Below are 69,706 nucleotides of genomic sequence, written 5' to 3'. Positions count from 1 at the left end.
GCCCACAATGATGATTCCACATGGACTATGGTAAAGCCATTAAGCTGATTAACACCATGGAAAGATCAACTTTGGACTACAAACTATTCAGGACAATTTCAAGATGGCTAGCTGAGATGATTCAGATTCTTAGACTACTCGAGCAGGGACTTGAGACAAGCCCTGCACTTTCCCATTATGCAGAGACCGAACAAATAATAAAGGACTTGACAATTAACCTAAATTTTTTTCCAGGATCCCCTAAAGATGTCTTCACCCCCAGAAACTGTGAAGTAATTTTAAGAAAACGATGCCCACATTCCCAAGAGGTGGGGTGGATGGTTTTTCAGTTGTTTAATGAGTTATGGGTATGGTCATTATTTATGATGGTTGGTTACAAGTTGTTAATTGTTAATGGTCAGGAAAAAAGCTGAACAAGGAGATTAGATTCAGAGTTTTTGTTTGGAAAAAAAAGAAAAAGAAGAGAATATAGATATGAGGTAGATCATTGACTCTGAGAAAAAAGATAAAGAAATAATAGGATAAATGGGTAGATCACTGAATCTACTCTAAAAAGAAAAAGGGGAAGATATAAAAATGACAAAGGTAGATTAAAGGAACTACTTGTTTTAATAGGATAAGTAATGAAATTTTTTTGTCTGAGTTTATCAAATGTTACTGGACTGGACATTGTTAATATATATAATGGAGTTTTTGTCTGAATCTGTCAAGTGTTAATGAACTAGATTTTTTTGTTGTTGTTGTTTGTTTTTTTTTTTTTGTTTTTCGAGACAGGGTTTCTCTGGGTAGCTTTGCGCCTTTCCTGGAACTAGCTTTGTAAACCAGGCTGGCCTCGAACTCACAGAGATCCGCCTCCTGAGTGCTGGGATTAAAGGCATGTGCCATCAACACCCAGCTAGACATTGTTAATGTAATTCTTGACTGCATATATTGTATATAGTTATTGGATAGTTTTTCTTGTATTAGTTATAAGCTTTTTTAAATTTTAGACAAAAAAGGGGAAATGTGGTGGTATTGTGTTACCCAAAATTTTGCGCACCCTAATAAACTTACCTGGGGTCAGAGACAGAACAGCCACAATATTAAACATAGAGGTTAGGCAGTGGTAGCACAACGCCTTTAATCCTAGCATTCCAGAGGCAAGAATCCATTTGGATCTCTGTAAATTCAAGGCCACATTGGAAACAGCCAGGCATCGTGACGAATGCCTTTAATCCCAAGAAATGAGCTTTTAATCCCAGGGAGTGATGGCAAAAAGCAGAAAGGTATATAAGGCATGAAGACCAGAAACTAGAAACATTTGGCTGGTTAAGCTTTTAGGCTTTGAGCAACAGTTCAGCTGAGATTATTTGGGATGAGGACACAGAAGCTTCCAGTCTGAGGAAACAGGATCAGCTGAAGAACTGTCGAGGTGAGGTAGCTGTGGCTTGTTCTGCTTCTCTGATCTTCCAACATTCACCCCAATAACTGGCCTCAGGTTTGATCTTATTAATAAGAACTTTGAAGATTCCTGCTATAAAAGGAGAAAGAAACACACCTTTTCTTTATGTACACAGCTAAATATGCTCCGTTCCATAAAGAAGAGCTGGCGGTATGATACCTAGAGTCTAGAATCCTAGAATCGTCTCGGCATGGCAACAGTCAAACCGTACCTCTGCCACTTCCTGGTTGTGTGACCCTGGATAAATCACCCAGCCTTTCTAGGCTTTAGTTTTCTCATCTGTAATATAAAAGTACTGTTTAGTTAGCCAGGCAGTGGTAGAAGATGCCTTGACTCCAGCACTTGCGAGCAGAGACAGGTGGATCTGAGTTTGAGGCCAGCCTGGTCTACAGAGTGAGTTCCAGGACAGCCACATAGAGAGACCCTATCTTGAAAAAACAAAGCAAAACAAAAAAATGTAACAATAAAGTACTGTTTCCCTCGGATATGCTGAGGTTGATGTGAGGATAAAAGGAGACAAGGCATGGGATGTTCTGAACACATCTTCCGGGCACTCACAGAATTCTGGCCCTCCTATTTATTGTAACAGTAATTATTAGAGGGGCTGGAGAGATGGCTCAGAGGTTAAGAGCACTGGCTGCTCTTCCAGAGGTCCTGAGTTCAATTTCCAGCAACCACATGGTGGCTCACAACCATCTGTAATGAGATCTGGCGCCCTCTTCTGGCCTGCAGGCATATATGCTGTATATATAATAAATACATAAATCCTTAAAAAATAGTAATTGTTAGAGCTGGGCATAGTAGCACACACCTTTAATCCCAGCCCTCGGGAGGCAGAGGCAGGTGAACTCTGAGTTCAAGGCCAGCCTGGTCTCCAGAGTGAGTTTTAGGACAGCCAGAAACAACAAAAACAGTAATTTTGCTCCATAGACTACAGACGTACTTGAGAGACTATAAAACGCTCAGAGCAGTAGGCCCTCTTTGTCTCTTTGCTGTTCCTCACATTTAGAAAGTGTTCAGACCTCAGGCCCTTTGCACACGCTCTCCTTGCCACATCTCAGGACATCCTGTGTTCTTTCTAATCCTGGATCCGTTTAGGCCATTGGTGTCAACTTCTAAATTTTAAATTACCTTTTAAATTTTATTGTTGTTATTTGTGTGTGTGTGTTTGTGTATATGAACTGTTAAGAGTGTGGGTGCACACACATGCCACCGCTCACATGTGGAGGCCATAGAACAACTTTCAGGGGGTGATTTTCTGCGTCCACCATGGAATACCAGGGTGAAACTCAGGTCCTCTGGTTAGTGTGACAAGCAGCTTTACCTGCTGTCCCATCTGGCCTGCCCTACTTTAGACTTATAATATTACAGTAAGTTATGTGGCTTATCAATTACCTATTTATTTATTCATTTATTTTGGTTTTTCGAGACAGGGTTTCTCTGTGTAGCCTTGGCTGTCCTGGAACTCACTCTGGAGACCAGACTGTCCTTGAACTCATAGAGATCCACCTGCCTCTGTCTCCCAAGTGCTGGGATTAAAGGTGTGTGCCACCATGCCCAGACTCCCCCATCCCCATCTTGAAGTAACAGGGATGAAACCAAAGTCTCTTATATACTGGGCAGAGGCTCTCCCACTGAGCCACACCCCTTCCCCTGACTGGAGGATTCTAGGTGGGGTCTCTACTGTTAAGCCACACTCCAGCCCTTGAATACTTGATCATCTTGAGCATGGACTATGTCTGCATTGGCGTTTTCCCAGGTCATGGATATCTTCTGTAGTACATATATTAGGCTGTACTCTAGCCCAAATGCTTGTAGCAGCCCATCGTACACACTAAGAACTTATGGTGCCGGGCGGCGGCAGCTCACAGGCGGATCACTGAGTTCGAGGCCAGCCTGGTCTACAAAGCGAGTTCCAGGAAAGGCACAAAGCTATGCAAAGAAACCCTGTCTCGAAAAACAAAAACAAAACAAAAAAGAACTTATGGTCTTGAGAATGTGTCTCAGTTGGTAGAGTACTTGCCTCTCATGCACAAAATCCTGGGTTCCAACCCCAGTACCATATAAAATGGCATGGTGATATACATAATCCCAACAGTCTAAGGCCCTGTCTCAAAAAGAAAAAAAAAAAAGGAAAAACAAAACAGCATTTATGGAGTAAAATGAAGAAAGGAGTGGAGAAGGGTGGAGACCAACCCCCCCCTGGTGTCCATAGAAAGGCCAGTGTTTTTGTAGACAGGATCTCTTTTTGTAGCCCTGGCTGATCTAGAGTTCAGTATGCAGACTAGACTAACCTCCTACTCTCATTGATCTGCGTGTGCTGTCTGTCCTCTGACTAGGTGTCACCCATCACATCCAGCTCTGTCCACTCAAAGGTAAAGCTTTGTAAATGAGCCTAGAACAAAACACAGAATCCCAAGTCTTCCTTCTCCGGACAGTACCCTGGATGGGAAGGTGTTCAGATGTACAGCAGGCTGCTCTGGGCTGAGTGTCTATCCATGTCCGTGTGTGTGTGTGTGTGTGTGTGTGTGTGTGTGTCTGTGTGTCTGTCTGTCTGTCTGTGCGTCTGTGTCTGTGTCTGTGTGTCCTGCTTGCTGAATAGCTGGGATCACAGGTCTCCATGGCAGTTAGGAATTGTTTGCCTTCAAGCACTGCAGTGAAGGAAGGGCATCAGGAGGAAGTGTTCTCAACTGTACTTTTTTTTGTTACTGCCGAGTCAGACATCATTCACTAGCCCAGAGCATCTGCTGTCACCTTAGCTCCATAGCTAGAGCTGAAGCAGGCCTGTGAAGGCCTCGAGAACCCGGGCATGTGTACTTGTGTTTACATTTGTGTGCGGCTTCCTGGACAGCCTGAACTGTGCGGTGCACTCTGGGATGGCCGTTCTGCGAGTCTCAGTGTTACCCAGTTGGGATCAGATCACAGCTTCAGGACAGCTCTGCAGATTCCAGAATGGACAGATGAGCACCGCACCAGTGGACTGGGCATGAGGCTAGGTGGGTGGCTAAGTGGCCCTGCTGTGTGCTTGTTTGGGATTCGTGTGTGTGGATGCGACAGGAAGCAGTATTTCCCAGTGGTTAGAGATGTGCATTTGCAGTGGGCAGAAAGGCTTAGCATGTAGAGGTGTCTGGTAATGTCTTGAGCTCATTCCTGTGACCCAACATGGTGGACAGAGAGAACCGACTCCCTTATGTTGTCTCAGACCCCAACACATTTGCTGTGGCACCTGTGTGAGTGTGTAAACACACAGACACACAACGTGAAAATACATTAGAAAATCATTTAATGCGAAGTCAGAGCCCAGTGTGGTGGTGCACACCTGTAGTCCTGGCAACCGGGAGGCAGAGGCAAGAGGATCATGAGTTCAAGGCCACCCTGGGCTACTAGGCCATCCTAGTGATCCCTCCCTGAGGATGTATAGCAGCTAATGGTTGCTGGGGGAGGGAAAGATGTTTCTTCAGTGGTGTCCCTGCCAGTAAGGTGCCCAAGCTCCTTTAAGCAACTGTAATGAAATTCATTGGATCACCAAAAAAAAAAAAAAAAGACATGAAAGAAGGGGTCAGTGGGAGCAGGAGGTCAGAGAGGGCGACTTCGATCGAAATGCATCAAGTGCATGTGTGTAAAAAAAATACTATCATGCATAATTAGTATGTGTTAATGAAGGAAATCGAATATGCATGAAAATGTAGGTTCTGGGTTGGGGCAGGGCTCAATGGCAGAGCACTTGCCTCCCCAAAGCCCTGGATTCCAGCCCCAACTCTGCAAAGAGAAAATAAATAGGTTCTGAGTTTAAATCCTTGCTAGTCTCTTAGTACTCAGGACCACATCAGAATCCCAGTCTCTACTGCATATATGTTCAGTAGTGTGGTTAGCTTTGCCTGGATTAGACAGCCTGTGTGTTGGCAGAGAAATTCACCTCCTGTAGCCATGTTCCCTGGGTATCCAATCAGAAGCATCTCCCTATCTGTCTCTCATGCACCAGCTTTTAAAGTAGTCGATTGTGTTTGTAGACAGGTCTCACTAGGTGTCCCCTCAGCCCTCCAGGCCCTGTGCTCAACTGGATCTCTATAGGGTCCCTTCGGGAACTGTCTTTAACCATTCCTTTGGTCTTGGTTCGTTTGTTTGTTTCCGAGTCCTTCTCACCCCGTGGCCCACTCCAGCCTGGACTCCAGTCCTTTCCTTACCTAGTACAGGGAATAGGCATGCACCTTGTGCCTGGCTCCTTCCTCACTTCTTTTTTCTACTTTTTTCTCCACTTTTTCTAGTGAACACTGGTATGTGGGGGTGCATATCTTTAAACCCCCAGAGGGGCAAAAAAAAAAAAAAACAAAAAACCAGCAACAACAAACCCAGAGGCAGAGGCAGGTGAATCTCTGTGAGTTCCAGGACAACTTAGTCTATAAATTAAGTTCCAGGACAGCCAAGGCTACACAGAGAAACTCTGTCTCAAAAAAGAAAAAAAAAAATGAAAAAGAAAGAAAGAAAAAGACTTTCTTTATTATGCGGGGAAGGGAAAGATGACCGTGTACAGGCATCACGGCATCAGTGTACACATGGAGACAGGAGCTGTTCTCTCTCTTCCACCATGTGGGGCCTGGAGATGTAACTCAGACCTTCAGACGTGGTAACAAGCATCTTTACCCACTGAGCCATCTTATCGGCCCCTTCCTCATTTTCATAAGATGAGGATTCAACTCCTGTGTTTGAGAGCAAGGCAGGAAGGCTAGCACTTGTCACCCCAGCAGTTAGGGAAAAGGCAGGAGGATCAGGGGTCTAAGGCCAGCTGGGGCTATGTGACACCCTGTCTCAAAAGAACAAAAAAAAGAAAGTGGGGCAGTGATTAATTGGTTCATGATGATTCTCTTTCCTGTTGCCCAATTATCTGAATCTAGTCTGAATTTTAATTTCCTTAGCTTAATCAGGATTTTTTTTTTCAGGGTGTCACTATGTGTTCCTAGCTCTCCTGGAACACACCCTGCAGCCAAGGTTTACCTGGAATTCACAACAATCCCTCTGCCTCTGCCTCTGCCTCCAGAGTGCTGGGCTTAAAGGTGAGAGTTACCATCCCAGGACAGATTTTTGTTTTCTGAGACAGGATCTCCTGAAACCTAGGCTACCTTCAAACCCCTTGTAACCTGTCAGCCTGGAACTCCTGATCCTCCTTCTGGCCTCTGCCTGCCAAGTGCTGGCAGATCTCCTCCATTCCTGGCAGAACTTCCATCCTGATGGTCAATTTTATATACAAAGACTTGTTTATATTTGGATCTTGCTCCCTGGCCCTTGTAAATATCTCCCGTTTGCTGCAACTGCAGTCTGGCCAGTGGCTGGCATTTACAGTAGGTAGGTAGTTGGAGAACAGGAAGGAGGGAATGAAATAACAGGAAATGGATGAGGGAGTAAAGGCTGCTGGATTCCTGGCCGGCTTTAGTCTTAGCCTGCAGTTGCTCCTTTAAGTAGCTGAAGAAATAGAGGCTCAGAAATGCCATGAACTCCGGTGATCTCAGATCTGGATGCAGTTAAGTGGTGTGGCAGCAAGGATTCCCACCCCCAGCCTCGGCCCAGCCCCAAAGCGGTCTCAATTCTCCTTTACCTGCACTCTACAGAAACAAGATCCGCCTTAGGATTTCCTGGTGGTGGGGGGGGAGAGTGGGCTACCAGGGATTTGAGATAAAGAAACAGCTCTAAGTAACCCGGGGCTGGGTGTTTCTCCCTGTCCCCAGGGGCTGGACACAGCTGGTAACAGATCAGGAAGTGCTTGGTGATGATGTATTCCCGGAGCCCTGGTCCCAGCTCCCCCCCATTAGGCAGCCCTAGTGTCAAAAGCCTAGGGGAACATCCCCTCACCTACCAGAAAATTCTCAACAGCCAGGGTTTCCTACACACACACACACACACACACACACACACACACACACACACACACCACAGAGTCAGTTTTGGGGTGGAGACCCTACAAAAACGTACCAAGGCAAGGTGGAGGGGTCACAGCTTTCATGGAGAGCTAGGGGAATCCCATGATCTTAATGCCCTTCCTCCTGGGAGTCGGGTCCCCCTCTTCCCAACACAGCTCCCAACCCCAAAACTTACCTTGCTGGGAAAGGGGGCTGGAGGTAGGAGCCCCGCCCTCTCTGGCCTGGGGTCGGGACAGCGGGAGGGGACAAATGTCCAGACCCTTTGTTTGCTGGTGTGTGTGGGTGTGTGGGAGACCCTCTGGGTATAGGTCCGTCATGCGCGTGCCCAGGCTGGGATAGACCGCTGCTGGTGTGGTGGACTGCCAAGCTGGTGGAGGAGGGGGGGAAGGGGGACTCCCTCGTCCCGCCCTCCCACTCTTGAGTTTGAATGAGCGAGAGGGGAGGGGCCATATCAGGAAGGAGCTTTTATGCCCACCATCCTTCCCCCTCCATGGACCGGGGACATCCCCCCAATCTGCAGACCTTTATTCGCTTCAGACAGCCCCAAAAGCTCCCGAAAAGCTGGAAGAGGAACTCTCCCTCCAAATGGATGGGGCTCCTCTCCTCCTCTCTTTCCACCTGACCCCACCGCAAGTAGCACCCCTTAATCTAAAATAATCCTGGCCCCAGGCTGCAGCGCGAGTTTCTAGATCCTGTATCAAAGCATGGGGAGGGATGTACTACCCGGGTATCTCCAGCTTTAAAAAAAAAAAGGATTCCTTCAAGCCCGGCCGAAATCCGGGGGCTCAGGTGAGCTGGAAGAGGCTGTGGGCATCCTCAGATGATGAGGAAAGCCCCCTCTAGTGCCTTCGGATTCGCCCTGGGCGCAGGGCTGGGAACGCTGTCTCTGGTTAGACATCAGCGACACCCAGAGGCTGTGCAAGGAGACGCTTCAGGTGGGGGATTCTGGACGATTCCAAAGGGCTGCAGGTGCCTATGAGTGGTGCGAGATGGTGTTGGAGTCCAAAGTCCCCAGACCTTGTCAATCACCATCCACTTCTGATCCCCAAAGTGATGACAAGCTGTAACATCGGTCACTTACCAACCCTCGGACTGCAAAAGTTCTTTCAAACACACTGCAGGGTTAAGGCGGGGGGCGGATCTTCAAGCCTTCGGCTCCACTCCACAGGTAAAGACGATTGCCACCAAGCCTGAGGACCAGTTTCATCCCTAGGATCGTCATTATGGAAAAAGATAAATGACTCAGGAAAGTTGATTTCTAGCTTCAAAATGTGCACTCTAAAACTCGCCTCCTGCCCCATAAATAAATAAATGTAATATTGATTTATTTTGAGATAAGTTCTGTCTACATAGCCCTGGCTGTCCTGGTACTCACTAGGTAGACTAGGCTAGCTTCTAACTCACAGAGACCCACCTACTTCGCCTCCCGAGTGCTGGAATTAGAGGCGCGTTCCACCATGCCCGGCCAATAAATGTAAAATTTTTTTCTTAAGTATTGGAGCTGATGAGATGGCTCAGGGGTAAAGATGGTTGCCGCCAAGCTGGACGACCCACAGCTAAAAAGAGAGCCAGCGCCAGTAGATTATCTTATGGTCTGCAGTGTGCACCTGGTACGTGTACACACACACACACACACACACACTTTATTTATTTATTCATTCATTCGTTTGTTTGTTTGTTTGTTTAATTTTTTAAGGACTGGGGCTGGGGAGACAGCTCAGCTGATAAAAGTGCTTGCCGCCAAACTTGATGACCTCAATTTGATCCGGGAACCCACATGGTGGAAAAGAACAGCAAGGTCTCCTGACGTTCACATGTGACAAGCACGCGCGCGCGCACACACACACACACACACACACACACACACACACTTAACAAAATGTAACTTTATAAAACCGATGATTCGTTTTAATTTTATGTGTACTGGCATTTTGTCTGCATGTAGGTATTAAATCTGGAGCTGGAGTTACAGTTGTGAGCTGTCATTGGGTGCTGGGAATTGAACCTGGGTTCTTTGGAACAGCAGCCAGTGTTCTTAACTGCTGAGCCATCTCTTCAGCTCCTAAAATGTAAATTTAAAAAAAATTTAAGGGCAGGCCCAGCGTAGTGGGGTATGATTTTAATCCCAGTATTGGGAAGCAGAAGCAGACAGATCTGAGTTTGAGGCCAGTCTGGTGTACATAGTGAGTTCCAGGACAGCCAGGGCTATATAGTGAGACCCTATCTCAAAAAAAAAATTTTATTTAAGGAATAAAGATCCTTTTTTTTTTTTTTTAAGATTTTTAAAAATTTATTATGTATACAGTGTTCTGCCTGCAAATATGCCTGCCTACCACAAGAGGGCACCAGATCTTATTATTACAGATGGTTGTGAGCCACTGTGGTTGCTGGGAATTGAACTCAGGACCTTTGGAAGAACAGCCAGTACTTTTAACCTCTGAGCCATTTTTCCACCCCCGAGATCCCTTTTTAAGGACCTTCTGAAACTGAGAAGCTTCTGTAAGGCAAAGGACAAGGTAAATAAGACAAAAAGACAGCCTACAGAATGGAAAAGATCTTCACCAACCCCACACATGACAGAGGGTTGATCTCCAAAATATATAAAGAATTCAAGGAACTAGACAGCAAAATACCATCAATCCAATTTTAAAAATGGGCTACATATCTAAATAGAGAATTCTCAACAGAAGAATCTCAAATGGCCAAAAGACATTTAAAGAACTATTCAACATCCTTAGTCACCAGGGAAATGCAAATCAAAACGACTCTGAGATGCCATCTTACACCTGTCAGAATGGCTAAGATCAAAAACAGAAGACGGCTTATGTTGGAGAGGATGTGGAGTAAGGGGAACACTCCTCCACTGTTGGTGGGAGTGCAAACTTGTACAGCCACTTTGGAAATCAGTATGGCAGTTTCTCAGAAAATTGGGAATTAAACTACCTCAAGACCCAATGATACCACTCTTGGACATACACCCAAGAGATGCTCAATCATACCACAAGGACACTTGCTCAACTATGTTTATAGCAGCATTACTCATAATAGCCAGAACCTGGAAACAACCTACATGTACCTCAACCAAAGAATGAATAAAGAAAACGTAGTACATTTACACAATGAAATATTACTCAGCAGTAAAAACCAATGACATCATGAAATTTGCAGGCAAATTGATGGAACTAGAAAATATCATCCTGGGTGAGGTAACCTAGATGCAGAAAGACAAACATGGTATGTACTCACTCTTAAGTGGATACTAGATGTAAAGCAAAGGATAACCAGGCAACAATCCACAGCTGCAGAGAAACTAGCTAACAAGGAGGACCCTAAGGGGGACATACAGATCACCTTGGGAAGAGGAAACAGAGGAGATCTCCATGAGTAAACTGGGGGTGGGGGTGGCAATGGAGGGGGGGGATGGGGGATGAGAACATGAGGGAACGGGATGGTCAGGCTGAGGGAGGGACGGAGTGGGAGAGCAATGAAAGAGATATCTTGATAGAGGAAGACACTATGGGGTTAGGAAGAAACCTGGTGCTGGGGAAATTCCCAGGAATCCATAAGGACGACCCTAGATTAGACTACTAGTAACAGTGGAGAGGGTGTGTGAACTGGCCTACCCTGGTAATCAGATCAGTGACTACCCTAACTGTCATCATAGAGCCTTCATCCAGCAACTGGTGGAAGCAGATGCAGAGATCCACAGCCAAGCACCAGGCCAAGCTCCAGGAGTCCAGCTGAAGAGAGGGAAGAAGGATTCTATGAGCAAGGCAGGGTCAAGATCATGATGGGGAGATCCTCAGAGACAACTGAACCAAGCTCACAGGAACTCATGAACTTCAGACCGACAGCCGTGGAGCCTGCAAGGGACTGGACTAGGCCCTCTGCAGATGGGAGACAGCTGTGTAGCTGGTCTGTTTGAGGGGCCTCTGGCAGTGGGATCAGGATCTATCCCTGGTGCATAAGCTGGCTTTCTGGATACCATTACCTGTGGTCGGACACCTTGCTCACCCTTGAGGCAGGGGCAGGGGCGGGGTCCTGCTTCAACTGAAGGAACCAGGCTTTGCTGTCTTCCCATGGAAGAACTTACCCTTTTGGAGGGGGGGCGATGAGGTATGGGTGGGTGGGGGTTTTGGGGGCAGCAGGAGGAGGGATGAGAGGGGGATCTGTGGTTGGTATGTAAAATAAATAAAAAATTTAAAAATAAAAATGTACATATACACAATGGAGTACTACTCAGCAGAGAAAAACAATGACATCATGAAGTTTGCAGGCAAATGGATGGAACTAGAAAATATCATCCTGAGTGAGGTAACCCAGACTCAGAAGGACAAACATGGTATGTACTCACTCATAAGTGGATATTAGATATAAAGCAAAGGACAATCAGACTGCAACCCACAGATCCAGGGAGGCTACCTAACAGGGGGGACCCTAGGATGACTGTGGCTTATAATAAGTTTTGGTTTTGCCCAATCACTGGGCAAGCTTCAGCGAAACATTTCACTATTAGGATAAGAATTTGTACTGAATTAAGCTGATTAAAGAAAATGCTGGCCATACTTTCAGGAGGGGAGGCTAAAATCTTTTTAGATTATGGATTAGCCTATACAAATATGTCTGCCGTAAATCAAACAGTGAAGGGAAGATGAATAGGAATCTCACTTATACAACTTAAGTAAAACATAGCTCTCTGAACAGATGAAGATAGGTTTCTTCTGTATCCCAGAATCTAATCAATATTTACATGTATAATTCAGCTATCATTTGGCTTTAAAGGGCTAATTGGGAAATGTTATCATTTTTACTTTTTTTTTTTTTTTTTTTTTTTTTTTGGTATGTGGAGCTGAGGATCAACCCAGGGCCTTGCGCTTGCTAGACAAGCACTCTACCACTGAGCTAAATCCCCAACCCCATTTTTACTATTTTCTACAGAGGAAATATTTTCCAGTTTCAAATAACCCTGGAGTTTTGAATTATAACTTGCTTTTATGTTCAAAATAAATAAATAATAAAAGGAACTTTTGGAGTTGGGAATTTAGCTCAGTGGTAGAGCACTTGCCTACCAAGCGCAAGGCCCTGAGTTCGGTCCTCAGCTCTGAACAACAACAAAAAAAAGGAACTTTTTTTTGGAGATTTATTATGTATACAGTGTTCTGCCTGCAAGTATGCCTGCCTACCACAAGAGGGCACCAGCTCTCATGAATGGCTGTGAGCCACCATGTGGTGCTGGGAATTGAACACAAGATCTCCGGAAGAGCAGCCAGTGCTCTTAACCTCTGAGCCGTCTCTCCTGCCTCAAGACCCTCTTTTTTTTTTTTTTTTCCTGTTTTTTCGAGACAGGGTTTCTCCGTGTAGTTTTGGTGCTGTCCTGGATCTCATCCTGGATCTCGCTGCTCTAGACCAGGCTGGCCTCGAACTCACAGAGATCTGCCTGGCTCTGCCTCCTGTGTGTGCCACCACCCGGCTCTCTGTCCCTGAACCTGAAGCTCCCTGATTGTGTGGCGAGGCTGTGTTGGAAACAGCATCCGGGATCCCTGGCAGAGAGGCCAGTGCTCCACACCACTGAACCACCCCGGAAGCCTCATCTTGATCTTTTGAGAAAGAACCTCACCGTGCAGCCCTAGCTGGCCTGGAACTAAGTAGATGAGGCTGGCCTGGAGAGCCGCCTGCTTTGCCTCCCGATGTTGGCACTACCGTGGGCCACCAAGCCCTACGCCACCACCGTTTTTGTCCCCAGGGGACGTTCCGCTGGGTCTCGGCGGGAACTCCCTGAAGGCCGCACCACGTGCGCCTCGCCCTTTAAGAATCACCTCCGGTTGTCAGTGCCTCCGACTCCGGTTGCTAAGGACGTGACGCCACGCACGGATGCTGGGGCGGGGCCGTCGGGCGCAGCGCCCTGGGGCGGAAGCGGAAGGGGCGGGGCTCCGCGCGCGGACTCTCTATCCCTTGTGGGTCCCTGTTCAGCGCCCGGCCGTGTGGAGAGCCGGGAGCCAATCCGGGCCTCCGAGGCGAAGATGGTGGACTACAGCGTTTGGGATCACATCGAGGTGTCGGACGATGAGGACGAGACGCACCCCAACATCGACACGGCCAGCCTCTTCCGCTGGCGGCACCAGGTGGGGCTGTGCGCGCGCATCCCCTTCCCCCCTCTCCCGGGACCCCCCGCTCTAGAGTTCTGACCTCTTACCCTGGCCGCCCTGGCGCGGGGGTGGGGAACCTCAGTAATTGACATCTGGAGCCTTCCATTCCACAATCTGGTGTCTGTCTCTGTCTCTGTCTCTCTCTCTTTTGAAACAGGATCTCACTATAGGCTTGCCTGGCCTGGAACTCGCTCTGTAGACCAGGCTGACCACTAATTCACAGAGATCCGCCTGCCTCTGCCTCCCCATTGCTGGGATTAAAGGCGTGCACCATCATGTTGGCTGGACTTTTAAATTCACCTCAGGACTCCAGGATCACTGGGAACCCTAACTTTCCACCCGCATCTCTGGGCTTTCCCCCTCTGCTCTCTTTCAGATTATTTGTACATTTGTTTGTTAGTTTACTTACTGTGCTGTGTGTCTTATGTACATGGGGCACAGCATGCATGTGTAGATTAATGGACAATTGGCTGAAGCCAGGCCTCTCCTTTCACCACGTTGGAATTGGCATGAAACTCAGGTCACCCCAATTTGCCACAAGCACCTATACATGCTGAACTATCTCTTTTTTTGTTTGCTTGTTTGTTTGTTTTTTCGAGACAGGGTTTCTCTGTGTAGCTTTGCGCCTTTCCTGGAACTCACTTGGTAGCCAAGGCTGGCCTCGAACTCACAGAGATCCGCCTGGCTCTGCCTCCCGATTGCTGGGATTAAAGGCGTGCGCCACCACCACCCGGCCATGCTGAACTATTTTATCAGCTCTTAATACCTTCATCAGAGTCTAGACTCTCCCAGCGCCAACCCTTGTGTGTAGGGGTCCCCATCATCCTGTGTGGAACCTTTTTTCTCCTCAGAATTCTTCCTCGGAGTCCAGACCTCAGATTCTGTTAGGGTCTCCCTCATCTTAGCCGTGTGCCCACCTCTGATTCCACATCTCCCTTCTGCTTCTCCTCACCCCCAACCCCAGAGTCTGGATCCACAATACTCTTGATTTGATTGTGGCATCTACTTCCCAGGATGCTATGCTCGAATTTCCATTAAGGTCCATAGACCCCGCCCCCGACTCCCATACTGAGTGAGGGCGGGGTCCTTCTCTTCATTCTCAAACCCTACTTTTCAGCTGGGATTCCACAACCCAGGAACCCTTTCCCTGGAGTATAGACCCCGCCAGGGACTTCAGTGTTGGAACCTCTTTCTCTGCATTTGGCCTCCAGCCCCACTCCTACACCCACCATCAATTCCAGTGGCTTTCCTTGCTCTCTGCCTCCTCTTATTTCCCACTATTCCAGGAACCCACCCACTTTTACCTTCTGGCCAGAACCCATTCTCCTTCATATAAGTAGACCCAGCCTGCCCAGCCTGGCTTCTGTATGAACTTGGCCATCATTGAAAACTCACCAAACTGAGACAGAGTTCCAGCACAGCCAGGGCTACACAGGAAAACCTTGTCTCGAAAAACAAATGAAACCAGAAAGAAAAGAACTCACCAAACCCAAGCTGAGAGCCCCAAACCCAGCCTGCCTACCCACCCTTTTCCCTCCGGCCTCACTGGCTTCCCTCCGGGGTTCAGATCATTCTACTTCCCTGGGGGACCTCCTGGATCTTATCCCAAATCACCTTACCTGCTGAACATGGTGGCTCACAGCTGTAGACACAGATCTTGGGAGATGGAGGATCAGGAATTCAGTCAATCCTTGCTAAATGGCAAATTCTAGGCTAGCCTGAACTACATGAGACATTGTCTCAAAAACTAAATAGGTTGGAGCTCAGTTGTGTGTCACTGCCTTGCACTCAGTCCCCAGCGCTGCTCAAAAGCCTGTCATGGTGGGACTGGCCTGTGGCCTCAGCACTGGGGAGCTAGAAGCAGGAAGGTCAGAAATTCAAAGCCTTCAGCCACATAGTAAGTTTGAGGCTGGTGTGGGCGACATGGGATCCTGTCAACAATCAAGCAAAGAAAATAAAGTCTACACATTTTTAAAAAAATCTATCCAGAACAGATTCCTTCAGATTCAGACCTTAGAATCCCCAGTATGTTGGGGCCATGCTCTTCCATTCTTCTGCCCAGCATTGCCCACAGGACACAGTACACTACCAAGACCTAAGGGTGGTCTGCAGTGTGCTTCAGCAGTAGAACCCTGGTCTAGCGGGGGGAGGGGCGGGGGTCCTGGGTTCCATCCTGAGCACAGCAGTTAAGAAACAGTGGTCTATCTATCTGCTCTCCCAAATCAAAGCATCTGTAGCCACATACCTGTGTGTGTTATAATCTATGTTTTAGTTACATTTTACTCATTTGTGTGTGCATTCATGCATGTGTAAATGTACATGTGTATGCTGTGGTACCCTTGTGGAGGTCAGAGGATAACTTGCTGGAATCTGTTTTCTCTTTCTCCCATGTGGGTTCTGGGGATCAAACTCAGGTCTTCAGACTTGGTGGCAGGCCTTTACCCACTGAGCCCTCTAATTGGCCCCTGAGTGTGTTATACTCTCTAGCTGAGGGCAGGTACTTCCAGTTAGGAATTTTGCACTCTACCTTTCTGAGGGTGGGCAGCTCCTGTTTCTTATCTGGAAGGTCCTTCCTCATCTTCCCCAAATCCAGTCCCCAAATTTGCATGCATCCTCCACCCCATGTGCACATCCATTCCTTCCACTTTTCTAGGGTGACTGCGTGTCAGGGAAGCTGCCAGTGCATGGCCAGCACAATATCCCATCTCTCTCCCAGCACTGGATTAGGAGGCACTGGAGACCCCTGGTGGTTGGAGAACTATTCTTGGGAACACCTATTTCTGTTGTGTGAAGAGGTTTGTCTTCCTACTGTGTGGAGAACAGTTGGGGCCTGCTGGGTGGGAGGGAGGCCTCCCCTCTACTGGTACAGACCCTGCTTCCTGTCTTTCTGCGGTAGCAGTAACACTGAGGAGGGGAGTGGGGCCTTCTGCCCCAGCACATGTAGGAGGACAGGCAGGTTCTGCTGTGTGCTCTAACCTTGCCACTTCCTGCATCCCTCTGTGATGGGGCTGGATTCATAAGCTCTGAGCAGAGAGGTCCGACAAGCTCACATCCCCAGTCTGTGACCTTGATGTGCTGTGACTTGCAGAGTTCTTTCTGACTGCCTCAGTCTTCCTGAGAGTGTGACCCATAGGGTTGGCGTGAGTTCCTGGCGTTTATCAACTGATGCCCTTGGCGCCATGGTTCCTGCCATCACTCCTTAGGGTGTCTCATGGGGTAATAGTACTGTCCACAGTAATTATTGTGGTTTCCAGACAAATTCAAAGCCAGTTGTGATAGTGCATGGCTGTTGTTCAAGGCTATCCTTGGCCACCTAGTAAGTGGAGGCCAGCCTGGGCTACATGAACCCTGTCTAAAATTAAACAGTAAGGACCCAGCAAGGTAGCTCAGTGGGTAGAGGCACTGGTCACCAAGCCTGATGACCCAAGTTTGACCCCTGCTGTTCACCTGGTAGAGAGAGAACTGATACTTAGAAGTTGTCCTCTGACCTCTGCACTCCACATACACACTATGGCACACATCTGTTCCTGCCACTGTGTACACAATGAACTGAAAATTGAAATAAAAAATCCCAACTTGACCCAGTGGTGCAGGCCTATTTTTCCAGCTGTTGGTGAAGCTGAGGCAGGAGATCACAAATTCAAGGCCATCCTCAGCAATGTAGAGTGAGGTGAGGGCCAGCCTGGGCAATGCAGTGAGATCGAGGTCAGGGCCAGCCTGGGCAATGCAGAGTGAGATTAAGGCCAGCCTGGGCAATGCAGAGTGAGGTCAAGGCCAGCCTGGGCAATGCAGAGTGAGGTCAGGCCAGCCTCAGTGATGTAAGGAAACACCGTGTCAAACTATGAAATACAAAAGCTGTGTGGAGCTCAGTGGCAGGCCACTTGTGGAGCAGGTATGGGGCACTGGGTTCTGTCCCTGGTAGAACCAACGCCAGAAAAATAGAGGTGGAGGTTTGAAAAGGGGTTAAGTGAGTTCCCAGCCCCACCTACTAGGCTCTGAGGCCAGATATGTGCTATGTAGAGTTTCTTCTGGCTCCTTCCAGTGAGCTATGTGGTGTCAGAATTCTGAGGAGCTCAGTGTCCCTTCTGAAAAAGAACACCCGCATCATCCTGTTACTTGTGTCTGGGTCAGCCTGCTGCGGCCCCTCCCATGTGGAAGATGTAAGCCTGGTGGGGCAGGTGGCTGCTATCACTGTGACCACCAACACCCCCCCCCCCACACACACACCTCTTTTTTAGCTTCAGTCTCCCTGCAGCTATTCAGAGGACACTAGGGAAATGGTGGCCGTCCTCCAGAATGCCAACAGCCTGGCAACTTCCTGCCACTGTCTGGCCCAGCAAGGTACTGACCTTAGAGCCCTTAGGGGAACATGACACAGGCCAGGGCTGCTATGTAAGGGGACTTTTGTTGTCCTGGGTGCACATAACTGGGTTCACAGACAGGACAGAGGAGGATGTCTGGGTCCTGCTTTATCACTCTCTGCCTTATTCCCTTGAGACAGGGTCTCAGTGGACCTGGAGTGGGCTGGGGCCAACAAGCCCCAGCCATCCTCCTGCCTCTGCTCCCTACAGTGCTGGGGTGACAGGCAGCACTTTTTTTTTTCTTGAATACTGGGGATCTGAACTCAGGCTCATTCTTGCACAGTGCTCTTCCCTGGGAGCTATCTCCCTATGAAAGCATCTCACTGTGGTCGTCTCCTATAGTCTCCAGCTGTGTGTGTGTGTGTGTGTGTGTGTGTGTGTGTGAGAGAGAGAGAGAGAGAGAGAGAGAGAGAGAGAGAGAAAGAGATAGAGATGTCTGATCATGCGCTTAGAGTGCATGTGTGGAGGCCCTTCATTTACTTATTTTTTTTGTTTTTTGAGATAGGGTCTAACTATGTAGACCAGGATGGCCTTGAGCTCATAGAGATCCACCTACCTCCATCTTCCCATTGCTACGATTAAAGGCATTTGCTACCAGCCTGGCCTTAAGTTGTATTTCAAGCCAAGTCTTGCTGAGTTGCTTAGGCTGGCTTGGTATGTGCTCGGCCCTCTGGCTCAGCCTCCCTGAGTGCTTGGTCACAGGAATGCTCCACCGCTTTGGTTTGGTTTATGGTGCTGGTGCAACCCAAGGTGTCTTAAGATGGTGAACAAGAACTAGCAAACAGAAAGATGGCTCCGTGGGTAAAGACACTTGCCACCAAGCCTGACAACCCAGTTCAATCTCCAGTGCACACAGAGTGTAACTCTCACATTTCCTCTTCATGTGTTGTTGTGTGTGCACACACACAAATAAATGAATTGATTAAACCTATTTTTTCAAAATGAAAATGCTAAGCAAGGCCTCTGCTGCTCCCCTAACATGACTAGTTCCTGTTGCTCTACCTTGCACCTGCACTAGAGAGAAAGGAGGATCAGAGTTCAGGTTCATTCTCAGCTGTGTAGAGAGGTTGTTGCTAGTGAGATGAAAAACTGTAAAAATGTGGCAGCAAGGCACCAGCAGGTGGTGCATGGATATGTGGACTGTAGCAAGAGCTCAGGGTTTGTCCCTGACCAAGGTGTGTCTAGTCCTCTATGGTGGGCAGTTGGGAGGTCAAGGCTTACACTTGGTGTATACATCTCCTGGGGTCATGTCCAGTGCAGAGATTAAAACCCCAGGGCTGTGGCTGGACAGGGGGCAAGGGACAAAATTGGTTTCTTTCTTTCTTTGTTTCTTTTCCTTCTCTCTCTCTCTCTCTCTCTCTCTCTCTCTGCCTCTGTCTCTGTCTCTCTCTATTTTGAGGCAAGTTTTCTTTGTAGCCTAGGCTGCCCTGGAACTCTTCTATGTAGACCAGGCTGGCCTCAAACTCAGAGATCCACCTGTCTCTGCCTCCTGAGTGCTGGGACTAAAGGCAAACGCCACCATGCCCGGCTCCTAAAGTTGTTCTTCCTAAGTGAGCTTCTGCTGCCTGTCCTTGCCTGCAGGCCCGAGTGGAGCGCATGGAGCAGTTTCAGAAGGAGAAGGAGGAACTGGATCGAGGCTGCCGTGAATGCAAGCGCAAGGTGGCTGAGTGCCAGCGCAAGCTGAGGGAGCTGGAAGTGGCCGAGGGCGGTGGCCAGGTGGAGCTGGAGCGGCTGCGAGCCGAGGCGCAGCAGCTGCGTAAGGAGGAGCGGAGCTGGGAGCAGAAGCTGGAGGACATGCGCAGGAAGGAGAAGAACATGCCCTGGAATGTGGACACCCTCAGCAAAGATGGCTTCAGCAAGGTGGGACATGGCGGGAGCACTGCAGAGCATGGTCAGACTTGGTCAAGCTGGGCATGGTTTGGTGGTGGAGGCTAGACCTATGTATGAACTGTGACAGCCCTGGGTCCACCCCATCTCCCTATCCCTGTAAATTAGAAAAAGAATTCTGGCAATGAGAGCCAAGTAGAGCCACAGAGGGGACAGGTTGAGCTTGGGATTGGCTGCTGGAGGCCAGTGAAGCCCACCCATCCCCTCTGATCTGCCCGAAGGCCCGCGGCCACGCCTCTGCCACCTTGATGCACTTAGCGACGCCACCGCCTCCGATGTGGACAGGATGGGCGCGGCGGCCACGGCCCCCGCACCCCGGGCGCACCCCTGCCTTGCCCCAGCCCACTTGCCCTCTCGCCCTGTCACAGAGCATGGTCAATACCAAGCCTGAGAAGGCAGAGGAAGACTCAGAGGAGGCAAGAGAGCAGAAACACAAGACCTTCGTTGAAAAGTACGAGAAACAAATCAAACATTTCGGTGAGTTCCTGCACAGGCCTCCAGTTGGTAGTCAAGGCCAGGGAGCGGCTTCTGACGGCCTCTGCAACATCCTTCCCTGCAGGCATGCTTCACCGCTGGGACGACAGCCAGAAGTACCTGTCAGACAACGTCCACCTGGTGTGTGAGGAGACAGCCAACTACCTGGTTATCTGGTGCATTGACCTGGAAGTGGAGGAGGTGAGTAAAGCCTGGCCCAGCTTCAGAACGACTCCCAGACACTGCTGCTGGGTGACACCCACCTCTTTGTCCTGGCAGAAATGTGCACTGATGGAGCAGGTGGCCCACCAGACCATGGTGATGCAGTTTATTCTGGAGCTGGCCAAGAGTCTGAAGGTCGACCCCCGAGCCTGCTTCCGGCAGTTTTTCACCAAGATCAAGGTATGGGCTCCCATCCCACCAGGAAGCCCACAGTGTGCACACCGACTAGGGACCTGTGGTCAGAGTCTTATCGGGAGGGCTCAAGGTGCTGCAGTGACAGTGGCTGGATGTGGCCGTGTTCGTTTCTTTTTAATTTTGAAAATTGTATGCGTGGTATATACGTGTGATGGTATGTATATATGTATGCATATATACATGTGCCTGCATGGTGTGTATGTGGACCCTGTAATAGGACAGCTCTGTGGCATGGGTAGGTTCTCTCCTTCTACCCTTATGTGAGTCCAGCAGTCAGACAAGCTATTGGTGTGCATGATTTATTCGTTTATTTCTTGTTGATGGATGTGTGCCTGAGTGAGTTTATGTGGATCATGTGCATGCAAATGTCTCTAGAGGCTAGAAGAAGGTGTTGGAACTCTGGAGCTGGAGTCACTGGTGTTTCCAAGCTGTCATGTGGATGCTGGGAACTGAACATGGTCCTCAGAAAGATTGGGGATCCTGAGAGCAGGACAGGGTAGAACAGTCCGGAACTGAAGTGCCTATAGACCTTGCTGGAGGACACGTGAGGGTGGTACCAGGCCTTGCTGTTTAGCTGGGCCAGGCAGCTGGCCAGCCATAGATGGGCCCACAAGGTAGTAGGAAGGGACTGAGTACAGGAGAGTAGGGTCGAGTCTTGAGTGCCCATGAGGAGTTCAGGAAAGGCCTCAGGGAGTCCCAGAAGGCTTCCAAGAGCTGCAGACAGGGGCCTTGTCCCCTAAACTCCTGGATGTCAGTGTCCAGTGCACAGCACCTACTCTTCCGCAGACCGCAGACCACCAGTACATGGAGGGCTTCAAGTATGAACTGGAGGCCTTTAAGGAGCGTGTTCGGGGCCGCGCCAAGCTGCGTATAGAGAAGGCCATGAAGGAGTATGAGGAGGAAGAGCGCAAGAAGAGGCTAGGCCCTGGCGGCCTGGACCCTGTGGAGGTCTATGAGTCCCTGCCAGAGGTGCGGCTCCTTGGGGCCCAGGAGGGAGGAGGTGATCTGTGAGCCCTGCCGCCCCTCCCCCACACTCGCCAGCCCGAGTCCTCACCTGCCTCTCTGTACCCAGGAGCTGCAGAAGTGCTTTGACGTGAAGGATGTGCAGATGCTTCAGGATGCCATCAGCAAGATGGATCCCACTGTGAGTTCCCATAAGCCGCCCTGAGGGCGCCTGTGTTTCTAGACCTGTCTCCAAGGTTCTGCAGCAGATGGGCTGGGCTTGGGGGTGCAAGCCTGTCATCTCAAGAGGCTAAGAAGAGCAGGGTTGTGAGTTCAAGACCAAGCTTAGACAGGGTGAGTCCAAGATGAGCCCGAGTAGCTCAGTGGAACCCTGTCTCAGAACGACAGTAAGAGGATGGGCAGGGTGGAGCTCAGTAGACCTTGCCTGGTGTGTGTGGCCCTTCTGGGCTTCTCTTAGAAAAGGAGAGGCCCAGCACTCCTGAAGAGGCGCTGCGTGATGAGTACCTTCTGTGCACTCACCATCTAGTCGGGGTGTTGAGCTTTCCCTATGAGTCTCCCTTTGAGTGACTCTGATACTGTGACCCAGTGCTTCCCACACACTCAGTCTGCTTCTGAGCCACACCCCAGCCCCTCACTGGAGGATTCTAGGCAGGGGCTCTATCACTGAGCCAGGCATCCAGATCAGGTTTGAATGTTAACAACTTGGTTTGTTGCCAGCTCTGTCAGCTGGCTTCTGATTTAGCCACCGTAGTTTCCTTGTCTGTGGAAACATTCTATACAAAGGACTAGGGATTCTAGAAGCTTCCATGGGAATGCATATCTAGAACAGAGTTTGCAAACCCTAGTGGAAGGCTCACCCGTTACCTGTATAGCTCAGATGTAGTTGAAATGCTGCCCCACACTTTATTTATTTATTTATTTATTTATTTATTTATTTTGGTTTTTCGAGACAGGGTTTCTCTGCGTAGCTTTGGTGCCTGTCCTAGATCTTTCTTTGTAGACCAGGCTGGCCTTGAACTCACAAAGATCCATCTGGCTCTACCTCTGTTGGGATTAAAGGCGTATGCCACTGCCGCCTAGCCAGCCCCATACTTCTTTTTGCATCATTTACAATTGATTTTTCTGCTACAGCCCCAGAATCACTATGACCAGACACTATATAGCAGAATTGAAAAATACTTACTCTGATCCACAGAACCAGGGAGGCTAAATAGCAGGGGGACCCTAGGAGGACTGTGGCTTATAATAAGTTTTGGTTTTACTCAATCACTCACTGGGCAAGCTTCGATGAAAAATTTTACTATTCAGATAAGAATTTGTACTGTCAAGCTGATAATAGAAAAAAAAAAATTACTCTGGAGCCAGAGGTGGTGGTGCATGCCTTAATTCCAGCACTTAGAAGGCAGAGGCGGGCGGGTCTCTGAGTTCAAGGCTAACCTGGTCTACAGGGTGAGTTCCAGGACAGTCAGGACTATACAGTCTTTAAAAAAAAAAAAAAAATTTCTGGGCAGGCTTGGGGCTGCAGCTCAGTTGCAAACCACTTGTCTGGCATGCAGGATGACCTGGATTCAGTCCCTAGCACTGCATGAAGCCAGTAGTGACAAGTACATACTTGCAGTCCCAGCACTCCAGAGGACCAGGAATGAGATCGAGGTCATTGTCTGCTAACATAGTGAGGCCTGGGATATATTCGGGCCAGTCTCTAAGACCAGAAGAGAAGGGCTATCAGGATGGCTCAGTGGTTAAGAGCACTAGGTACTCTTCCAGAAGACCCAGATTCACGTGGCAGCTCACAATAATCTATAACTCCAGTCCCAGGGCATCCAGTACCCTCTTCTTGTCTGTGTGGACACCAGGCACCAGCTGGTGCACAGACAGACACATGTAGGCAAAATACCCATATGTATAAAAATAAAATAATTGGGGGGAAAAAAGCATAGTTATTAGAAAAACAGGTGTTCTGGCACGCCCTCAAAGCTGCGGGAGGAGGCTCGTGACGCTGAGACCAGTGTGGACTCCACTTTGAGTCCCTGCCTCAAAAAGCCAGTGAGGGCTACAGGCTACCGCAGCAGAAGCAGGTGTCTGCCTTCAAGCCTGACAGCCTGCATTCCGTCCTTGGGACCTACATAGTGGAGGGAGAGAACTGACTCCCCCAAGTTCTCTCTGACTTCCACATGCATGCACAGACAAATAAAAAAATGTGAAAAATAATTTTTTCACAAGTTTGTAGCTGTGGCTCGGTGGTAGACAAAGCTTCTGTGCAGCCCAGGGCTCTATGCCCAGCACCACAGACAGACAGACAGACCTCTGCTGAGCTTGTGCCTACCGTCTTGTCTGTTTTCATCTCTGGGTGTCTTTCTGTTTGCGGCTGCTCTTCACAGGGAATGGGTTGCAGCATTGGTCAGCTTAGGGAGTATGCGCTTAAAACACAGTTTGGGGTGCTGTCAGTAAGATTCCAGCCCACCCTAATTTATCATGGGTTTTTGTTGTTGTTTTGTTTTGTTTTGAGATAGAGTCTCACTTTGTAGACCAGGCTATCCTTGAGTTCACAGATCCTCCTGCCTCTGTTTTCTGAGTGTTCAGGACACCTCACTTGTTAACTTTGGTGCTGGGATCTGATCTCTGGTCCTCATGATTTGGGAGAAAGCACCCTTAACTGCTGAGCCGTGTTTCTGTTTTCACCTCCACTCCTTTTTGTGTGCTTGTGATTATTTTTTGAGGCAGGGTCTCCTGTAGCCCAAGCTGGATGACCTTGATCTCCTGATCCCAGTGCCTCCACTTCCTAAGTGGAGGGTCACAAGTATGCACCTCCATATCTGGTTTTATATGGTGTTGGAATGGAACCCAGGGCCTCAGGAACACTAGGCAAGTGCTCTGCCAGCTGAGCCACAGTACCAGACCTTTTCATTGCCCTTCTAGACAATTCTGGGTAGAGGAGGTGCTGAGCAGCCTGGAGGGAGGGACGGGACAGCAGGGCCACCATGGTGCTGGCACAGCCTCACCTGCTTGTGTTCTCCATCCACAGGATGCCAAGTACCACATGCAGCGTTGCATTGATTCTGGCCTCTGGGTCCCCAACTCCAAGTCTGGTGAGGCCAAGGAGGGGGAGGAGGCGGGCCCCGGGGACCCATTGCTGGAAGCCGTCCCCAAAGCGGGCAACGAGAAAGACATCAGTGCGTGACCTGCCCCAGCCACTGCCACCGGCCTGCAGGCCTCTGTGGGCCCTTCTTCAGAAAAGGAAACCTAGACACCATGTTCCTAGCTCCTGACTTCCTTTACTTCTGCTGCCCTTCACATCCCAGCCCACGGCTTGCCCCATGTCCCTCTCCCCCAGCCTGTCCCCAGCACTCATCACACTTCCTGCTTCGGGTTGAGGGGCTCTACTGTCTGCAGCCCCTCCCCACCAATCAGCGTTATGCCAAAGTCCTGGGGGTCTGGGGAGGGGCAGCAGTTGCCAGGTCGGTCTACTGGGTTGGGGATACACATGTCCCCAGATGGGCAGGGTCTGTCCCTATGGGTCTGTGGTCACTGTTTTTCTTCTGTCTAGCTTTCTGTCCTGCAACTGGTAACAATGTCTAATAAACAGTTCCAGGTGCTGGATGCCGATGGCTCAGTGCTGTTTGAGGCAGAGGGTGATCCTAGGTGGGGGAGAACCAGAGTCCTAACAGCCATGCTTTTGGCCCTGTCCCTCACTGTTCAGAAGTCCTGGGCCATCAGTGTCTCTCCAACTCGTCTTTCTCAGCCTGTCCTTCCTCTTTTCCTCCCTCATCTTCCCCTCTTCGCCTAGCAAGCACTCCATGGAGGCAAAAGGATACAAATTTAGGGCAGCCTGGGTTACTTTTGAAATATGTAGCCTTCCACACGGGCCTTTGCCTCTGCTAGGGTAGCATCTTATTCTGAAGTGTGTGTGTGCGTGTGTGTGTGTGTGTGTGTGTGTGTGTGTGCGCGCGCGCGCGCATCTTTTTCAGACAGGTTTTCTATGTATCCTTGGCTGTTCTTGAGTACACTCTGTAGCCCAGGCTGGCCTCAAACTCACAGAGATGCTTGCCTCTGCTTCCCGAGTGCTGGGATCAAAAGCACAGCCACACCAGGCTTCAATTTTAACTTTTGCTTTATATGCACGCGCATAGTCTTTTGCAACTGCAGTTATAGGTGCTTCCTGCAATGGAACCAGTGTCCTCTGCTGCGACCCCGAACCTTCTCCCTGTCCGTGGGAGGAGATCTTCAAGGATTTGGGAAGTTTCTGCTGTTGGAAAGAGCACAGTGGGTCTCGGGCTAGAGTTCTATGGCAGAGCTTGGTTTAACATGGTTTCCATTCCCACACTGTAAAAAAAAACAAAAACCAAAAACCAGTGCACACTTGTCTTCCGGCAGGTAGAAGAATGGAGCAGAAGGGTCATGGTTCAAGGCCAGGCTGGGCTGACCCCTGAGGCCTTGTTTCAGTGAAAATGAATTAGTGACTTGAGACTGCTCTAGTTGGTAGAGTGCTTTGCATAGCATTCAGGGAACTCTGACTTCCAGTCCCACCCTGTATAAAAGGGGTGTGGTAGCACACACCTGCAATCCCAGGACCTTAGGTAGAGATCAGGAGTTCAAGGCTATAGACTGGGAACATGGCTCTTTGTAAAAATCTCTTGCTACAGAGGCCTGAGAGGACCTGAGTCCAATACTAGCACCCGTGGTAAATGCTGGGCATGGCGTGGGCACTCATGTAGCTTTGGTGCTGTTGAGGATTGAGACGGGGCTTGTTGGCTACTAATCTCCCCTTAGGTTTAAGTGAGAGACCCTGTCTAAGGAAATAAAATGGAGCATGATTGAGCAGGACATTCAGCATTCTCTGGACTCCGCAAATATACACAGGCACAATTAATTCGAGCTGGTAAGGTGGCCCAGCCACTAAAGGTACTTGCTACAAGTTTAGCACAGTTCCACCTCCCAGGACTCGTGGCAGGAGAGAACCACCTCTAAGTTGTCCTGAGCTCCACAAGTGCAGGTACTACAGAACATGGATGTATCCTAAAATTAGAGTTGAACAGATGAATGGGCATGAAAAAAACGGTACAGTGAGATGCCTCAGCTGCCCTCAGCCAGAGGCATAAGTTTCCGAATGTCTGCCCCTTCACCCTCCTTTCCAGGGCGCATTGCACTCTGGGAGCTGCTTGACACTCAGTTCCCAGCACTTGGGAGTCTGCAGCTGGCTGATCTCTTTAAGTTTAAGGCAAGCCTAGACTACATGGTGAGTTCCAGGCCAGCCAGGGCTGCACAGAAAAGAAAAAAAAAAATCCAGAACATTTTAACCGGTTCCGGCTTGGTGCCACCACCTTGCAGAAATATTCCTGGGATCTCTCTGAGCCTGTCAACACCTAGCCAGCCAGACTGCCTCACCAACCTGGCTGTTGTCACGTCCTGTGGACTATAGGTAACTTCAGCACTTACAACAGTCTTTCTCTCCTCCCTGTGATGTGCAGGGAAGATTGGCCAGACAGGGAAGGAAGGGTAAATTACAGAATGCTGTTGTATCCAAGTATATATCCACCAGGGGGTAGCAGTGAGTCACAAAGCTCTGCAGCCTTGGTGTTTTCAAACTTCAGTTGCAGGGATCCACATACATGTAGAGACATACATGCAGACAACACACCCATATATTTAAAATTTAAAGTAGAAAAAGATTATAAGCCGTCATGAGGGTGCTGGGAATTGAACTAGGTTAAGGGCAATCAGTGTATCAACCACTGAGTAATTCCTCCAGCTCATGGTTTTTTTGAGACTAACTCACTGTAGCACAGGCTAGTCTCAAACTTGTGACAATCATCCTACCTTGTTCTCCCAAGTGCTGTGATGAACATAGGTTATGAATTACTCTGACCAGCTTGGGTGGCATTTTTATCTGTTGCGTTAGCCTCCCAGGAGTTTGAGCTGTCACACAATAACTGGGTGAGGGGTTCGTGCCTATACCCCAGCACTTGGTGGGCTGAGGCAAGAGTATGGAGATAGTTCAAGGCCAGCCTGGGCTGGTATCTTGTCTCAACCTATGTCTTTTCATAACAGTAATCCCACAAATTGGGTTTAAACATTTTACTGACATTTATTGTGCATGCCTGTGAGCATGCATGCCACAGTGTCTCTGCTTCACCATGTGGGACCTGGAACTAGAACTCAGGATGTCAGTATTGGTGGCAAGTGCCATTACCCACTGAACCATTTCAGTAGCACCTAGAGGTCAGTTACTTTGGTCAGTGAGCCCCTGGTGGCCCGCTGTCCTGCTTCCCTAGCACTGAGGTTGTGGACATTGCTACAATTAGCTCTTCACAGAGTGCTGGGGATAGAACTGGGCCTCCTCCCTTACAGGACAAAGTAGGCACTTTGCTGACAAGGTCACGATGCTGCATGGGGTCACACGCAGCAAAGTGGCGTCTTGAACTTGAGCTGTCTGTTGCAGGCTCTGCTTCCTGTAGCCTGTTCTTTCTCTGCTGTGGTTGCTATGCAGTTTCTAGAGAATGTGGTTTCACACACATGTCCCACATAGAAACTTAAGTCTCCCAGCAAGTCACCTCACAGCTCTCAGGAGAGAGACCTGAGTGTTCTCTGACCTCTCCAAATCAGAAGACAAAGAAAGGGCTTTGTTTTAAATTTCTTAACTTGGCTTTTCCCAGGCCTGGTAGGTAACTTTAGGGAAGCCCCTCCCTGAAAGCCGTCTCTGCTTAGGGGAATCCCCCATTTCTGAAAACTGTCGAACTGACCTGGGTTTGTCCTCTATTAGTGTGGAAAGCCCCTGTTGGGGAAACCCCTTGGACATCCCTGACCAGGGCTAGGTTTAGGATGCAGAAGTTCTACGAGACCCCTGGGCCTGAGGAGCAAACGCAGGCCCTTTCAGTAGCCTAGGGTACCTTTTCTCCACTGTTCAGTGGGTGTTGGTCCTGCTTTGAATGAGCTGCGGCCTTGGGCTGGCACTCAGGTCTGGGAAGCTATGACAGCAGGAGGCTTTAAGTCTGAGATCAGCCCAGCCTACCCCCCAGAAAAAAAACGACAGCAGGAGAGGAGGAGATGGGAGGAAGAGGAGGGAAATAAGCCGCCAGCTCAGAGGCAGCTCAGTCTACAGAGGGAACAGTGAAGGGAGTGAGGTTTGAGCCTCAGAACAAGCAAAAGCCAGGTAAGGTGCTTCATGCTCAAGTCTAGGGTAGGGCAGCAGACAGGCAGGCCATTGGAGTGTGTTGGCCAGCTTTCCTACCCAAACTGGAAGATTCAGGCCAGTGTGACCCTGTCTCAGAAAAACAAGATGGATGACAATAAAGGAACGACAGTTGAGGTCCCCTGCCCTCCTCAAGTACATACCACACAAGTGCACAAGAAACACCAATGAAAGAACCTCAGGACCACTGGAGAACGCCACTGCTCTGACTCAGCATCCTCTGGGAAGGCATGAGCTAAGCTATTGTTTATTATTACTGTGAATATTATGATCATTATCGTTATGAGTCACCAATCTGGAGTGTTGGATACAGGATCCCAGGCTATTTCAGATGCAGAACTCCAGAGGGGGGCTACGCCCATCTGAGCTGGCTCTTGAATTTGGCACACTTTGTTTCCTGCTACTCAGCCCTTGGTGGCCAGGGCAGTGACAAAATAGATTGTCTTAGTTGTTTTTATTGCTGTGAAAAGACACTATGACCAAGGCAGTTTATAAAAGAGAACGCTGGAGCAGTAGCTGGGAACTTACATACTGATAGACAAGCAGGAGGCGACAAGAGAAAGTTAACAGGCGTTGGCATGCATGACCTTTGGAAATCTCAAAGCCCACCCTCAGTGACACACCTAATCATTCCCAGATTCAGGAACTGAGGACCAAGATTCAGATATATGAGCCTGTGGGGGCCATTCTCATCCCCACCACCACCGAGGGTCAGGCAGGGACCTCCAGCTCACACTGCTCAGTTTCCCTACATGGCATGTGGCCTTCCTGTGGGGAGACAGAGTAGTTTGGTCTGACAAGCTAGAAGAGGAAAAAGGTAGTAGTACAGGTACTTAAACAGGCCAGAACTCGGTGGGTAAAGTGCTTACCTAGTGTGTACAAGACCTCAGGTTCCATCCCCAGCACTTATGGGCTGGATGTCACCACTTGTCAGCTCCCATCCTCATACATGCACACCACTCACACACAAACACAGCCTTATTTCAACAGGAGTGGAGGCAGGAGGATCAGGAGTTCAAAGTTATCCTCAGCTACATAGTGACTTTCAGGCCAAACTCAGCTATGTAAGACAATGTCTCAGAAAAAGAAGAGCTGGCTATGGGACTAGGGAGTGGTTCAGCCATTAAGAACTCTGACTGCTCTGGCAGAAGACCTGGATTTGGTTCTTAGGCACCCACATAGTACACAACCATCAATAACTCCAGTTTCAGGGAACCCGATGCCTTCTGGCCTTCATGGGTACCAGGCTTGTGTGTGGTGCACAGACACAGAAGCAGCAAAATACCCATACACATAAATAAATCTAAAGAAATAATAATTAGAGAGAGAGGAGGAGATAAGAGAGAATTCCAGTGAACTTACTATGTCAGCAAGCAGTAGATCTTGCCTGGCAAGTCCAAGGCTCTGGGTTCAAGGTTTGCTCTCAGGCATCACTAGAGGCGGAGAGGAAGGAGCCTCCTCTGAGTTATGACAAGAGCTCAGTAGAAAAAGAACAAGGTTCCAGCCCAAAGTTGACAAAAAAGTTATAAACTAGTATGTCTTAGTCTGAAGTCTGGTTTATCATTTCTGGTGGTTTGAAAGATAAAGTCACTCATAGCCTTGAGCATTTGAATACTTAATCCCCAGTTGCTGTAGGTGTTTAGGGAGGCTTAGGAGGTGTGGCCTTGCTGGAGGAAATACATGTCTAAGGGTGGACTTTTAAGAGTTCTGATACTTTTGTCCGAAAGTGTGATGCACTTTTTGTTGTTTTTTTGTTTTTTGAAACAGGGTTTCTCTGTGTAGTTTTGGTTCTTGTCTAGGATCTTGCTCTGTAGACCAGGCTGGCCTCAAACTCACAGAGATCTGCCTGGCTCTGCCTCCTTTAATCCCAGCACTTGGGACGCAGAGGCAGTTAGAGCTCTGAGTTCAAGGCCAGCCTGGTCTACATGGTGAGTTCCAGGACAGCCAAGGCTACACAGAAACCCTGTCTTGAAAAACCAAACCCAGATGCATGCCATCTCAGGTTTGCTGCTTCCTGCTTGTGGTTGGAGATGTTAGCTCTAAACTCTTCTGGCTACCATGAGTGGGACTTTCTGCTGTGCTTCCCATCATCATCGTGATGGGTTCTCAACTGTCTGAAACCTAAGCCTCAAACCAACCTTTCCTTCTTTTTTTTTTTTTTTTGGAGCTGAGGATCAAACCCAGGGCCTTGTGCTTGCTAGGCAAACGCTCTACCACTGAGCTAAATCCCCAACCCCAACCTTTCCTTCTTAACTGCCTTGGTCATGGTGGTTATCACAGCAATGGCAGAGACACTACAGCAGGGTATGTTAATCCCAGCACTCGGAGGCAGAGGCAGTCGGGTCTGAATTCGAGGCCAGCCTGGTCTACAGAGTGAGTTCCAGGATAGCCAGGGCTACACAGAGAAACCTTGTCTTGAGGAAAAAGAAATATAGAAATAAAATAAATAAATAAATAAATAAATGTAACTAAAAATGTTGACCCAAGTCATCATGGCTAAATTAATTAAAGCAAGCAATTAATTAAATCAGGCTTTTTTATTCACATACACAAGCTGTCTCCCCCTCAGGCAGGGTTCAAGAGGTTCACCTTGAACATGAGAATAAAGCTTTTATAGCTCAGCATAGGGGGTTTCCAAATGGGGGATCTGGCAGGCAAAATATGTGGGGTTACAGGAGCAGAACATAAGCACAAGTCAGTCATAACAACCTCCTAAAGCAGACATGACTGCAAGGTGATCTTAGCAACAGGTAGTCATAGCAACCATTTCAAACAAAGGTAGAGTTGCAAGATGGTTATAACTTTTTGAAATAAGACGTGGTTGCCATTCCTGGAACATTTGTAGTTAAGGTTACAGGTGGGGCATAGCCCATCCTTGAGAAACAGATTTGATCATAAACAGGAATGAACCTAGTTTGTCTTTGCTATAAGATGGCTTTGATAAAATGGATGCAGGGTGGCTCATCATTCTCCCTTGTCTTATGTGACCCTGTCTTTGACAGGGTCTTAGCATTCTTTTTAAATAATTTATTTAACTTTATTTTATGTGCATTGGTGTAAAGTTGTCAGATCTCTTGAGACAGGAGTCACAGACAGTTGTGAGCTGCCATGTGGGTGCTGGGAGTTAAATCCAGCTGGAGAGATGGCTCAGAGGTCAGGAGCACTGGACGAGTAACCTGAGCCCTGAGCCATCTCTCCAGCTCCAAATCTTAGCAGTAATGGTGGAGGGGTGGTAACATTTGCAGTGCACCAAAAGATGCCTGTCCTGTCTATAAATTATCAGCATAGAACACAGTTTTAAGGCTGTACCATATAATCTTGGCTTGCCAATAGGTATTATAGGTAGTCATTTTGTTCCCATTGCCAGGGAGTTTCCTTTGGATCTAACATTCCAGCCCTTTGTTGAGGAGAAGGGGTGATGTACTGTCCTCAATAACTACTTCCTGCTGAAATTAGGACACCATTGTTAGGGCCCAGGAAGGCTGGAATCCTAGTCAAAGGCCAGGAGGGGATTAGGACAATGGTGCATTCATCAGAACCATCAGTTCACTGACCCAGCTGAAGAGACAGGGAGCAGTCACATCGGCTGGACTGGTTCACATCAGCTTTCATCAAGTTCAGGGTTCATCTCTGCTAAGATCACCTCACAGTTTGCAGTCTGTGGCTGATCTCTGGATGGTATCCACCAGCCAAGGGGAACTCTGCCAAGACATGCAGACTAGGGACCAAAATCAAAGAACTTAGAGGAAACTGCATTTAGAGCTTCCCTCTTGGGGAGAGGCAATGGACTTGAACTTAGGCTGTTGATTGGCAGGAGAACTTTCCTGAAGTCCATTTGCTCTGTGAGAGGTGGACCCAAGTCTTAAGGCTTTCTTGACTCTCTTTAGCTTCTATAGATTATCATTGTTTGTAATAGACATTGAAATCCGTATTATAGAAAAAGCAGCCAACAGGTGTCTGTAAAACACCTGAGTAGGCAAGGCTGTGGTGTTGCACACCTTTAATCCCAGCACTCATGAAACATGAATCTTAAAAGGTCTTATTAATAAAAAACAAACCCACGCTGGGTATTGGGGTGAAAGCTCAGAGAGACAGAACCAGCCACAGCCACCTCACCTCACCAACTCCTCAGCTGATCCTGTTTCCTCAGCCTGGAAGCCTCTGAGTCTTAATTCAGAATGGATCTCAGCTAGTTTCTCATTTTCACACCTTATATACCTTTCTGCTTCCTGCCATCACTTCCTGGGATTAAAGGCGTGTATTACTATGCCTGGCTGTTTCCAGTGTGGCTTTGAACTCACAGAGACCCGGATGGATCTCTGCCTCTAGAATGCTAGGATTAAAGATGTGTGTGGCTGGAGAGATGGCTCAGAGGTTAAGAGCATTGGTCCTGAGTTCAATTCCCAGCAACCACATGGTAGCTCACAACCATTTGTGAGATCTGGTGCCTTCTGATCTGCATGTACACATAATAAATAAATAAATCTTTAGACTGGAGAGATGGCTCAGTGGTTAAATGCACTGGCTGATCTTCTGGAGGTCCAGAGTTCAATTCTCAGCACCTACAGGGTGGCTCACAACTGTCTAAAACTGTAGTTTCATGAATTCCAACACTCTCTTCTGGTGTGCAGATGTACATGCAGATAAAGCACCTAAATAAATAAATGTATAGCTGGGGAGTGGTGGTGCAGGCCTTTAATCCCAGCACTCGGGAGGCAGAGCCAGGCAGATCTCTGTGAGTTCGAGGCCAGCCTGGTATACAAACTGAGTTCCAGGAAAGGTGCAAAGCTACACAGAGAAACCCTGTCTCAAAAAAATCATTTAAAAAAATAATAATAAAATAGGGTTGGGGATTTAGCTCAGTGGTAGAGTGCTTGCTTAGTGGTAGAGTGCTTGCCTAGCAAGCACAAGTCCCTGGGTATGAGCTTCAGCACAAATAAACAAACAAACAAACAAATAACTAAATAAACAAATGATAAAATAAAGGTTATGCAACACCATTTTCTGGCCTCTATGTCTGTCTAGCAGCTGTTCTGTTCTCTGACCCCAGATAAGTTTATTAAGGTGCACAATATATTGGGGGACACAATATCACTACACCCTTGGGAGGCAGAGGAAGGTGCTGATCTCTGAGTTCGAGACCAGATTGGTCTACAGAATGAGTTCCAGACTAGCCAGGACTACACAGAGAAACCCTGTCTCAAAAAAACAAAAACCAAACCAAAACTAACAAAAAGAAAAGAAGGGGGCTGGAAAGATGGCTCAGTGGTTAAGGGCACTGACTGCTCTCCCAAAGGACCTGGGTTCAAATCCCAGCACCCACATGGCAGCTAACCACTGTTTGTAACTCAAAAGATTTGACCTGCAGGCAAAACACCAATGCACATAAAATAAAAGCAAATACATTTTTTAAAAATTGGTGTATAATTTAAAAAAGAAAAAAGAAAGAAAAAGAAATAGGCTGTAGTGATGGCCCAGCAATTAGGAGGTGTGGCCTTGCTGGAGGAAGGGTGTCATCATTGGTGTGGGCTTTGAGGTCTTATATGCTCAAGCTATGCCCCAACTGGGACACAGTTTACTTTCTGTTGCCTACTGATCAAGATGTAGAACTCTCAGCTCCTTCTCCAGCACCATGTCTGCCTGCATGCCACCATATCCCACCATAGCAATAGTGGACTAAACCTCTGAAACTGTAAGCCAGCCCCAATTAAAAGTTTTCCTTTATAAGAGGTACCATGGTCATGTTGTCTCTTCACAGCAATAGAACCCTAAGACACGGACGGCTACCTGTTACTGCAGTTCCAGAGAATCAGAATTCCTCTTCTAGCTGCTGAGTTCACACAGTACATTTACATGCATGCAGATAAAAATACTCAGACACTTTAGAAAAGGTCTCATGTAGCTTCCTTAATATTTGCTCTTATTTCTTTACATAGTGTGTGTGTGTGTGTGTGTGTGTGTGTGTGTGTGTGTGTGTGTGTGAAGTCAGAATTTGGTTTCAGATGACAACTTGCAAGAGTCAGTCAGTTCTCACTTTCCCTATGTGGAACCTGGGGCCTTAACTCAAGTCTTCAGGCTTGGCAGCAAATGCCTTTACCTGCTGAGCTAACTCTCTGGTCCATATTAGGTCGGTCGGTCTCTCTCTCTCTCTCTCTCTCTCTCTCTCTTTCTCTCTCTCTCTCTCCACACACACACACACACACACACACACACCCAGCAGGGTCTCACTGGGTAGCCCAGGCTGGCCTGACCTTGCTGTGTTGCCCAAGATGACCTTGAACTCACAGAGATCCACCTATTTCTGCTTCCCAAGTACTAGGAATAAAGGCATGTGCTATCATGCCAGTTTTTGTTGTGGCTTATGTAAATAAAAGTTAGTATGTGAGAGTGTTTGGCTGCATGTATGTCTGTGCACCACGTGTGTGCTTGGTGCCAGCAGATGTCAGAAGAGGGTGCTGGGTCCCCTGGAATTGAATTATGGATGTTTGTGAGCTGCTATGTGAGTGGTGAGTACTGAACCTGGGTTACCCGGGAAAGTAGTTAAGTGCTCTTAGCCGCTGAGCCATCCTTCCAGACCTTGCTAGAGGGAAGGACAAAGGCATACAGCAGAGGTGAGGGAACTTGGCCATCAAGGGTTGGGGTGCGATTAGTAGGATTCTTGGCTAATATGGAACTCGACAGACCAAGGACAGGACCAGTGTCAAAGTTGGGGTGTTGGGGTCTCATGGAGAAGAGTGTTGAGGACTAGCTTTTTTTTTTTTTTTTTTAGACAGGGTTTCTCTGTGTAGATTTGTGCCTTTCTTTGATCTCACTCTGTAGCCCAGGCAGGCCTCAAACTCAAAGAGATCCGCCTGCCTCTGCCTCCCAAGTGCTGGGATTAAAGCCGTGCGCCACCACCGCCCGGCTGAGGACTAACTTTTTGTTTTAAACCTGGGTCTCTAGCTGGGTGGTGGTGGCACACACCTTTAATCGCACTCGGAGGCAGAGGCAGGCAAATCTAAGTTTGAGGACAGCCACGGCTACACAGAGAAACCTGTCTCGACAAACAAAAACGGGGTCTCCTGTTGCCTAAATTGTTGTCAACCTACCCTCCCGTCATGATGTTGGATTTCTGAGCCTTCCTCTACCACTCAAATGCTGGGATTACAGGTATATATGTCACACCGACGATGGAGCCCAGTGCTGTGGATGGAGCCCAGAACTTCATGCATACTGGCAAACACTACCAACTGAGCACCAGCCCAATTCTTTTCACCAAGTACTATTCAAGGAAGCTTATGTGGGTGGTGCTTGGGCTACCTGAGACCCCGTGTTTAAAAAGGGGTGGTGGTGGGAGAGGTTGGATGGGAAGGGACAACACCGGGGAGCCTCAAGTCTGGGTGAGCGCAATCTGCAAGCCCAGAAGCGTGCCTGCAGAAGCTCGGGCAATGCAGGTTCCAGGTCCTTTGCCCACAGACCTCACTCTTCCGCGAGCCCTGGTCTACGTTTCCGCCCTCGTCTCGCACGTCCAATCGCAGAGGCCTCAGCGCTTCCGCTTGCCCCTTCAACAAACCACGGCTAAGACGTTCCTCCTCCACCACCATCGGAGCGACGCCCTTCCTGTACGATGGCCAATAGGAGCGTAGGGTCGTAGGCGGGTGGGGCGGCTGCGGCCAGAGGGCATGCGCGCTGCAGGCGGCCAATGGCCAGCGGCGCGCCGGCGGTGGACTTGCCCTGCACTCCGCGGCAGTGGGGCGGGGTCCAGGGTCTAAGCCTGAGTGTCTTGGAACGGTGAGTGCAGGGGAGCCCCTGGCACGCCCGCAGGGAGGAGGCGGGGCACTACCATCTCCCCGACCCCAGCACCCGCTGGCTCCGCACTGTTCGGTTGCCTGGATCGTGCACCGTGAAGATACTGGCTGGTCCAGATAGTCGGCAGGTTTTCGGGCGGTGGGTGGGGAGAGATGCAGCTTCTGCAAGCAGAGACCACAGATTTCGTCTTCAAAGCTGGGCTGCGATCTTCGGGATATGGGAAAGAGTAAGTGAGTTCTAAAGGCCCCATGTTTCCAGGATGGCGTCTTGAACATGAATAGATAGATTATGGTCAACATTTATTAAACGCTTACTGGTTGCCAGACACTTGCCCATCGAGCCTTTGGAGTAACCACTGGTACGTGCTCACTTGAGGGAACTGGCCCAGAGAGGAGACAAGTTCCGGCAGATCTGACTTTCGGTGCCCTTATGGTAACATAATCATTAAAGCTGGCGGGCTCAAGGCTGGGTGTGCTGACATATGCCTACCATCTCAGCACTCGGGAGGCAGAGGCAGGGGGATTTCTGTGAGCTCTAGGCCAGCCTAGACTATATAGTAAAATGCTGCCTCAAAGGAAAAAAAATATAAGTAAAGTATACGCGTGTATATACATATATGCATATACATACACACACATATATGTAAAATGCTGAATATAGTGCATCATTCCTGTACTTAGAAGACTGAGGCAGAAGGATCACCATGAGTTGGAGGACAGTGTGAGTTCCAAGATAGCCTGGACTACACAGTTAGATCAATATAAAATAAAGAATGAATGGATATGCCTCAGTTGATAAAGTGCCTGCAAGCATAAGGACCCGAGTCCGAGTCCCAGTACTCACATAAAGTGGAGCGTGGCAGCAGCCACAGGCCACCCCAGCACTAGGGGCTAGAGACAGGACAGCCCAGCCAAAACAGTAACCCTAGGTTCAGGAAGGCCATCTTGAGAGATGAGTCAGGGCTAAGAGCACTGGCTGGTCTTCCAGAAGACCCAGATTTGGTTCCCAGCACCCACGTGGCTGCTCACAACCATATATATAACTCCAGTTCCAGGGAACCCGACACCGTCTTCTGGCCTCCATCAATACTAGGCATGTGTGAGGTACAGCGCAGACATACATGCAAAACATTGACACACATTTAAAAAAGAAGGTGGAAAGTAATAGAGGAAGGGCCTGATGTACACTTCTGGCCTCCATATGTGCACACAGGGAGCAGGCTTTCACACTTAGGTGCACACACATGCATACATTATGCATGTATGCACATGTGTATACCATGCACATATATGCTTGCTTACACTATACACACATCCATGTATCATGCACACATATGCATATACCATGCTCATATATGCCTACACACACACACTCATATACCTTTACATATCCATACACTATCAATACACACTTATGCTTCATGTACATACATGCATATGCCAAATACGCATATGCTTGCACACATGTACATACTGTATGTACACACATATACACCATGCACACACACATGCATCATGCTCACAGAGTTTTTTTTTTTTTAATTGTGGAATCTTGTCCCTGAAATGTGGCAGCCAAGGTGAGTATCCCCCCAGGGGGAGTCGGAGCAGCCCTGGTCACCTGTTGGGGTGGATCTCGGGCATGGAAAGAAAAATCGTGATGGTGAAGCTCATTATGATTTAGTTAGGTTACATGTCTTCACTTGTGTTTGTGTGTGCACACATGTATATGCTCATGGAGGTCAGAGGACAACAGAGCAGTTGGTTCTCTTCAAGATGTGAAGGTATTGGACCTGGGTTGTCAAGTTTGGCCACAAGCCCCTTTACCTGTTGAGCTATCTCACTGGCCCCACAGTGAAGTACTGCTTTTTTGATGTTCTGGGATGAAGCCTGGAGCACAGTGCGTGCAGGACACACACTGCTCTGCTCCCATCTCCACCCGGTGGATTCTCTTTGGGTTATATTTGGTTGTTTTTTACCTGCCTAGTTTGGGTTCCTGCTCACCCAGTACCATGCAGAACCAGGTTGGAACATCTTTCCGTAGCAACGGTCTCAGCGTCTCTGATTCACTCGGGGAAATGGAGGACCAGAGAGGTTGAGTGCATTGCCTGAGGTCACACAGGAAGTTCCAGAACACACCACCAGGTCTGTTGCATCAAGCCTGCTGCCTTCTGGGAGCTTTGTTTTAACAGAAACTGATTGATTGGTTGATCGACTAATTGATTGAGACAGAATCTCACTGTGTAACCCTGGCTAACTTGGAACTACTTAGAGCAAGCTGGCTTCAAACTCACAGAGTTCTGGAGTTAATGGCATACACCACCATGCTTGGCTTAAATTTATTTTATTTTATTTTTATTTAGTGTTGGTCACACACAGTTGAGAGCTGCCATGTGTGGGTTCTGGGAATTGAACCCAGGTCCTCTGAAAGAGTAGCCAGTGCTCTTAACCACCAGTCCATCTCTCCAGCCCATTATGCTGTTTTTTTTGTTTTGTTTTGTTTTGTTTTGTTTTGTTTTGCTGGAGCTGAGGGCTGAACCCAGGGCCTTGGGCTTGCTAGGCAAGCGCTCTACCACTAAGCTAAATCCCCAACCCCATATGCTGTTTTTATAAGGATATGTGGAACACATGTGTAGCTCAGAGGACAACTTTTGGGGGTCGATTTTTTCCCTTCTATTATGTGGGTACCTGGGATAGAGCTCTGGCCTTTGCCCACTGAGCCATCTCCCAGGCCCTTATTTATTTAAGACAGGATCTTATATACTGGTCTCTACCACCTTAGGTATCTGAGGATAGCCTTGAACTCCTGATCCTCCTGCCTCCCTTTGAAGTGTGGGGATAGCAGGCAAGGGTTCCCCTCAACGTGGACCTCAGGGTGGCTGTTGAGACTGTTGTAAGATGGTTTATTGAGGAGGAAGCAGGGTGTGGTGACTTGTGTTTGCAGTTCTAATAGGCGGGAGGGTTTGGAGCACAAGGCTAGCATGAGCTGGATAGATGGGGCTTGGGAACCCCATTGCCCTCCCAAAATAGACAGGAGGGTTCAGTCTGCTGGCAGTACTGTACATCTGTAGTCCTGGTTACTTGGAAGGCTGAGGCAGGTGGATTGCTTGAATATAAGTATTGAAAATCAGTCTGGAAAAGCATAATGAGATCTTGTTTCAGACTAAATAAGATTTCCTGGGTGGTAGGTGACACACACCTTTATTTTTTGTTGTTGTTGTTGTTATTTATTTATTTATTAATTTTTGGTTTTTAGAGACAGGGTCTCTCTGTCTAGCCCTGGCTGTCCTGGAATTATCTCTGTAGACCAGGCTAGCCTCAAGCTCACAGATCTGCCTGTCTCTGTCTCCCAAATGCTGGGATTTAAGGCGTGCTGCAAGATTCTGGGCTGATACTCACCTTTAATATCAGTACTCTGGAGGCAGAAGTAAGTAGATCTCTGTGAGTTCAAGCCAGCCTGTTGTATGTAGTGAGTTCCAGGTCAACACCAGGCTATCCAGTGAGACCCTGTCTCAGAAAAAAAGAAAAAGGCATTAAAAAGTCAAAGAAGGGTTGGGGATTTAGCTCAGTGGTAGAGCACTTGCCTAACAAGTGCAAGGCCCTGGGTTCGATTCTCAGCCCAAAACAAAAAAACAAAAAAGTCAAAGAAACAGTTGCACACCTATAATCCTAGCATTTGAGATTTAAACATCAGGATCAGAGCTTCAAGACCATCCTGGGCTACATAGTAAGTTTGAGTCCAGCCTGGGCTTTCTGAGAATTGGGTTTGTTTGTTTGTTTTGAGACAGGGTTTCTCTGTGTAGTCCTGGTTATCCTGGAACTCACCTCATAGACCAGATGGTCTTGAACTCAGAGATCCACCAGCCTCTGTTTCCCATGTGAGAATTGTTTTTAAAAAAGGAAACAAATAGGGCCTAGTTAGATTGTTCAGAGTCAGTACTTGCTACTTTTCCAGAGAACTAGAGTTCAGTTCCCAGCACCCATGTCAAGTGACTCATGGCTGCCTGTAACTCCAGTTCCATAGGAGTTGATGTTTTCTGTGGGCACCCACACATGTGAGCACCCACACACATGTGTACAAATCTTTTTTTTTTTTTATTGTATTTTTTAAAATGTTATAATTTGGAGTTGGGGATTTAGCTCAGTGGTAGAGCGCTTGCCTAGCAAGCGCAGGGCCCTGGGTTCAGTCCTCAGCTCTGGCCAAAAAAAAAAAAAAAAAAAAGGTTATAATTTAATTTAATTTTACATATCAGCCACGAATTCCCCTGTCCTCCCCGCCTCCATTCCCATCTTCTTCAGGGCAAGGACTCCCCTGGGGATTCAGCTCAACCTGGTAGATTCAGTTGAAGCAGGTCCAGTCCCCTCCTCCCAGGCTGAGCAAAGTGTCCCTGTGTAAGCCCCAGGTTCCAAACAGCCAGCTCATGCACTAAGGACAGGTCCTGGTCCCACAGCCTGGGTGCCTCCCAAACAGTTCAAGCTAATCAACTGTCTCACTTATCCAGAGGGCCTGATCCAGTTCCATGGGGGCTCCTCAGCTATTTAGGGGAGCGGGAGATCCCAGCTGGATCAAGAACAGAGAGGGAGAAAAAGGAAAAAGAGACCATGATAAATGAAGACCCCATGGGAACAGGAAGAAGCAAAGTGCTAGAGAGGTCCCCAGAAATCCACAAAGATACCTCCACAATAGATACTGGCAATGGTCAAGAGAAAGCCCGAACTGACCTACTATGGTCATAGGATGGCCAAACATGTACAAATCTTTAAGAAAAAGTACAGTAGTGAGTTGGAGGCAAGCCTGGGCTACATGAGACTGTCTAAATAAACAAAATGAAACAAAAATATAGAATGGCTTTGCTGTCACTAAAACCAGTGCTCCGACAAGTGTATAAACTGAGGTTGACTTCAGCCTGGGTGATTGGAAGGCTGAGGAGCTAAAAGGCCTCTGGGCCCAGAGCTGGGCCTGTCCTTAACCAGCAGTGAATGGTAACGAACATGCCTCTGTGTCGGCGGAGAGCCACCTCGGAAGACAGCACAGCCAATGGCAGAAAAGCTCAGCCCCTGGTGCCCACAGGCAGCTTGATGGTGCTGCTGCACTGGGCTGGGCCGGAGGGCGGGGAGCCCTGGGTCACCTTCAGCCAGGCATCTCTGACCGCGGAGGACATCTGCATCCACATCGCACACAAAGTCGGTGAGTATAGAGCCTCAGGGTGGGGGCAGCTGATGGTGTGGTTCACAGTCACTGGACAAAAAGGAGTGAGTCCTGAGTGCCAGCTCAAGCCAGGGCCAATGGGAGGTGGTTACTCTGGAGGGGAGGGAAGGGAAACAGTGCTGAGCCAGGGCTGTCTGTGATCCCAGAACTTGAGAAGCTGAGGATCACAAGATCCAGGCCAAACTAACTACACAAGAAGACCCTGCCTCATAAAATAAGTCTGAGGCTCAGAGGTAGAGCTCCAGCCTAGAAATCCCCAGCTCAGTGGTTTAGAGCACTGGCTGTTCCCCCAGAGTTCAGTCCCCAGCACCCACACGGCAGCTCACAACTGCCTGTAACTCCAGTTCCAGGGGATCAGACACCCTCACACAGCCCTCATACATGCAGGTGAAACACCAATGCACATAAAATAAATAAATCTTTAAAAAGAACCCCCCAGTCAGAGGGGTTAGGGTGTGGATCAGTGGAACCTGCCCAGTTTGTGCAAAGTTCTAATTTCTATTCTCTGTACCCCCCAAAATAAAGTCACTAATGTTGTCGTTAGCCCACTTCCATAAGCTTTTTAGTCTTAATCACGTGTCAGAAGTTCTGCCCTTGAATTCCATGAGCACATTACTTGTGGTGATTAAGAGTTCACTTGTGAGTGTCAGGGCGTGTTCAGACCGTCACAGGGAATGTGTAGTGACCAGACTGGGACTTCTCTCACTGCCTTACTTTCTGTTGTGTTGATGTGAGCCATGGGACCTGAACTCTCTAGAGAAAAATGGCCTCCACACAGATCCAGGGGATAGTCCTGTTCGAGGGACCAAAAGACCTTCAGGCTGACTGGGGTGTGGGTTCTGAGAACTGGGAAAAGGAAGTAAAAGTTGAAACTCGGGTCTGAGCTTGCCACTCAGCTGGTTGTACACTTACCCAGCACCCATAGAACTGTAGCTCCCAGCACCCCTGAACCAGGCTCGATGGTGCAAACCTGTCATCCTAGTACTCTGGGAAGTGGAGGCAGGAAGCACAGAAAGAAATTCAAGGCCTGGGCTCTCTGGGGCCTACCTCAAGTCAGAGGAATTAAAATCAAGCATCAGAGGCAGAAGCCAGGTCCTAGTGACTCAGTACTGAAGGGGTTGGGACTGCTCAGTGGGCAATGATAGGGAGCCATGGAAGACTTAAGCCAGAGAGCAGAGCAGGTAGCATATTAGAAAGCTGTTTCGCAGCAAGGGGCCTTATTATATCAAGCCTGTAGTGAAGCTACTTGTAGTAACTTTGGAGAGCAATTTGTGTTTTCTGACAGGTGGAAACCTTTGTTTTTGTTTGGTTTTTTGTTTGTTTTTTTTGTTTTGTTTTTCGAGACAGGGTTTCTCTGTGTAGTTTTGGTGCCTGGCTTGGATCTCACTCTGTAGACCAGGCAGGCCTCGAACTCACAGAGATCTGCCAGGCTCTGCCTCCCGAGTGCTGGGATTAAAGGCGTGCACCACCACTGCCCAGCTGTTGTTTATTTGTTTGTATGTTGAGACAGGGTTGCTCAGTGGAGCCCTGGCTGTCATAAAGCTCACTTTGTAGACCAGGCTGGACTGGAACTCAGAAATCCATCTGCCTCTGCCTTCTGAGTGCTGGGAGTGTGCCACTATGCTCAGCCTGTTTTGTTTTGTTTTTGAGATATGGTTTCATGTAGCTCAGGCTGGCCTCCAACTTAATATGTAGCAGATAATGATCTTGTTCTGCCTTAGCCTACAGAATGCTGGGATCACATGCCATTTAGTTCAATGTCCCTGTCCTAGCTGCAGAGGAATCTGGGAAATGTAGTTCTGAGATGCCTTGGAATGGTGAAAATACTGAACTGCCTTCTGTGTATATCAGTTTTTGACAACTTATGGACAGGAGGGGCCTGGGAAGGGTATGTGAAAGGAGGCAGTGGGTTGCAGGATCCTCGGAGCTAAGGTCTGCAGATGATGTGGCTTCTCTGACTTCATCGCTCCCATGTTCCAGGTATAACCCCACCCTGCTTGAATCTCTTTGCCCTCTATGATGCACAAGCCAAGGTCTGGCTGCCCCCAAACCACATCCTAGATACATCCCGAGACATGAACCTAAGACTATATTTTCGAATGAGGTAAGTGAAGGCCTCTTAGAAGTAGTGTGTGTGTGTGTGTGTGTGTGTGTGTGTGTGTGTGTGTGTGTATGAGTGCCCATGTGTGGAAGGAAATTCAATATATCCACTATGCCATGGTCTCTCAGATCAAACACAGGTCCTCAGGCTTGGCAAGTGCCTTTACCCACTGAGTCTCCTCCCTGGCTCTGTTTATCCGTTCCCTTCTTGCAGGTTTTACTTCCGGAACTGGCATGGCATGCATCCCCAGGAACCAGCTGTGTACCGATGTGGTTTCCCAGGGACAGAGACTTCCTCAGAACGTGCAGAGCAGGGTGTGCAGCTCTTGGACCCCGCCTCGTTTGAATACCTCTTTGAGCAGGTATGAGCAGAGATGGAAAGTCCAGATTATTTGGGGGAAACACAGGGACAGTTAAGGACTCCCTCCACTTCCCACTCTGCTTTAGCTAATACATTTCTGCTCATACTAGCTGGGGTCTTTTAGCTGTCTTTACCAAAAGAATTTGGGGTGAATGAGTGCTGTATTTGATTAGTAATGTCTGCCGTGGTCTCAAGATCATGAGGAGGTGGTGTATGTGATGTTCCTAGGAACATTCTTATCTCTCCCTCCCCCACAAGGTGCCTAGAAGTAGGGAATTACAGTTTGTTGGCAATAAAGCAAAAACCTCCCCACACCCTTCTCTGTTCATCCCTCTACACCTCAGGGAAAACATGAGTTCATGAATGATGTGGTGTCTCTGCGGGACCTGTCTAGTGAGGAAGAGATCCACCACTTTAAGAATGAGAGCCTGGGCATGGCCTTTCTGCACCTCTGCCACCTTGCTCTCTGCCGTGGTGTCCCCCTGGAGGAGATGGCCAGAGAGATCAGGTGAGTGGACATGGACTGGGAACTAGGAGTAAGTGGGTGAAATCCCCATACCTGGGGGACCCAGGGTGGACCTTTCATGTTGCCCTCATTTACCCAGTAAACACTTATTGGTCACCTCCTGTGTACTCACACTAACTCTAAGTATTGGGAGCACAGTGCCACCTCTGGAGTCTTGTAAAGCAGATTGGGTGCTAAAGGAAATGCAAACACTGGGGCTGAGGTGACTCAGACTGACTGCGGAGGACCTGAGTTCAGCTAGTCCATCTGGCGGCTCACAACTGTCCAAACTCCAGCCCCAGGGGCTCCAAAACCTGCTTTGGCTTTCATTGGCATGCATGTGCACACACACACACACAATGCACATATAATAATAATAATAACAATAATAATAATAATAATATAGAGTCTTAATTAAAAAAAGAAATACAAGCCGGGTAGTGGTGGCGGCAGCGCCGGCGGTAGTGGCACACACCTTTAATCCCAGCACTCAGGAGGCAGAGCCAGGCGGAGCTCTGTGAGTTCGAGACCAGCCTGGTCTACAAAACAAGTTCCAGGAAAGACGCAAAGCTACACAGAGAAACCTTGTCTCAAAAAACCAAAAAAAAAAAAAAAAGAAAGAAAGAAAAAAGAAAAGAAATCTAAACATGAAATGTAGAAAAGTTGAGTAGAAAAGGTGGATTCAGGGTTAGTTATTAAGCGGCGCTATTTACCATGCGAGAAAAGCCACGAGGTACAACAAAGCCCACAATAAGAGTTTATTAAGGGAAGATGTGCTTAGGCCTCTGGGAAGTGCAAGGAGAGGAAGAAGAAGAACAGGTTGAGGAGTCTGTGACCCTGCTTTTTGTGGATTCCCTTGCATATGCACATATGGGCATACATAGCTATGCCATGCATGCACATTGATAACGTGATCACGCTGCGTGCAAATTACATGACCGTGCAGTGCATGGATTACGTAGGACATAAGCCCCTGGGATGACTAAGCCCCTTGCTTGGCTACTGGACAGTGCATGTGCGGTCGTGTAGCTGGGGAAGTGGCCAGGAATTCCAACATTCCAGACTCTTTATAAAAAATGGTGGGACGCCGGGCAGTGGTGGCTCATGCCTGTAATCCCAGCACTCGGGAGGCAGAGGCAGGTGGATCTCTGTGAGTTCGAGGACAGACTGGTCTAAAGAGCTAGTCTAAGACAGGCTCCAAAGCTACAGAGAAACCCTGTCTCTAGCAAGCACAAGGCCCTGGGTTTGGTCCTCAGCTCCAAAAAAAAAATGGTGGGTCAACAGGAATGGGGGCACCGTGTCTCCTGAAAGTGCTTCCTGCTGACTCGGTGGGCATTGGTTAACTCTTGGGTTTAGGGAAGGGGGTTTTTGGGCTAGCCAGATGTCCTGAGGTAGTGGATTGTCCTCCGCTGCTTTGGGAATTGTCCAACACCTTCCACTGCTTCAGGCCCTATGGCTATTTGGGTCTGACAAGGTGCTGCTGAATCCGACCTGTCCAGGTGGATTCAAGCTGGCTCTGGAGCTCGGAAGAATTTTTAAACAAATTAAGAAGCAGTCGCGGGGAATTTAAAATCTTGAACTGGTAGCCATGATATTATAATGTTTAGTACTCTACTATATTGATTAATGAGAGAGAGAGAGAGAGAGAGAGAGAGAGAGAGAGAGAGAGAGAAATTTGGAACATGCTTTCAATTTGTACCTGAGATCAGTCTTATCTGAGACAAACCTCAAGGCACCTGTTTTCTTTAGTAGTTTAGCAGAGTCCAGACCCTTCTGAGTCTGGGGGTGTAAATACCTCTAGACTGTTACTGTTCCTTACCACCTGGGAATACTTGATGATCCTTGGCCTCCGGCTCTATGGTGGTCCTGTAACAATTAGCTGAGTAGTTCATTAGAGATCTGAATATGTTGTTAGAGACACAGAGGGAGGCTGATGCAGCAGAACATGGTCAGTAGAGACAGGAGGGGGTCTTGAAACTGACGAGTCTAGAGTGAGGCAAATGGGAGCAAATGAAATCAAAGCCCCTTCCTTAACTAGAAAATCTCTTCCCATTTAGGGCACAGGGCAGGTTGGCACAACTAAAAATGTGTGGGTGACAGGGATACCCTGAAAATACAATTAAGTGGTAGGGTCTGGTGAGGTAGGTAATCCTGCCCCCTACCCCGACAATAGGGAGACAAGAAGGAGAGGTGGGACCCCAAAACTCCCTCAGGATTGAGAGTGGCTCCAGTGTCCAAAAGGAAGGAAATGGATCACTCCAATACTGTATCGGTCACCCTTAGTTCCCTGTGAGAGATGGCACCTTCAATCCTCGCCTACGGCCAAGCCTAGGAGAACAGCTGGAGGGTGGTATGTGATGCCCCCATACCATGAGGTGCCCAGGGGTACTCAGCCGACCAGTGTCCCTCTTGGTGGCACTTCGGACAAGGCCCAGATGGTGGCCCTCTTGGGGCAGGGCAGGCATGAGCCTAATGGACTTCTCTGTCACGTTTAAAATGGACCTGGAGGCTTCAGGATACCAGTTGGATAGCGTGTGCCAGCATTTGGCAGTTCTGTTTATGGGCTTTCTCATCTCTCCCATGGTACACCTTAAATGCCACCCCTAAGACTTCTGCCCATGGGGTCATGGGCCCTCTCTCCAGACACTTAAGTTTAGCCCTTGATGTCGGGAGAAGATCTGGGAGACATGAGAAGGATTTTATTCCTTATCTTTAATTACGGTTTTTAGCTTTTTATAGTTTACTGGTTTGAGGGCAGCCTTAGGAAGATCTGCCAGGACAGGTTGTAACCTGGTCTCTGGCTAGAGAGCCACAAGGTATTAAAATCCCAATGTGGGTCCTGATCGGGAACTGCCTCAGCCCCGGGTGGATGGGCAGATAAAACTCATTTGCATGTGTCCTAGCCTGTTCCCAGACCCATCTGCGCTCCTCAGGGCAGCTGAGAATGAGGGACAGGAGTGAAGGTGGAAGCCGGAGCTGGGCGTTGGAGCAGCCTGATTGGAGAGGAGGAGGGGCTAGAGGTTCCTTGGAGTCAGAGATTCCTCAGGTTCAGGTTGCATGTCTAGGAGCACGTGGGCAGGAGAGAAGGAATCAAGGAAGAAGGAAAAAGCTTAGATGAACAAAGCTTGGGGATAAGGGAACTCTTTGCCCATTTCCTGGCAGAAGTTAGATAATTCTCATGAAATATCACGGTCCAAGGAGCCATTGTGCGGCCATTTTTATTGTCAACTAAGGGATAGTTAAGGTATTTCTCAGAGGAGGAGTGGGGTAAGAGGAGGAAGCCTCATTTCCCATGGCTGCGGCAGAGGGAAAAACTAAAAAACAAACAAAAACCGTGATCCAAGACTAAAATCTCAGGCATCCCCAAGATCAATTGATTGGCACAAGTCACCCAACATTTCGTCAAGATAGAAGGGTGAGGGCCAGGGTGTACGTAGTCTGAGAACATCTCCGTACCCCCATGGGTCAGGCTGCATATCTCAGGCTGCAGTCATGGGAAATGGCTAGAGATTGAGAAGGGAAAAAATCACCAATTGGAGCAGCAGTGTTGTGCAAAGTGGTCCAGCAGCCAGGAAAATGAAAAAGTGGGCAGTCGTAGATGGAACAAACCTCTGTACAGGGTTCCAGATGCAGAGCACTGGGAGGGCCTGCTTCATCTCGCCGTCAATGTTAGTTATTAAGCGGCCACAAGGTACAACAAAGCCCACGATAAGAGTTTATTAAGGGAAGATGTGATTAGGCCTCCAATGGTTGTGCAAGGAGAAAGAGGAAGAAGAAGAAGGTGAGGAGTCTGTGACCCACTTTTTATGAATTCCCCCCACATGCACATATGGAAAATAGAAAACCCTATAAAACCCCACCTACAGAGTGCGGTTCCCTGGGGTGCAGGATATAGACTTCTGGAAGGCACTATAGGGCTCAAATATCAAGTCCTAGGCAGTTTCTGGAAGCTCAGGGTCTGTCTCTGGCCAGGCATGTGGCAAGGACCTGTAGTCACAGCTACCAGTGTGCTGAGACAGGAGAATTGAGAGTTCTAGGCTAGCCTGGGCTACAGTGTAAGAACTAGTCCCCTCTAAAAACTTAGCTAATAGTAGTTGGTCTGGTTGATGAGCACATGAAGGTAGAGGCAGGAGGATCAGGAGTTCAAGGTCAGTGTTAGCAACACAAGAGTTCAAGGCAAGTCTGGGCTACTGTAGTTGGAAGTTTTTCTGTGTCCCGGCCTGCTCTCCTACTTGCATCCCCCAAGATGAAAGGATGGTCAACAGCGCTGGTGGTGGTGCCCGTTGTGGCAAGTGGCACTGGTTACCACATGGAAAGGTAACGGTCACAACAGAACCCAGTGTGAGTTTTCAGACCTTTATTAGGAGGGAAAAAGGGAAGGGGGAGAGGAGAGCCAGGCCTGGAGAGAGAGAAAGATGGTTGGGGGTGGGGGGAGCAGAGAAAGAGCACAGAGAGAGCAGAGAGGGAGGGTGGGGTCTGCGTCCGGCTTTTAAAGGCCCGTATGTAGTCGCCAGGGCACACTGATGATGTAAGACGCAAGACCTTTGCTTAACTGTGTGGTCGCGCAGCTGGAGTAAGGGCAGAATCCTAACCCAAGTCAACACTCAGAGGCTTATATTAATTGAAACTGCTCAGCCGTTAGCTCAGGCTTACTACTGACCAGCTCTTGCACTTAAACTCAGCCCATTTCTGTTAATCTATATGTTGCCACGTGTTCTGTGGCTTTACCTGTGTGCCATTACATGATGCTCCCTGGACAGCAGGCTGGCATCTCCTGACTCAGCCTTCCTCTCCCACAATTCTCCTTGTCTGCTTATCCCACCTATACTTCCTGCCTGGCTACTGGCCTATCAGTGTTTTATTAAACCAGTGTACAAAAGCATTATCCCACAGCAGGCTACATGAGACCCTGTCCCAAACCACAAGACAAAAAATTAGGGCTAGGTGCTGGAGAGATAGCTCAGAGGTTAGGGCACTTTCTGTTCTGCTAGAGGACCTGGGTTCAATTCCCAGCACCCACATGGCAGCTCACAACTGTCTGCAACTCATGCAGACATATGCATACAAAACACCAATGTACATAAAATACAAATAAATAAATTTTAAAAATTAGGACCAGATGTGGTGGCATGCACCTGTAATTTTTGGACCCAAGAGGTAGGAACCAGGAAGATTACTTCAAGTTTAAGGTCAGTCTGGGTGATGCAGTGAGTTCTCAGACAGCCTGGAGTAAATTATGTAATATAAAGCTAAGGCAAGGGGCTGGAAAGATGGCTGAGTGCTCATGAGCACTGGCTGCTCTTATAGGGGACCTAAGTTCAGTTCCCAACACCCACATGGTGGCTCACAACCACCTGTAACTCCAGTTCCAAGGAATCTGACTCCCTCTTCTGACCATTGTGGACACACACACACACAAGGAATAAAAATAAAATAAAAATTTTTGAGACAGAATTTCACTGTATAGTCCTGGGATTAAGGGCAGAAGCCACAGTAATATGAATTGAGTTCTTTATTTCCACATTCGTGACATAAGCCTTGTGGTCTACATTAGGCAGCAGAGAGGTTAACCCACTAACCCCATGTCACCCAGCCTGTCTGGCTGCGCAGGCTCTGACACATCTCCATGCCCTCTTTACAGCTTCAAGAACTGCATCCCTCGCTCCTTCCGCCAGCACATCCGCCAGCACAATGCGCTCACGCGCCTGCGGCTCCGCAGAGTCTTCCAGCGATTCCTGCGGGCCTTTCAGCCCGACCACCTCTCCCAGCAGGTTGTGATGGTTAAGTACTTGGCCACCCTGGAGCGGCTGGCCCCTCGATTTGGCTCAGAGCACATACCAGTGTGTCATCTGGAGGTACTGGACCAGCCTGAGAGGGTCCCCTGCTACATCCAGAACAGTGGGCAAAGTACTGGGGACCCAGGCCCAGAGCTGGCCACCAGGCTTCCCACCCACGAGGTACGGGTGACAGGCACCGGAGGTATCCAGTGGCATCCACTGCAGGTAGAGGTGAGCACTCACCTTAGCTGTGGGCTCCTCAGGGTGGTTCAAGTGAGCCCTGTCCTCACCTGGCTTTGGAGGCTTGTCCATCTATCCTGTTTATGTCCTTCCTTTGATTTTTTATCCCTCCGTTTATTTGTGGGAGATGGGCAGGGGTGTACTAGGGTGTGCATGTGGAGATCAGATGACAACTTGGGGGAGCTGGTTTCTCTCCTTCCACCATGTGGGCTCTGGAGCTCAGGTCATCGGGCTCTGGAGGCAAGCACCTTTACCTGTGCAGCCATCTCCCTGACCCTTGAGGGCTTTTTAAAATTTAATTAATTAATTAATTATTGGGAAGAGGGTTCTGTTGTGTAGCCCTGGCTGTCTGTCCTGGAACTCACTTTCTGGACCAGGCTGGTCTTGAACTCACAGAGATCCACTTGCCTCTGCCTCCCAAGTGCTGGGATTAAAGGTGTGTGCCACCACCACATTTTATTATTTTATTTATTTATTTATTTATTTATTTTCTTTGAGACAGGGTTTCTCTGTGTAGTCCTGGCTGTCCTGGAACTTGCTCAAACTCATAGAGATCTGCCTGCCTCTTCCTCCCGAGTGCTGGGAGTAAAGGTGTGCACCACCACCGCTCAGCTTATTTTTATTTTTTGAGTTAGTGTCCTAGTCTGTACTATAATTCCAGCTGACCCAGAACTCAGCTGTGTAGTTCAGGCTGGCCTGGAAATCACGTTGATCTTCCTGCAGCTTTCTGACTTTTGGAGTTAGAAGCTTGAACCCAGTTTCCTTCTGTCCTTTGAGGGGACATTAAACTATCCATGCCCTGCTCTGTCCCCTGGCCCCCTCCCCACCCCCTGGCTTGTTTTTTAGGAATCTGAGAGAGGTAACAGCAAAGGGAATCCCCAAGGCAACCGGTCTGGGAGGAAAGCCAAGGACCCTGAGCCTGGAGCGCAGCTGGCTAAGAGCCCTGGAGAAGCACCCTGGACCTACTTCTGTGACTTCCAGGACATTTCCCACGTGGTGCTAAAGGAATGTCACGTGCACATCCACCTTCAGGACAACAAGTGCTTGGTGGGGTCCCTGGGCAGCAGGCTGGTGGAGGAGGCAGGGGATCAGTCCCACCGGGCTTCCTGACCATGTCCCCCGGCCTACAGTTGCTGTGCCTCCGCTCCCGGGCTGAGGCCCTGTCCTTTGTGGCCCTGGTGGATGGTTATTTCCGCTTGACCGCTGACTCCAGCCACTACCTGTGCCATGAGGTGGCACCCCCCAGGCTCTTGACTAGCATCCAGAACGGCATCCATGGGCCCCTGATGTGAGTGATGGTGACCCAAGGGTGGCAGGGGCTGGCACTGCTGGAAGCTGAGTTCATGCATTACACCTAGTGTGTGTCCATGCACCTGCTGCTACACCGTTAGCTGTGGGCCACATCAGTGTGTCACCATGTTTGTGTCTAACTGTTTGGCCTCTGTGTGACTCCTTTTAGTCCCCATTTTTGTTGTTGCTGTTGCCACCTCTGGGATATCAAGGCCCTTATACCAGTTCATTTTTCATTACTATAATAAAATACCTTAGTCTGGATACTTAAGAAAAGAGGTTAGCTGTGGTGGTGTACAGTTTAATCCAGGCAGGTCAGCTGGGGCTACATAGTGAGACCCTATCTCAAAATTAAATTTTGTTCATTTTTTCGAGACAGGGTTTCTCTGTGTAGCCCTGGCTGTCCTGGAACTCACTCTGTAGATCAAGCTGGCCTTGAACTCAGAGATCTGCCTGCCTCTGCCTCCTGAGTGCTGGGATTAAAGACATATGACAGCACTGCCCAGCTCAAAATTAAATTTTTTTTAAAAATTTATTTATTTATTATGTAAGGGTGCCAGATCTCATTACAGATGGTTGTGAGCCACCATGTGGGTGCTGGGAATTGAACTCAGGACCTCTGGAAGGGCAGTTGGTGCTGTTAACCTCTGAGCCATCTCTCCATCCCTCAAAATTAAATTTTAAAGATTTAAGTCAGGCGTTGGTGGCACATGCCTTTAATCCCAGCACTCGGGAGGCAGAGCCAGGTGGACCTCCGTGAGTTTGAGGCCAGCCTGGTCTACAGAGCGAGTTCCAGGAAAGGCACAAAGCTACACAGAGAAACCCTGTCTCAAAAAAAAAAAAAAAAAAAAAAGATTTATTTTTTATTATTTTAAACTATGTGTGTGAGTATGTCTGCATACTTGAGTGCCGGTGCCCAAAGAGGCCAGGGGTGTCAGTTCCTCCTGGAGCTGACACTACAGATGGTTGTGAGCCACTCAGTGTGGGTGCTGGGAACCAAACTTGAGACCTCCAGAAGAGCAGCAAGCCCCTTACCGTCTGAGCCAGCTCTCCAGCCCTCAAAATTAAATTGTACGAATGTCTTGGGGCCTGGGGAAACGACTCAGGGGATAAAGTGCCTGCCTTCTGCTGTGAGGGTCTGCGTCGGACCCCTAGAAGACACATTGCTCAGTAGCTTGTGTGTGGAGTCCCCGCTTTCCTACAGTGCCACAGTAGGTAGAGATGGAATCTCTGAAGGCTTGTGCTGCCCAGCATGGTGGTCGGCAACAGGTCCCTGCCTGACAGGGCAGAAGGTGAGGGCTCATGCCGAGGTTGTCCTCTGACATGTGTACAGTGGCATGCACAACCGTACTCACACACGCACAGATATAGTGAAAAAAAAGTCTAGTCTGGCTGTAGCTCGGTATTTGCTAGTGTATGAAGCCCTCGGTTCAGTCCCCAGCATTGCTTGAAGTGGATGTGGTGGTGTGCACCAGGGCAGCCAGCACATGTGTAGTGGTCACGGGACAATTTACAGGAGTCAGGTCTCTCCTACCATCTTGGTGCTGGGGATCAAATTCAGGTCATCAGACCGGGCAGCTAGCTTCTGTACCCCGAGTCATCTCACTGGCCCCTTGTTCTGATTTTTGAGACAGTTTAGATTTAGCCCACACTGGGCTTGAATTCTATGTAGCTGAGGATGACCTTGAACTCCCTGCTTTCCTGCTTGCTGGGACTAGAGGCAAAGGTCGCCACACCTGGTTTATATCTACCTTTTTCTCTTTCCTTTTCTTTTTTTTTGTAATTTAATTTTATGGGTATTTTTTTTTGTTTTGTTTTGTTTTCTTTTTGCCTGCATACATGTCTGTACCACATGCATATCCAGTGCTCACAGTGGCTGAGAGTCACAGAATAGTTGTGAGCCCCCTTCTGGGGTGCTCGGAATTAAACCTGGGTCCTCTGGAAGAGCAGCAAGTACTCCTGACCTCTGAGCCATCCCCCCAGCCCATTGTGGCCAACACCTCATCATTGGGTATAGGACCCGGACATGAGCCTCAGAGTGGACAGAGCACATGGAAATGGTGTCCCCACAGGGCCCTGTGACTCAGGGTGATGAACTGCATCCATGATCTGTGTTTTGGGGGCACGTGACTATCTCTCTACTGGAAGTAACCCTGTCCCTTGTGGCTCTGGGTGTGACCTGTGTGGCATCAGACCCCTATTTCCTGTCTCAGCATCTGTCACTTTATCAGTACTTGGTTTTTTTTTTTGTTTGTTTGTTTATTTGTTTGGGTTTTTTTTGGTTTTTTGAGACAGAGTTTCTTCTCTCTGTAGCTTTGGAGCCTGTCCTGGAACTCACTCTGTAGACCAGGCTGGCCTCAAACTCACAGAGATCCGCCTGCCTCTGCCTCCCAAATACTGGGATCAGAGGTGTGCACCACCACTGCCCAGCTTTCTCTGGAGGTTTTATATGTATGTGTGGGCATGCAGGGCAGCCAGAGGTTGGCCTTGGTTGTCTTCCTCAGTCGCTCTCTATGTGAGTGTATGCCACATGTCTGTGGGTGCCCACGGAGGCCAGATGAGGCATGAGACACCCTGGAGCTGGAGTTGGAGGTGGTGTGAGGTATGAGTGCTAAGAATCAGCCTCTGGTCCTCTACAGGTACAGCAGGCACTGTTTGCCGCCAGCCATCTGTACAGCCCCTCCACCTTGTTTTTTGAGGCAGGGTCTCTCACTGGAACTGGAGTTCACTGATTGGCTAGACTAGCTGAGCTGTAGCCCTGGCTGGGATTACAGGTGCCTGCTACCACTCCCAGATTCCCACATGGGCGCTAGAGACCTGAACCCCATTTTCTAAGGTCCCATTCCCTCCACTTTCTCTTGAGACATTGTCATACTATGTAGCCCAGGCTGGACCTGAACTTTCAGTGATCCTGTGACCTCAGCCTCCTGAGAGCTGGAGTCGCTGGTGTGTGTATCTCTGGGCAGGTCTCCGGTGTGTGGAGAGGCTGATGGTGTTCCCCTGTCCTCTTCCTCTCCCAGGGACCCATTTGTGCAAGCCAAGCTGTGGCCAAAGGATGGCCTCTACCTGATTCAGTGGAGCACCAGCCACCTTCACCGCCTGATCCTCACTGTGGCCCATCGAAACCCGGTGGGTCTGGATCCTGGGTGGAGGACTAGGGAGATGTGCCCTTCATAGGCTGGATCTCAGCCCTGCCTGACCCCTGCTCATGTCTCCTTCCCATCTCCCCCAGGCTCCCAGCAGTGGCCCGAAGGGCCTGCGCCTCCGAAAGTTCCCCATCACCCAGCAACCTGGAGCCTTTGTCCTGGATGGCTGGGGTCGTTCCTTCGACAGCGTGGGGGACCTTCGGCTTGCCTTGCAGGGCTGCTCTCTTCGGGCTGGTGACGACTGTTTCCCCTTGTACCACTGTTGCCTGCCCCGGCCAGGAGGTGAGTAGGATAGTGAGAGGCACTGGGTAGGGATGACACTGTGTGCTCTGAAGCCAGCCCACGAGGGCAATGTCTACTCCTGTGCCTAGAAATCTCCAACCTCGTGATCATGCGGGGGTCTAGTGCCCACACCCAGCCTCTTAACCTGAGCCAGCTCAGCTTCCACAGGGTTCACCAGGATGAAATCACTCAAGTGGGTATTCTGGGCAAAGCCTGTGGCCTTGGGGGGCGTGGCATCACCTGCGTGGCTCTGGGGGGCGTGGCATCACCTGTGTGGCTCTAGGGGGGCGTGGCATCACCTGTGTGGCTCTAGGGGGGCGTGGCATCACCTGTGTGGCTCTAGGGGGGTGTGGTATCACCTGTGTGGCTCTGGGGGGGTGTGGCATCACCTGTGTGGCTCTGGAGGTGTGTGGCATCACCTGTGTGGATCTGGGGGTGTGTGGTATCACCTGTGTGGCTCTAGCGGGGTGTGGTATCACCTGTGTGGCTCTGGGGGTGTGTGGCTCTGGGGGTGTGTGGCATCACCTGTGTGGCTCTGGGGGTGTGTGGCATCACCTGTGTGGCTCTGGGGGTGTGTGGCATCACCTGTGTGGCTCTGGGGGGGTGTGGTATCACCTGTGTGGCTCTGGGGGGGTGTGGTATCACCTGTGTGGCTCTGGGGGTGTGTGGCATCACCTGTGTGGCTCTGGGGGGGTGTGGTATCACCTGCTTGGCCCTGGGGGCGTGGCATCACCTGCTTGGCCCTGGGGGCGTGGTGTCACCTGGCCACCAGCACTGCTGCATTCAGTACCACTTCTTACAGCTGTCCCACTTGGGTCAAGGCACAAGAACCAATGTTTATGAGGGCCTTCTAAGAGTGGGAGGCCCTGACGAAGGCAAAGTGGACAATGACTGTCCCCCTGAGCCTGGTGGGGGCAGTGAACAGCAGCTTCGAGTGGTGCTTAAAGTCCTGGATCCCAGTCACCATAACATTGCCTTGGTAAGTGTGCAGGGCTGGCCCTGGGGTGTCTGGAGAGCAGGATTGGGAAGGACAGAGTGGGTCTGCAGGAGCCTGCCCTGCCCTTTCCCCACAGGCCTTCTACGAAACAGCTAGCCTCATGAGCCAGGTGTCACACATGCACCTGGCTTTCCTGCATGGTGTCTGCGTCCGCGGCTCAGAGAGTGAGTTCACCCCAACACCTAACTGGGTTTGCATTCCATCCTCTATAACCTCTCCCCAGCCTGTATTCTGACTCATCACCCACCCACCCCCCTTTTTGGGTAGTACTGGGGATGGAGCCCAGGCTATCAGCTTGTGGGGTAAACACTCTACCCCTGAGCGATGCTGATGCCCCCAGCTCCTCACTATGGTATTCCAAGCAGGGGCTCTATCGTTGAGTCATACCTCCAGGTTCTCGATGGGGGATTCTAGGCAGTGGCTCTGCCTCTGAGCCACACCCATTTGACCTTCAATCTCTCCTGTAGTCCTGAGATCAGACAAGACCTTGATCTTCAGGATGTGCCCACCCCTCACCACATAGCAGCCCTCTGAACACTCACTACACTTTGACCCTCCCTTGACCCCTCACTACACCGGCTCTACCCTGTCTCCTTGACCCAGACCCTAATGGCTGGCTCTGTCTGATTCTTCCCATAATTCCTTTTGCATCCTTCATACATACTCTAAACCCTTCAGCACAGTGGCCCCAGGCAGATCCCAACCCTGTTGTGACCCCAGTCACCCTGTGTTTCCACCCTGATTAGACACCTCTGTCCCTTCTCTGCCTGCCCCTCCAAGCCTCTTGTGCAGGCTGACCCCAGGGTGACCCTGCACTGCTCCCGTGTGTACCCCGACTCTGCTTTCCAGCCTGTGCCTGGCCCATGGCTCTATTCTGACGTCATCTCTGCCTCCTGCTGCACATCTCGGCCCATCCCTCTCCCACCTCCTGGCCACTTCCTGCACTCCATCTTGTCCTCTGCTTGGATACTCGCTCTGTGCCTAGATTCCCCATTCCATCTCTGCCCTTGCTCCCCTCTCTGTTCTTAAAGCACCCCCGATCCAAACTCCACTCAGCCCCACTGTCTGTCCTGGACCCTGAGGCAGGCGGCTGCCCGTCTAACGGCTATATCTTTGCAGATATCATTGTGACAGAGTTCGTAGAACACGGTCCCCTGGATGTGTGGTTACGGCGACAGAGGGGCCGAGTGCCCATGACCTGGAAGATGGTTGTGGCTCAGCAGCTGGCCAGTGCCCTCAGCTACCTGGTATGTGGACCTGAGGGGGTACAGTGTGAGTGACTGGGGAGTAGTGCAGTGTGGGCATCAGTGCCGGAGGCCACACCAAGCTGCAGTTCTGAACTGTGATTCCCAGGAGCATTGTCTACATGCGTGGCCTCTGATACACCTCAGCCATTGCTGTTCTGATCACACTGTTTCCAGAACGTCTGCTCTCTCACTTGTATAATCATTCCTTGGTACCTTGAAGGATCATCAAGATTCCCTATCTGTGGGTGTCAAGTCTCCCGTAGAAAATGGGGTACAGTGAAGCCAGGCAGGGTGACACATATCTGCCGTCATAGCACTCAGGAGCTGAGGCAGGAGGATCTGGAATTCAGTTATTCTCAGCTGTATAGTGAGTTTGAGGCTAGCCTGGGCTACACAACACCCTGTCTCAAGCATTGAAAAAGGGGCTGGGGCTACAGCACTTGGCTAACCTGGACAAAGCCCTGGGTTCCAGGCCTAGCTCCTCATAAACAGGGTGTGGCATATGCTTGCAGTCTCAGTACTGGGAAGGTGGAGGCAGGAGGATATGGAGTCAGAGCCATCCTCTGCTAAGCAGTAAGTTTTTGGCTCACACGCACGCACCTGTGCAAGAACTGAGATGTCATCCTCTCTTGCTCTCTTGTTTCTTGAGGTGGGGACTTTCACCAAACCCAGAACTCGCTCATGTAACTAGACTAACTGGCTGGTGAGCCCCAGTGTGCTCCCATCCCCACCTCCCCAGCACCGGGACTATAAGCACATGCTGCCAAGTTGGTCTCAGGTATCCCAAGCTGGTCTCAAATGCATTATATAACCAAGACTGGCTTTGAACTCCTGACCCTCCTCCCTCTGCCTCTTGAGATGACTGGCTTACATTGTTATGCCTGACACCTAATTCCAGGTTTTTTGGTTTTTCAAGACAGGGTTTCTCTGTGTAGCTTTGCGCCTGTCCTGGAACTCACTCTGTAGCCCAGGGAGGCCTCGAACTCACAAAGATCCGTCTGCCTCTGCCTCCCGAGTGCTGGGATTAAAGGCGTGCACCACCACCGACCGACCCTAACTTCAGTTTTGATCGTGGCTCAGTCTGAAGATGGCCTGTGTTTAGAGGGGCTAACTGTACTTAAAGCAGTGACATAATATGTTAGGAAGCAGTGAGGACTGAACAGGGACTCTGGGAGACAGTGGGAAATGCTTGTTTTACAGCCAGGAAGACTTGAATAAAAAGCCAGATGTCTGTAGCCCTAGCACTGGGGAGGCAAAGACAGGAGGGTCCCTGGATCTCACTGCCTGGCTGGCCTTCCCAATCAGTGAGCTCCAGATTTGGTGTGAGACCCTGTCGCAAAGAATAAGGGGAGGGGCAGTTGAGGACGACATCTGGCGTCCGTCTCTGACCTCCACAGGCCTGCACCACAGGAGCACACAACACACATACAATCCAGAAAGAATTGAGGGCCAGTCGAAGTAGAGGTCAGGCACAGTTAGAACTTGGGAATGAAGCAGAATTTGAAATAGATGGACTGGGGATGGCCTTACCTCACAGAGGAGAGCTAAGTTGCTGTGAGGAAATCTTGGGAAGGTCATTTTCAGGTGTGTGTGTGTGTGTGTGTGTGTCCATCCATCCGTGTGCATGTAGGAACAGCCTATGCAAAGTCCCTAAGGCAGGGGCACTTGGGGACTTCAGTGGGATCTTTCTAGATTTTTGTTCCTGACCAAGAGCCTTGGCTACCTGCTCAGCTCCCAGTGTCACCTGGTGCTGATGATGTAGTGTTATTATCCCAATAGTTTGACAATGTCGTCTTCACATGGCTATCCCTGTGGGGAGGAGCCTTACGGGATGGGGTGGTGCGTGGAATCTGGCCCACCCCCAGGAGTCATGTACTTTTTCTTCCTCTGCCACCCAGGAGGACAAGAATCTGGTTCATGGAAACGTATGTGGCCGGAACGTCCTGCTGGCCCGGCTTGGGCTGGAGGAGGGTACTAGCCCCTTTATCAAGCTAAGTGATCCTGGTGTGGGCCAAGGTGCCCTCTCCAGGGAGGGTGAGTTCTGGAGTAGGGCTGGGCACAGGGATGGCCTTCCCCTGCCCTTTCCACTCTTGCTGACCTGTAACCTGTGCTCTCTAGAGCGGGTGGAGCGCATCCCATGGACAGCTCCTGAGTGCCTGTCTGGAGAGGCCAGTAGCTTGGGTACTGCCACGGACATGTGGGGCTTTGGTGCCACCCTCCTTGAGATCTGCTTTGATGGGGAGGCACCTCTGCAGGGTCGCTGCCCCTCTGAGGTATGTCTTAGGACTCTTATGGACTCTGAAGGGTTCCCTGGTCCATCTAAGTGGCCCAAAAGGTTTCCTAAAGAACGTTTCATTAAGTGCATAGTTTTGCTTATGAGCCCAGCCAGGAGGAGCAGCCTTGATTCCAAACACAGCTTTTGCAAAGGCCCAGGGGGGCATTAAGGGAGCGAAGGGCAGGGAGGAAAGGCCGGTAGAAGGAAGACAGGGTGCTGGGAATGGCTTGTAGACCTGCCCCGACTTTGCAGAGCCAGCTGGACTTGGTTCTAATTCCTGACTCTGTAGTCTTTACCAGGCTTCAGCTACCTTCTCTGTAAAATGGGCATAAAAAGACCAGGTACTGGTCTGAGGCAGCCATGCTGCTTGGCTGGGTCTTTTGGGGAAGATGTGGGTAGAGAAGGTGCTCACCCTCTGATGTCATCACCCCCACAGAAAGAACGATTCTACACAAAGCAGCACCAGCTCCCCGAGCCCTCATGCCCGGAGCTTGCCACACTCACCCGCCAGTGCCTGACCTACGAACCAGCACAGCGGCCGTCATTTCGCACCATTTTACGGGACCTCACTAGGCTGCAGCCACAGAGTGAGCCAGGGCCCCGGGGGTCGGGGGCGCAGCTGGGGCCCCTGCCAACGCAGGCGCTATACAACCAAAGTCCCTGCACTGGGGCACGGTGCATGGTAGTTTCTGACTCACCTTAGGGTGTCCAGGTGAGGGGGTGCTGGGGAGCAGGGCCAGTCATGTGATACTGTTTGGAGAAAGACGCAGGTCTAACTGAAGGCCTTGGCTCTTCCAGATCTAGTGGGCATCTCGGCTGTGAACACAGACTCACCAGCATCAGACCCCACTGTTTTCCACAAGCGTTATTTGAAAAAGATCCGGGATTTGGGCGAGGTGAGGGCTTGGCTAGAGAGCTGGGGTGGGAGTGAATGGCTGGGGTGGGGTTTGGAGGTCTGGAGGGAGAGCAGGTGGGGGTTGGGGGGTGGGGCTGGAGATTTGGGATGGAGCCTGGAGGGCTGGGATGTGTCTGAAAGAAGTCTTAAGAATAGTTCTGAGGACCAGTCATGATAGGCACACCTTTAATACTAACACTCAGGAGGCAGAGGCAGGTGGATCTCTGAGTTTGAGGCCAACCTGGTCTACAGAGCGAGTTCCAGGACAGCCTGTGCTTCATACTGTGATTCTCTCAAAAGAAAAAAAAAGAAAAGAAAAAAGAAGAGAAAAGGAAAAAAAAAAGTATAGTTTTGAGAAATGGGATCGTCTTCAGCTTTGGAAGAAGGGAGCTCATGGGGCCTAGCAGGTTCTACAGCCTGGTCTGACCCTCCCGTCCACTTCTGCCAGGGCCACTTTGGCAAGGTCAGCCTGTACTGCTATGATCCAACCAATGATGGCACGGGCGAGATGGTGGCTGTGAAGGCCCTTAAGGAGGGATGTGGTCCCCAGCTCCGCTCAGGCTGGCAGCGGGAGATCGAGATCCTCCGGACCCTGTACCATGAACACATTGTCAAGTACAAAGGCTGCTGTGAGGACCAAGGTGTGCCAGGCCCTGGTGTGTGGGTGCCGAGCCTAACCATCCTGACTAAATAGAATTATTCAGCCTGGGTGGGGGTGTGGCTGGGCAGCCTTCTCAGTTGGGGTGTTGCCTACTGGGGCCAGGATGAACAGGAGCTCCCCCTCTTCACCTACCTAGCACTGGAACGGTTCTGCGTGGGTCCTTCTCGTCCACGGACCTCTCCTAGTGTGCACGGATCTTGGTCTTGTCTCCCCACCCTGAGAGCGGATCTGTGCAGTGCTCAGAGCTCCAGGATACAAGGATCCCAACCCTCCTTCAGCGTCCATCCCCTATGGTCTCTTTGTGACAGGAGAGAAGTCTGTACAGCTGGTCATGGAATACGTCCCCCTGGGCAGCCTCCGGGACTACCTGCCGCGGCACAGCGTTGGGCTGTCACAGCTCCTGATGTTCGCCCAGCAGATCTGCGAGGTGGGATGGCCCGGCCCCTCCTTCCAGAGCGGACCACCTCTGCCTCTGCTGGTCCTGAAGGGGTCTACCGTCGTCCATGCTCTTGTCCTTGGACTGGATTCCTTTCACTTTTTTGTGTCCCGGTCACCTGGCCACACCTCCATAAGCCTCACCCCTACTCCCCAGTTTCCTTATGACTGGTCCCACCCACCTTTCCTTGACTCCTCCCACCACCGCTGACCCGCCCCCTATTCAGCCTCCCTTGCCTGGCCTAGCTGCAAGCCCCATCCCAAACCCTACAGAGGTTCGGAGGTTTGACTAGTCCTAGGCCGGTCAGCTCTGGTTGGCCCCGCCCACCGAGCCCCGCCTCTTCTCTGTCCCCGCCCGCCCGCCAGCCTAGCTTGCCCCTGGAAGCCCCACTGCTAACCTTGTAGAGCTTTGCACATTCCTAGGCCCACCCGCCTGTGCTTGACCCCGTCCCTCAAAGCGCCGTCCTGTCTAGCTTTGCTGGCATGGCCCCAAGCCTTGCTCTGGCTCCTTCTCTTGCTTGCTCAGGCCAGGGCTGAGCCTGACTCGCCCTGCCCCACCCCAGGGCATGGCCTACCTACACGGGCAGCGCTACATTCACCGAGACCTAGCTGCGCGCAACGTGTTTCTGGACAACGACAGGCTGGTCAAGATTGGAGATTTTGGCCTAGCCAAGGCAGTGCCTGAAGGCCACGAGTACTACCGCGTGCGCGAGGACGGGGACAGCCCTGTGTTCTGGTGATCAGGAGTGGAGGAGACCCGGGGATGCAGAGGGGAGCTGGGCGGGGCCTAGGGGCGGAAGGGGCGGGACTAAAGCCCGGTAGTCCAGTTTGGCTTGGTTTACTAGGTCTGAACCTCCTCTCTCTCCAGGTATGCCCCAGAATGCCTGAAGGAATGCAAATTTTACTATGCATCAGATGTCTGGTCCTTCGGGGTGACCCTGTATGAGCTGTTGACGTACTGTGACTCCAGTCAGAGCCCCCCCACGGTGAGCGACAGCTACCCCACTGTGCTCTTGTGTTCGCTAGGGGGCTTTTCTAGAAAAGCAGGCATTCAAAATTCAGCCCTCCAACACCAGCAGGCTCTTCACTAGCCTGTTTAGCCCAGTCTTGCCTGTAGGCAAAAGTGTTGCCCAGCAGTGTGGGGAACTGTTTTGTTTCCGGGGAGTTGGTTTGAATGGTTCTTTTCACCTATTTATTGTGTGTTGTGGTGTGCACCCACATGCCACAGCACACACGTGGAGGTTGTGTAAATGGGGTTTTCAGTACCAAATGGATAGAGTGAGGGCATGACCACTCTAGGGTGTGGTTGAGGGGAAGCCAGAGGCATCTGGAGGAGTCCAGAGCAGGGGAAGAAGGCAGTGGACCATGGCCCCCGACCCCATGGCCAGTAGACTGAACTGGGCCATGGGGTCGGGGGCAAAGAGGAGAGGGAGCCAAGAGAGCGCATGCCGAAATGCCAGGGTTCTACAGGAATGAGAGGCTGGGGAAAGGGAAGCATATGGGTTGGAGAAGTTTAGGGTAGGGGCGAGTGAGAAGAACCAGGACACCAGTGTAGACTCGGTGACAGGTACTCCACCACCCCCAGCCTGGAAGCCAGCGTGCACTTTGGGGTGCTAATAGGCACCACAATTAGCCCTTTGTCCTGAGTTTCTCTTGGCCCTGACCGAAGTCAGAGGACAACCTGCAGGAGTTTATTCTCCCACTGTGTGGCCCTCAGGATTGAACTCAGGTGGACAGACTTGGCAGCAAGCTCCTCTGTCAGCTCATCGATCTCGCCAGCCCCTGTTGTAATGGTTTCTTAAAATGACATTATGTTTACTTATTGGGGAGGAGCACATTGTGTTGGGGCGTGTGGAGGGCAGAGGAGAAGGAGGTCTCCTGTCCCGTGGAGCGCAGGCTTGAGGAAGGTACCTTTACCCACTGAGCTGTCTTGTCAGCCCATTGTTTTGCTTTAGATATGGGCTCCTTTTGGAACTCAGGCTGCCCTAGATCTCACAGCCTTCTTACCTCAGCCTCCGTGCTGGCGCTGCAGAACTGGTTGGTCGTTTTTATTTTATGTGTATGGGTGTTTTGCATACTTGTATGTCTGTGCAGAGCCAGGGAGGCCAGAAGAGGGCGTCAGATCTGGAACTGAAGTTCCAGCCTGTTGTGAGCTGCCATGTGGATGTTGGGAATTAAACCCCAGTTCCCTGCAAGAGCAACAAATGCTCTTAATCACTGAGCCATCTCCCCCTGCAGGGGAGTTTTAAACAGAAATACTCAAATAGCACACTGGTATTTGCAGACTCCACGTGAGTGAGGCCCAAGGGTTGTCAGGAGCCAGTGTCTCCAGCTCCATCCCACATTCACGGTGGTGGTGTTTCAGGCTGTCTGCCATGTACAGTGACCCTTGTCCTGCTATCACCTGACACTCCTCAGCCACAGAGACCAAGGGATCTTCTCTTCCTGCTCTAAATTTCTGTGACTTTTTCTGATGGGCCCAACTAGTTTATCTGTCTGTCAAATCACTGAAGAGCTGTGGACCTCAGTGATTGGTTAGCCATGAGCTTGGCGGGGGAGAAACCAGGAGAATATTAGATTAGCCCCAAAGATAGCTTTTCTCCTCAGCTACCCAGAGCAGGGCAGAAGGATCCCGTGAGCCTAAGCGGTAAAGACCGGCCTGTACAACATAGCAAGATCATTGTCTCAAGAAATAGATCTTAAGGAGGCTGGGTCTGTGACTCAGTTGGTGGAATGCTGGCCTGGCATGCGTGTATGAAGGCCTGGGTTCCCCTAGCCCAGCATAAAATGGACATGGTGGGGCTTACCTGTCATCCCAGCACTGGAGGAGGAGGCAGGAGGATCAGGAGTTCAAGGCTAGCCTGGAATACCTAAGACCCTGTCTTGAAAGAGTGTGGAAGCTGGCACAAGGCTCAGCAGTTAAGCACTTGCCTTGTAAGCATGGGGACAGAAGTCTGGATCCCCAGAACTCACTTGAAGGTCAGTGGTGGCCCTGCTTTAAATCCAGCCGGGGAAGGCAGAGATGGGATCCCTAGAGCACGCTGCCTAACCAGACTGGTCATATCAGGGAGCCCTAGGTTTGATTGAGAGGCCCTGCCTCAGTGGATAAGGTGGATGAGCTCTATCATAAGATTCCTGACTTCAACCTCCTGTCTCATATTAATGTATATGCTAGGGCACATACCCTACACACATGTGCCCACACACATGCAGACATGGGGATGTGGGCCTGGCTATATGAGTATGCGACATATAACCCCAGAACTGTGAGAGGCAGACACAGTTCTCTAGCTTGCTGGCCACCAGACTGTCTTCAGATTCAGTGGAAGACCCTGTCTCAAAGGACTAAGACAGAGGGACGGAACGGGACACCTTCATTGTCCTCTGGCCTCCCCTTGCCTGTGCTCACTCGGTGCTCTCTCGCTCTCTCTCTCTCTCACACTCACACACACACACACACACACACGCACACACACACACACACACACGCACGCGCACGCGCACGCGCACACGCGCACAGGCACACAACTGAGAAGCATGGGTTCACGGCTTGTGCCAATAGACGCTGTCATTGTTCTTTAGAAATTCATCGAGCTCATCGGCGTCACCCAGGGCCAGATGACCGTGCTGAGGCTCACAGAGTTGCTGGAACGAGGAGAGAGGCTGCCTCGGCCTGACAGGTGTCCCTGTGAGGTGAGTCCATCTTCAGCAGCCCCCATCCCCCCGCATGACACAGGGTGAACGGTCTCACAGCCCCGTTCCCCCCAACCCCAGATCTATCTCCTCATGAAGACCTGCTGGGACTCAGAGGCCTCCTTCCGACCCACCTTCCAGAATCTTGTGCCCATCCTCAAGACAGCCCAGGAGAAATACCAAGGCCAGGTGCCCTCAGTGTTCAGCGTGTGCTGATGTTCAAGGGCGTCAGGGGACGGCCCCCATGGAGAAGCCTCCACATGCTCTGCACCTTACTCTTGCCCCGAAACCCCTGTCTGTGAACTAACAACTTTGTTTCCTTGACCGTGAGCCTGGCTGTGACCTGAGCAGACCCTGGATGTGCAGAAGGGCTAAGTGGACCCTTGAATCTTTCATTTTGGGTCTGTCTATCTTTTTACAGCGGAGACCCATCGTCTTCGCTCGCTGGGAAGAACTTGTTGGCTTTGCTGGAGGCCCAGGGAATTTCGGGTCCATGTTCAGCAAGGTGGCATGGCCGGGTGTGCAGACAGAGTGAGGCTTTAGGAGAAGCTGTAACACTTCTGATCGGCCCTCAACCACCAGCCAGGCTGGCTGTGGCTGGCAAAGCCTGGGCGTAGCAGCAGGGAGACCTGGGTTCCTTCCCTGGCAACGTAAGCCACCAGCTAGATCAGTTCCTAGTATACAGAAGGCACTCAATAACTACTTATTGGAGGCTGGGGAGATTTCTCAGTCCACGAAGTGCTTACAAATGGGCTTGCCTTGCAAGCATGAGGGTGTGAGTTCAATTCCCAGAACCCATGTTAGCTGCATGGGTGGGACATGCTTATTGTCCCTGCACTGGGGAGGTGGAGACAGACAGCTCCCTGGAGCTCGCTGGCCAACAGCCTAGTCCATGCAGTGAAATTCAGGCCTGTGAGAGTCCCTGCCTCCAGACAGAACGGTGGGACAGTACCTCAGAAAGAGTACCCAAAGTTGTCCTCTGCTCTGCACAAACACACGCTCACACACCTGCACATACATTTGCATACAATACAGGAGGGCCATTTGTCACATATGTAGGACTCTGCCAGTTGTACCCTTTCCTTCCTGTGTGACCTCAGGTAAATGTCTTGACCCCTCTAGGCCTTATGTCTCAACTATGGGGATGGTCAGGCTTTCTACCTCATAGGATTGATAAAGAGCGCTGATGAGCTGTGTCTAAATTGCTTAGGAGAAAGACATAGATAAGTGTCTAATAAATGTTTATGTTTATTACTATTCTGTTGTTTTCGATGAAGAGGTGAGATTCAGGTGGGTTTGTACGATCAGATGCGTTTGTGAAAGGCAGGGAAATAACCGCCTTTCCAAGAAGGGTTATTTTTTTAACTATTTATTCATTTGTATCTTATGTACATTGGTGTTCTGCCTGCATGTATATCTGTGTGATGGTGTCAGATCTGGAACAGCAGTTACATAGACAGTTGTGAGCTGCCAAATGGGTGCTGAGACTTGAACCCAGGTCTTCTGGAAGGGCAGCCAGTACTCCCAACCACTGAGCCCCAACTCCAGCCCCTCAAGAAGGATCTCTAAGGACTTTATGTAGACTGGGCATGGTAACACAATCACTTTAAGGCAGTGATGGCCTGTGGGCTGTGTGGCTCAGAGGTAGAGGCTCCTGCCCATCATAACAAGGCCCTGATTCTGTCCCAAGGACCACCTGGAATTAAAATATCAGAAGTGAGTTCTTAAGCCACATAAAGCCATAGGGGTGATTTAGTTTGCAAAGCAGGGAAGCACACTCATCCTGGAGGTATCACAGATATGTGCCAATCAATGCTTGCTGTTTAATGGACTCTGGGAGTGTTGATACCATGGAGGGGGTTGGACTGTATCCATGTCAGTACAGATCCTATCAAATATATTGAATTTGCTGCCCTACAGCCTCAGTGCCCCAGTCTCTAAAAGACAAGTCCATGCCACCAAGCCCAGCCATATATAGTCTTGTTTAAAAAATTTGAGAGCTGGGTATAGTAGTTGTACCTGTAATCCCAACACTCAGAAGGCAGAGGCAGGTGGATCTGTGTGAGATCCGGGTCAACCAGGACGAGAGAGAGAGAGAGAGAGAGAGAGAGAGAGAGAGAGAGAGAGAGAGAGAGAGAGATACCTTGCCTAAAAAGGAAAAAAAAAAAAAGACTGTTGCATCAGTGCAAGGCAGTGTCCTTAAGACTGGTTTATTTACTTACCTGCACTGGGGAGGTGGAGACAGACACATGTTTGGGGGCATGGAGGATGGTTGCCACAGCTTGGGACATGCTCGTGCCACTGAGCCGAGCCGCTCCCTCACCATCTTGGAGTCCTTCTGTTTCTTGGTTCCACTAGTTTCTTTTTTTTCATTGCAACATATTTGTTGTTGAAACTAGGGTGTGCAGCAGGTGTCCCACAGGCCATCTTCGCATCAATTAAACTGCATTCTTGTGCCCACCAACTGTGACCGGACACTCACGCATCTGATTCACCTCTTTCTGGGGAAGGGTCCTTACAAAGGGAGGACCCAAGACTTGAAGGTTTTACCTTCAAGAGTGTTTGTTTTTCGATACAGGGTTTCTCTATGTATCCCTAGCTGTCCTGAAACTTGCTCTGTAGGTCAGGCTGGCCTCGAACTCACAGAGATCCGCCTACCTCTGCCTCCTGAGTGCTGGGATTAAAGGCATGCTCCACCACCGCCCAGCTCAAGAGGTTTTTAAAGGTTTATTTATTTTTATTATGTGTATGAGAGTTTTGCCTGCATATATGTACGTATACCACGCAAATACCTTATGCCTGATGAGGCTGGAAAAGGGCATCAGATCTCCTGGAACTGGAGTTACAGACAGCTGTGAGCAGCCTTGTGGGCGCAGGGATTCTAAACCAGTTTTTGGGAAGAACAGCCAGTGCTGTTAACTTCAGAGCCAGCTCCAGCCCTCTATTGTTACTCTTTAATCTGGATGTGTGCGTATGATGTGTGTGTGTGTGTGTGTGTGTGTGTGTATGTGTGTGTGATGTGTGTATGTGTGATGTGTGCGTGTGATGTGTGTGTGTGTGGTGTGTGTGGTGTGTGTGTTATGTGAATGTGATGTGTGTGTGTGTGTGTGGTGTGTGTGTATGTGTGTGTGATGCGTGTATGTGTGTGTGGTGTGTGTGATTGATAAGTGTGTGATGTGTGTATGTGTGATGTGTATGTGTGTGATGTGTGTGATGTATGTGATGTGATGTATGTGATGTGTGTATGTGATGTGTGTATGTATGTGTGTATGTGGTGTGTGTGTGTGGTGTGTATGTGTGTGATGTGTATGTGATGTGTGTGTATATATGTGTGTGTGATGTGTGTATGTGTGTGTGATGTGTGTGTGTGTGATGTGTGTGTGCACGTGCCACAATGCTTCTGTGACAATGTTGGGCAGTCCTTGAAAGACAAGGTCCCTCTGTGTAGCCCTAACAATCCTGGAACTCACTCTGTAGACCAGGCTGGCCTCAAACTCACAGAGATCTGCCTGGCTCTGATAGAGGAGGTACTGGGAGTCGGGGTGCTACAGGTGAGTCAACAGTCACCTCAAGGAAGCAAAGGACTCCCATGTCTCTCTCAATTAGAGACTCATAAAGCCCAAAGAAGCCTGAGATGGGGTGGGGGAGGGACCCTTGGGCCCTTCACTGGAGAAGAGAACATCTGCCTGGACTAGTTAATGATGGTCAGGAGAGTGGTGAAGAGAAGGAGCTGGAGACACGGCTCATCAGTAGAGTTCCCCAAGTGTCTTCCACTGATGGGCTCTGAGCATGGGCTGCCTGTATGAGCTGCATTTAACCACCCCTGGGGGTGCTGTGTGCACCTGTTGACTCAGCCTTGAGTCCAGGCATTCAACCCCAATGCAGTCAATACCAAGAGAGCAGGATGAAAAAAGAAAATAAAGCCGGGCAGTGGTGGTGCACGCCTGTAATCCCAGCACTCGGGAGGCAGAGGCAGGCGGATCTCTGTGAGTTCAAGGCCAGCCTGGTCTACAGAGCTA

The 69,706-nt window shown here is 49.8% G+C and overlaps 2 protein-coding genes across 6 annotated transcripts; both read left to right on the top strand.

Annotated features, from left to right (window-relative positions):
- The first annotated feature begins 13,255 nt into the window (after positions 1-13,255).
- Cdc37 (cell division cycle 37, HSP90 cochaperone) lies at positions 13,256-25,202 on the top strand. The gene is made up of 8 exons (XM_036194288.1): positions 13,256-13,475; positions 19,442-19,720; positions 20,116-20,224; positions 20,307-20,422; positions 20,501-20,623; positions 21,425-21,607; positions 21,711-21,782; positions 24,627-25,202. Exons 1-8 carry the CDS (start codon positions 13,374-13,376, stop codon positions 24,780-24,782), a joined length of 1,140 nt encoding a protein of 379 aa, XP_036050181.1. The 5' UTR covers positions 13,256-13,373; the 3' UTR covers positions 24,783-25,202.
- Positions 25,203-36,438: 11,236 nt separating this feature from the next.
- Positions 36,439-66,944, top strand: Tyk2 (tyrosine kinase 2). Of its 5 annotated transcripts, none has more exons than XM_036192636.1 (25): positions 36,440-36,560; positions 38,562-38,719; positions 41,552-41,762; positions 43,764-43,887; positions 44,098-44,245; positions 44,589-44,752; positions 50,391-50,757; positions 51,613-51,813; positions 51,897-52,054; positions 55,077-55,185; positions 55,289-55,484; positions 55,574-55,677; positions 56,287-56,463; positions 56,558-56,645; positions 57,601-57,728; positions 59,627-59,762; positions 59,847-60,001; positions 60,440-60,590; positions 60,802-60,899; positions 61,347-61,539; positions 61,868-61,986; positions 62,558-62,730; positions 62,863-62,980; positions 65,577-65,687; positions 65,769-66,944. In XM_036192636.1, exons 3-25 carry the CDS (start codon positions 41,555-41,557, stop codon positions 65,901-65,903), a joined length of 3,561 nt encoding a protein of 1,186 aa, XP_036048529.1. In that variant the 5' UTR covers positions 36,440-36,560; positions 38,562-38,719; positions 41,552-41,554; the 3' UTR covers positions 65,904-66,944. The 5 variants fall into 5 exon arrangements, 4 of the variants coding, with proteins under 4 accessions (XP_036048529.1, XP_036048527.1, XP_036048526.1 ...); XM_036192634.1 differs by having other exon boundaries at positions 41,549-41,762; XM_036192633.1 differs by having other exon boundaries at positions 41,527-41,762.
- Positions 66,945-69,706: the final 2,762 nt, after the last annotated feature.

Source organism: Onychomys torridus, chromosome 7, assembly GCF_903995425.1.
Source record: "Onychomys torridus chromosome 7, mOncTor1.1, whole genome shotgun sequence".
Classification (NCBI taxonomy): Eukaryota; Metazoa; Chordata; class Mammalia; order Rodentia; family Cricetidae; genus Onychomys; species Onychomys torridus.
Note: the sequence above shows the minus strand (reverse complement) of the source record. Positions and strands in the feature narration are given on the sequence as shown.

What these genes read in the sequence shown, in the direction of transcription:
- Tyk2 (XM_036192636.1), top strand. Translation starts at nt 41,555, where the DNA reads ATGGTAACGAACATGCCTCTGTGTCGGCGGAGAGCCACCTCGGAAGAC. An exon ending in GGCATCCACTGCAGGTAGAG is followed by an intron (nt 50,758 to 51,612) that starts GTGAGCACTCAC and finishes CTTGTTTTTTAG; the next exon opens with GAATCTGAGAGAGGTAACAG. An exon ending in GGCATCCATGGGCCCCTGAT is followed by an intron (nt 52,055 to 55,076) that starts GTGAGTGATGGT and finishes TTCCTCTCCCAG; the next exon opens with GGACCCATTTGTGCAAGCCA.
- Cdc37 (XM_036194288.1), top strand. Translation starts at nt 13,374, where the DNA reads ATGGTGGACTACAGCGTTTGGGATCACATCGAGGTGTCGGACGATGAG. An exon ending in TTGACCTGGAAGTGGAGGAG is followed by an intron (nt 20,423 to 20,500) that starts GTGAGTAAAGCC and finishes TTGTCCTGGCAG; the next exon opens with AAATGTGCACTGATGGAGCA. An exon ending in TCTATGAGTCCCTGCCAGAG is followed by an intron (nt 21,608 to 21,710) that starts GTGCGGCTCCTT and finishes CTCTGTACCCAG; the next exon opens with GAGCTGCAGAAGTGCTTTGA.